Source organism: Cottoperca gobio, chromosome 14 (assembly GCF_900634415.1).
Source record: "Cottoperca gobio chromosome 14, fCotGob3.1, whole genome shotgun sequence".
Taxonomy (NCBI): domain Eukaryota; kingdom Metazoa; phylum Chordata; class Actinopteri; order Perciformes; family Bovichtidae; genus Cottoperca; species Cottoperca gobio.
In genome coordinates, this window is record NC_041368.1 from 16976804 (window position 1) to 17048892 (window position 72089).

At 40.6% G+C, this 72089-nt stretch overlaps 4 protein-coding genes across 5 annotated transcripts; 2 read left to right on the plus strand and 2 right to left on the minus strand.

Annotated features, from left to right (window-relative positions):
- Positions 1 to 5031: 5031 nt before the first annotated feature.
- On the minus strand, positions 5032 to 6455 carry pou4f3 (POU class 4 homeobox 3). The gene is made up of 2 exons (XM_029448495.1): positions 6336 to 6455; positions 5032 to 5970 (listed from the first exon to the last, which is right to left on the minus strand). The coding sequence occupies exons 1-2, from the start codon at positions 6453 to 6455 to the stop codon at positions 5032 to 5034; spliced, it is 1059 nt and encodes a 352-aa protein (XP_029304355.1).
- A 4928-nt stretch (positions 6456 to 11383) lies between these two features.
- rbm27 (RNA binding motif protein 27) lies at positions 11384 to 27776 on the minus strand. Its single transcript, XM_029448916.1, is given in 23 exon segments — positions 11384 to 12528; positions 13065 to 13184; positions 13369 to 13452; positions 13566 to 13793; positions 15994 to 16098; positions 16282 to 16458; positions 16614 to 16688; positions 16885 to 17010; positions 17608 to 17700; positions 17702 to 17740; positions 17867 to 18100; positions 18429 to 18582; positions 19198 to 19351; positions 19522 to 19668; positions 20558 to 20734; positions 21449 to 21553; positions 21619 to 21741; positions 23366 to 23674; positions 24040 to 24245; positions 24965 to 25044; positions 25379 to 25506; positions 26149 to 26267; positions 27576 to 27776. Coding segments are annotated over 23 exon segments (3138 nt in total). The 5' UTR covers positions 27635 to 27776; the 3' UTR covers positions 11384 to 12432.
- Positions 27777 to 27981: 205 nt separating this feature from the next.
- lars1b (leucyl-tRNA synthetase 1b) lies at positions 27982 to 50034 on the plus strand. The gene is made up of 32 exons (XM_029447893.1): positions 27982 to 28137; positions 28506 to 28627; positions 29048 to 29135; positions 29280 to 29360; positions 29629 to 29766; positions 29941 to 30102; positions 30405 to 30517; positions 30878 to 30941; positions 31316 to 31404; positions 31555 to 31780; positions 32019 to 32106; positions 32985 to 33061; positions 33326 to 33379; positions 33534 to 33674; positions 34199 to 34276; positions 34460 to 34545; positions 34766 to 34831; positions 35036 to 35118; positions 36503 to 36641; positions 37142 to 37354; positions 38520 to 38577; positions 38973 to 39036; positions 40388 to 40571; positions 41401 to 41491; positions 41731 to 41871; positions 42575 to 42715; positions 44631 to 44741; positions 45017 to 45127; positions 46156 to 46260; positions 47237 to 47332; positions 47641 to 47773; positions 48881 to 50034. Exons 1-32 carry the CDS (start codon positions 28132 to 28134, stop codon positions 49084 to 49086), a joined length of 3555 nt encoding a protein of 1184 aa, XP_029303753.1. The 5' UTR covers positions 27982 to 28131; the 3' UTR covers positions 49087 to 50034.
- Positions 50035 to 51287: 1253 nt separating this feature from the next.
- Positions 51288 to 54649, plus strand: plac8l1 (PLAC8 like 1). 2 transcript variants are annotated; one of them, XM_029447895.1, is made up of 5 exons: positions 51288 to 51478; positions 51829 to 52097; positions 52793 to 53025; positions 53152 to 53288; positions 54126 to 54649. In XM_029447895.1, the coding sequence occupies exons 2-5, from the start codon at positions 52072 to 52074 to the stop codon at positions 54255 to 54257; spliced, it is 528 nt and encodes a 175-aa protein (XP_029303755.1). In that variant the 5' UTR covers positions 51288 to 51478; positions 51829 to 52071; the 3' UTR covers positions 54258 to 54649. The 2 variants fall into 2 exon arrangements, with proteins under 2 accessions (XP_029303755.1, XP_029303754.1); XM_029447894.1 differs by having other exon boundaries at positions 51899 to 52097.
- Positions 54650 to 72089: the final 17440 nt, after the last annotated feature.

Genomic DNA, 72089 nt, shown 5'->3' on the forward strand with positions numbered 1-72089 from the left:
TTGTGTGCAGACCTGCACCCGACCAGCTAAGTGCTTTGTAGGAAAAAAATCACGCCACAGTGAGTTATTTCTGGCTGGGTTAATCTTATTTCTCTGGGCACTTTGATAATGGAGAGGACTTGAATAATGAATGGGGTGTATAATACTGTTCTTCAGGCCCGCTGAATGAATTAAGTAAGTGCATATAAGCATATATAGCGCCCTGCATCCATACTTTGTCCTTTGAATTCCATGCTCTTATTTTGTAGTTTTTGAAATTGGAACAACACAAATATATAATCTTCAGCTGTAAAGAAAATACGGGATTAAAATGATAGAATGCTATTAATGTACGTTGAAATATATATCGCACAGTTGTCTCTCTCAGACCTTATCTGTGCTCACATCTCTTCATGTGTGTGTGTGTGTGTGTGTGTGTGTGTGTGTGTGTGTGTGTGTGTGTGTGTGTGTGTGTGTGTGTGTGTGTGTGTGTACATCTCAATAGTCTAAGGCATGGTGTGTAAATTGACAGACGGTTTGACCTCACCGGAGACCGTGAGACTCTAAATGCTTCACCTTCGCAGAGGTTCACTGCTCTCTCTGCAGAGCTGATGCTGAGTGCAATTCCAGATTAATAACCACGTGTGAAGAGGGAGTGTTGATAATATATTTCATAGACTTTTAACTCCTTGATCATTCATTTGGTTTATTTAATAAAAATGTAAGTAGGGACATGGGCCAATGATTTGCTTCAAATTCACTTAGTAGTGAAGAAAAGTCACTTTTACATTTTAATTATGGCACTATTTTCAATATTCTATTTCCCTTTCATTACATTTTGATTATATCTTCAATTAATCGATTTAGGCTGTGAAATCACAGTAGATTTGTGAAAGGAATACTAGAAAAAAGACTAAAGTGCAGATGAAACAGAGAAAAGCAGGAAACCCTCAAATTGAAAAATAACTTATCAAATTTGTTATTGATTTATTTTCTGTTAATGGATGCATTTAAAAATAGATTATTCATTAATTGTTTCACCACAAGATACCATTCTGTCAAATGTTCCATTATAAGTAAAAGTCCCTGAATTCAAACTTACATACTTTAATATTTTATATTATCAGCAAAATTGACACTAACCTAAAGTACATACTTTACTTTATTCTGTTGCGTAGTTTCATTTGTATTTTATGTGCTTATTCTACTTTTTTAAAGATCTAAATCTGCACAGTCAAAATAAAAAGAAGTGCCCCCCTCCCCTTAAATATTCCTACAGTTGAAATATAAAGTAGCATTACATTTAAAATACCTCACTATACTTCAGTGAATGTAATTAGTTACTTCCCACCACTGACATTTATAACCACAATAAGCCTCCTACTTGCCATTATCTTATTAAAAACACACACTTAATGTGCGTTCACACACCACAGTGTAGAGAAGGGAGAAGGGAACAGGAGCTACAGATGGACAGCATCTCTTGCTATACCTTTTAAAAGACATCCATCACCCTGGCCTCAAGTTTCCATAGAGTAACACAATATCACTGTGTGTGTGTGTGTGTGTGTGTGTGTGTGTGTGTGTGTGTGTGTGTGTGTGTGTGTGTGTGTGTGTGTGTGTGTGTGTCTGTGTGTGTGTGTCTGTGTGTGTGTGTGTGTCTGTGTGTGTGTGTGTTTGTCTGTGTGTCTGTCCATGCTTGTGTGGTACACAGGTATGCTGTAGACTTCCGCCGTAGGATGGTCCCGAGCTGGTTGGGCTTCTGATGATAATAGAAGGTGACTAATAGAGAGCGCAGAGGTAGCTGTCTCCCTTTGCTCTGGTCACATTTGTTGCTACTGGCATTGGATGAATTATTGAGTTTGGGGTGTCTTGGCTCCCACCCCTCCCATCTTCACATTCCCTCGCTCTGCTTGTGTGTGTGTGTGTGTGTGTGTGTGTGTGTGTGTGTGTGTGTGTGTGTGTGTGTGTGTGTGTGTGTGTGTGTGTGTGTGTGTGTGTGTGTGTGTGTGTGCATGCATTCTTGAGCAATTAAACAAAACTTTCATCCTCATTCTGTCAAAAAAAGCCTTCCTTGCATGAAAACATCTCTCTCACCCCTCCTCTCTCTCTCTCTGTCTGTCTCTCTCTCCCCCCTCTCCCCCTCTCTCTCTCTGTCTCTTCTACCCTCACTCTCCCTCTTGTTTTGTAATCTATTTGTTTGTCTGTTTATCTCTTTTTAATTTCCACTCTGACTCATAAACTCTGCTCTTTAATTCTGCTCATTCATAGTCGCTTTGACCTTGAATCAACGTTTGATTTCAAACGAGTTTTCATATTAAGCACAATGCACACATTGGGACCAACACACCTCCATTATTGCATGAGAAAATGCAATATACCTTTCAGCTGCTGCTGAATAATTCAAGTGCCCTCAGTCGCCACATGCCGCTGACGCTCACGAGCCTTCAGCTCAACTTACCACATAGCGAGTAGCGCACGTTATGATATCAATACGGGTATTACAAAGATCAATTATTCACACGGCGAAGTACCTTTTATAACCTTTACATTTACGTCAGAAACACACAGGGATGTGTGGCTTTTGGGGGCCTGATTGTCTCATTGTTAGAGGGTTTGATGATATTTCTTTAATGAGGAAACATCGGCTGAAACATGCAAAACATTTTCAAATAAATAGGTTATGCCACACGGTTTAGAAAGAGGCATATTAATGACAACAATTAACATTTGCATTCCCCTTTAAAAAAAAGAAGAAGAAGAAAAAAAAAGCATATTTAACACCATAAATTACAGACTGCGATTAATCACTTCTCAGCATCAAAGAGAATATTAATACTAGCCACAAACGTTTCCGCGTAATTGCGAGGTATTGATCCTCTGGCTGAAACATCCCGCCGACAGTCTCCCTGGGAAAATCACACAACCGCAGGCCATGTTGGCTGTGGGAGGATTCCGGTGGACGCTTTTAATTATGATGATGAATATTATTATTATTATTATTTTAGAACATTTTTCAGGAGGAAGAGGTCATTGTTTTTGAGCAAATTTACTTCGCAGAGAATAAAGGAATTCTGAGTAAAATTTAATTGAAGCAATTTGAATAAAGTCGGCCGAGAGAGTAAAATACGTTAAATACAATGAAGAGTCGCACTAACTTTTAACCACAATAATAATAATAATAATAATAATAATAATAATAATAATAATAATAATAATAATAATAATAATAATAATAACAATAATAATATAGCAGTGTTTGTCTATGCTAATTGGATAATAAAACAGAAGTGTGCCCATTATCCTATCATCTGATGTTTTTAAATAAAAGAGAATAAAATAACACAATAAAGGGGAAAATACTTACTTAGTCAAACGAGCAAAGAAAATAAAAACTACTTTAACTTCCCTGTTTCGTCGGTCAACCTGTTGTGTATCCAGCTCGTCTCTCCCGAGAGTTCCCAGTCTGACTTCTACTTCCAAGTCCTCCACATTACTTCGTTTTATACCAATATATAATTAATATTGCATCGTCATTACTTAATAATTTCAAACCCCGTGCACGATATAACCCGGTGACATGAGGGCATCCATAATTAAAAGCGCACTAATCAGAGGAGGAAGGAGGCCATTAGCAGCATGTAGAGGACGCACATTCTGCGCTCCGCAGCGTGAACATTACTGTGAAAATGAAGGGCCTTTATTTTTCTGTGTTGCTTATATCATGTACAACAATACATATTTAATTCCAGCAGAGGTTTGGGGAGTTATAAATAAAACACTCGGGCGAGGTCCCATAAAACAAACAAAGATTGTATCGCCCGGATGTGTAGATAGGAAATCAAGTTTGTTATAGTTCATAACCTTTTTAAAAAATAGTCTATAAAACAATTGATATGCCGCATTTATAGGCCTTAAGATTAAAACAATACAAGTTAATAAAGCACAAAAATAAAGTCGCTGCCTCAGAGAATGTTTTTTGTTGTTGTTGTTTTTTTTTTTACAAAATAATCAATTATTTATTAAGTTTAAACTTCACACATTTTTTTTCAAGTGAAATCAAGAGTGAGGAAAAAATAAATACTTAAATTAGGTGATACTGTATATATATATATATATGGGCTACATAATAAATATATAGCTCACCTGTAATGCTCCAAAACATGTTCACATCAAAATACTCAAATATAGCAGCAGCCAAAGCCACACGGATGTGCCTTGTATATGACAGTGTCATTTCCATTTCTAAATAATTCAAGATAAACAGACTCAGTGTGTGTGTGTGTGTGTGTGTGTGTGTGTGTGTGTGTGTGTGTGTGTGTGTGAAATTACATTACTGTAATTATTCATATTTGTGCGTAAATGACCATCAAACAGTTCACGAAGAGAGTAGATTGGTTTGCAAAAATAAAATTCGTGGTGTTAAAAAGGTGATTTTTTTAAAAACCCTCATCATTGAACTCACATTAGTTTGAATTCATAGATTTAAAAAAATAAGTGAGAACACAGTTCAAGATATGATGGTGTGAGCCAGAGATGTGGAGGATAAACTCAACCAGCATTACAAAAAAAAAATCCATTATCTTTTCACAAAATAATTATTTCTGTTTTTGTTTTTTTAAATGTTCATACAGAATCACTTTAACACCGCTGGCAATTAAACAGCCCATAAATGTAAAATGCCTCTAAACTCCATTTCATGGAAAAAAGAAAGTGACTTAATTTCCCTGAATGTGACAAACTGTCAGGGTGGATTTGCTGAAAGTTCATATTTAGTGTGTGCAAGGTATACACGTTCAACAACATCAAAATCACCCTCCTCACAGATCTAAAACACAATCATTTATGAGTCCCATATTAATAACAAAATCGAAAAAAGTGCAACAACGAAGAGTGAGTGACACGAAATGAAAAATTGAAGTCTTTTTTGGAAATAATCCCAGATGAGACGTGAAGAGCTGTTGATAAATCCCTGTTAGTTAGGCTACTTAGGCTATTATTAATCACTCGATCAAAAATGTAGTAGGCTATTTTATTCATGATGTGTGAAACTCAGTGCACCGCAGAGTACTTCATTCGTTTCTGTTTTTGCCGCTGGTTGCAAAACCACACTCGAACCACATTCTTCTTCAGGTCCAGTTTTTCGGCGATGGCCGCAATTTTTTCCGAGGAGGGGCGAGGCTGGATGGCAAAGTAAGCCTCCAAAGAGCGCTTCTCCGGCGCGGCGATGGAAGTGCGCTTTCTTTTCCTCTCGTTCCCGTTGAAAAGGTCCGGCTTGTTGCTTTTCTCCCGGTACGCAGCCTCTGCTTCCTCCAGCCAGGCCTGGAGAACCGGCTTGAGCGCTATCATGTTGTTGTGGGACAAGGTGAGGGACTCGAACCTGCAGATGGTGCTCTGGCTCAAAGACCCCACTCCGGGGATCTTGAGGTTGGCCAGCGCCGACCCGACATCTGCCTGGGTCACTCCGAGTTTGATCCTTCTCTGCTTGAACCGCTCGGCGAAGGCTTCCAGCTCCCTGGGATCCGACTCCACGTCGTTGATGCACGCCATTCCGCCGTGCACTGACAGGGAGTGAGGGTGGGCCATGTTGGCCATCGCCTGGTGCAGCTGCCCCATGGTCTGCAGGTGGTGGTGAGGGTGCTGGTGGTGGTGTGCCGACGTGGTCATCCCGGGAGGCTCCGGAGCACCCATCCCGGTCACGGCCAGGCTGCTGGAGAGGTGGTCCAGGAGGTCCCCGGCCTCCAGGCTCTGTCCGAGGTGGTGGTGGTGATGGTGGTGGGAGGCGATGGTGGAGGGGATGTGGGAGATGGGCACCGTGGTGGAGGAAGAAGAAGAGGCTGAGGTGCAGGGGACACTGCTCATGGTATGGTAAGTCACGTCTGGTTTGAACGGGTGACTCTTGCCGTGAGAGACAATGCTGTCAGCAGCCGCCAGAGCCTCTGCCCGTGCCAGCAGGCTCTCATCAAAGCCTCCGAATATATTGCCCTGCAGCTGCAAGCAAGAGTGCGCATACTGGAGTCAGTGGGGAATTCTGTCAGGCTGCTCTCAGGATCTAAAAAACATTTTCCAAAGGCAAGCAACGCTGAGGAGAGGAGAGAACTCTCCTCAAAGCACAGGTCATAAAAATTAATATGAAAGCAAGAGCATTGCTTGAAAAGACATGTGGATGAGAGGGGGGAGAAGGGGGAGTTGGGCGGGAGAGAGAGGGGACACAGACAGGAGGGGGGGGGGGGGGGGGGGGGGGAGATAGCGGATAGAACAAAGTCCTGTCAAATCAACTTTACAGACATTTCCAATGTGATATTTTCCCCTCATCTCACCCAGTATACTCCCATTCTCCCCGGACCTGAACGTACCTGCGGGGCGGGCAGACAGACTCTGCGCATGCCCTCCGAGCCTGAGTGCAGGCCGGGATACTTGGGCTCGTGCAGAGCCGGGTGCATGGAGAAATGCTGCTTGCCGTTCATGGTCATCATCCTCCTCCCAGCAAGCACCTCGCAAGCAGTGTGGCCCCTGACATGAAAGCCGGGGAGCGGACAGCTACAGAGCTTCTCTGCTCTCTTTCACCAGACTGAGCTGTTAACGTCGACAGCGCCTCCCGGCATCCCTCGCTCCCTCTCCCAGCCCCCCTCCCCCCCCCCCCCCCCTCCTCTTCTTTCAGCCGCCCTCCTTCTCCTTCCCTCCCACCTGCTCAACTTACAAGTTGCAAAATGTTGGCCTCTGTGCGCAAGCGTAACAAAAAAGACAATAATATTCAAACAAAACGTTGTTTGTTGATGAAATCGTTATTATGACTTCATAATATGATATTTGTTCAAGTTTTGCTGATGATGATATCGAGTGTGACAGAATTAAAACCATGGATTCATCCGCTGCAATGGTTCAATTATTTCAGCACCATGGACAGCACCGTTAATGTTAGTGCATGCTGCTTCAGGGCTGACCGTGGTGCTGACTGTTCCCTGTATGGATTCAATACAATGTAAAACGCATAAAAGCCTATAATATTAGATCGTTAGTTTTAGTACATGCTTCAAACTGTTTCTCTGGCCTGCAGGTTGCTTAACAGCTGACCCGAGCTCCTTTGCCTACTCTGCTCTCATGTGAACGCCCATCCGCGGCGCTGCTTTACGGCCTTCTCATGTGGCTTCCTGGTTCAAACCCAGAATGCCGGGGTGGACGGGCAGAAAGAGGAGCCAGGCGGGCAGAGGCGGCCCGATGACACAGTGGGTCCATCCGATCCTGCTCGCCGCCTCTCTGGTTCCCCAGACTCTGAATAATTTAGCTGCACGGTGGCAGGCATCCATTACCACGCTGGCAAGTTCTTATTCATTACACAGATTAAAACAGCCGAGGTCTTTTTCTCACCATGCAAACCTGTTGCTGGCCGGGGAGCCAAACTTTAAGAGCTGCATGCAGGGGAGAGAAAAAAGAGATGTAGACCTTTAGGTTGTGTGCATTTTGTGGCTGGAGATACCTTTAAACATAAAAAGAAAGTCCGGTGGAGATCTTTAATCATCGTTTTATTAAAATTAATCATTTTAATTTGATGTAAAAGTGAGAGACAGAAAATGTAAGTAAGTGTCCTGGAGAGAAAAACCCAAAACAACGGGAGTACCTGTGAGTATGGATCACATTGAATGTATAAGATGTTTGTGTGAATAAAATCTGAAGTCCCTTTTCTCACCCACACATCACCCTTCCCCTTTTCTTTCCCACTAATAGCTGTTATATAGCCAGGAACCATTCATAATTTAGTGGCCAATGTTTACAACTCTGTCATCTCTGTGCTCTTTTCATATTCTGAAGACTGCATCTGTAATGTTTTATGAAGAGCGTCTTCATATTGTGGCCAAATGTGACAGGGGCTCTTTTCCTTTCACCCCCCCCATCTGGCCTGAATACACTCAAGATGCCCTAACTACTGTCCCAGCATGCATTCCTTTCCCTATTGTGGGGAGTATTTTCAGTACAAACTTCAGTTAGCTACAAATTAGCATCCCTTTGTGTTCAAATATGGGCCTGTTTTACAAGTTTTAACAGCATCAAAAAGCATGAATGTCTTGTATTTCTTATCCACATATGTCATTTTATTTCATAGTCATGCAAAGTTAGACTTTGAGGACCCTACTGCATAACATTCTGATGCATTTCTCATCAGTATCTCATAACTTGACTTACTTTGGCTTTATCGACTGTGATGCTGTCTCTTATTTTTGACTTGTCATTTTTTATTAATATTATCCTATACTATGCCAACATGTTAGAAAAAAGTTAATTCCAATTTTAGTAAAATTATTTTCTATGCATTAATTTTTTATATTTGTACCAATGTCGATGGCAGTAATTGGTTTCTTAAGAGCCAAATTATACCAGTGCTGGTTCCTTCACCTCCCAGTCACCAGGCCGCTGCGGGATCTGCCCAGGACAGTCCGCCGCTCAGGTCCCATTGAAATCTCTTCCCCGGGGGAGAGCCGAAAGCTACTGCAAACTAAACAGACTGAGTGTTTTTACTTGACTTCCTAAATTAAGAAACGCTCGTGCATTATTCATGGGTATTTTAATATGTATTCGCTGGCTGCTGTAATTAAACTGAGTGTCAGAGGTCACAGTCTGTACTGTGACTTGTGGGATTTGTTTGGGGGCATGGGTGTCAAAGTGAACGTCTGCAGGGCAAGGATTGGCTTATTCTCCTTAGGTTGGACACAATGGAAGCTATTAAACTATATTGACTATCCAGCTAGATTTACCCTTATGAAATGTCCTTTATATGTTTTGTCCCAAAAGTATAAAAAGATGCTAAAACCTACCGCAAAAATTATGTTTTGAGGAACATTTAGAGCCCTGGATTGATCGTTTGGGTGTATGTTAGCTAGCAAAAGTCCATTAAAATCACAAACAAACACCAAAGTAGTACTGTTCAATTTACCATTAACTTCCATTCTGAACCAGTGCTCAACTGGTCTGGTACTTGTTAGCAGTTAGTTAAGTCTCATTAGTAGTAAAACAAAAAAAAAAGAAACAAAAACAACCTAGCATGGTTTTAACTAACTTTATAGGCCTCAGCCACACAGGTGTTTTAAATTAATCTGATTGATCAGACCTCAGCCACACAGGTGTTTTAAATTAATCTGATTGATTAGACCTCAGCCAGTGTGGGCCTGTATAGACTAATTGATTGACATATTTCAGAGTCTTCTGCTAGCTTTGTTGCACCTGTTAGGGCGGGACAAATTAAACCTTTATCGTTCTTATTGGTAGATGAGGATTTGTGAGCAATGCATTCCCATCAAAACGCCGGCTCACTTTCAACCTGAGCACGTCTAGTCAACCAGAATAATTGAAGAAACACCGGGGTGTGTGTGTGTGTGTGTGTGTGTTCAGAGGCATTAAAACTAAATGATAATCTGAGCAGTTTCTTTTTGTCTGTGGCAAGTGGCCACTTTGTGTCTGCAAATTGTTGTATTAACATATTTCTAGAAGATAAAATGCAAAATGAAAGAGTCCACACAAGAGTTTAAGGTAATATTTTCTGGAATGCTTTTGCTTGCATTTTTTCCCCCTTGCCAATGTTAACTTCTTTTTTTGTCAATTTGTTTTTTTTCTCCTTGATCCAAATCAAAATTGTTTTTCTTTCTTTGTTTTTTTTTTTTTTTTTTTTTTGATAATCTTCCAAGCACCCCATTCCTCCATCTTTATTGGCAAAAGCAAACATGCTAGTAAATTAGAAATCCATTTTTTTTACAAACAAAATACATGAAGAAAATACATCCACATCCTGCAAATATAAACAGTAACAAATCCAAAACTATTATCCAATAAACATTTTACATTTTTTACACCGTTGTGATAGTAGCATACAGAAGATAGTACAAAAAAAAAAGTGGACGAGAGACCTTCTCTGAATCCTCACTTACACAAGCAAGAACCCTGCCAGTGTAGGTTTGTCTCATACAACTGCCAGTGACTTCATAAAAAAAGAAATATCACATGAGCAAATTATATTAAAGTACTAAGTGCCAAAAAGAGAAGCTTCAGCTTTCAAATCGCACACTTGAACCTAAATTTGAACGGCACAAAAGTCAAAAGGTTTTAATGAGACAATGAGGTCACTGGCAGGAGGTTTCTGAATCATTAGTCAACAGTGAGATATGCAATCCAAACAAGAGCGCTACCGACGTTGTAGGTGGGAGGAAATCACGTCATGTGTTCCCAACAGTTCTGCACCCCGTTACATGTGGTGCAAAGTTAACTTTAAGGAACAAAAGAGACCATTTCGGTTATAAATTCCCTGTTACTGACTGCATTCCCATGCAGGCAGAAATCTACATGTATATTTACATTAACATTTCTATATACATGCAGATCTCTCCCTGCATGTTTGTGTAAAGTAGACTGCTACAGTTAACTATTAAGTATCTATCTCTCCTTTGTTTTGGTACTTCCATCCGACTAGTTGAGTTATTGGATATGATCATTTTAGTTGAGTTATGATAAGCATTTACGTCAGACAACACTTCATTACGTTGCATGTAAACCTAGTTATTTGTTTCAGGGAAGCACCAAAATTAAAAACTTTCTAAACTAAAGTTTTACTATAAAAAAAATGAAATTGCATTGACCATATTTCCACATTAACTTTAATGAATTTCATTCCTCCCACCCTGAGGATTCTAAAATACAGTATTTGCAAAGAAGGCAAAATAAAATGTTGTTGCTCTTGCACTAATGCACAAATAATATTGTGAGGTGCATGACTCCCACTGCCTTTAAAATTAATGTTTTAAAAAATATTAAAGGTGCCATTTATGTGAGAATTTAGTGGAATAAGATGGACTGGTTGAACTCAAATGAAAAATTCCTGTGAATAAGCAGAGGAGCTAAGCACTCTTGCTTCACTTTTCTACCTGACTGAACCTTGCCATTTGTTTAACATGACAGAATAAAGAAACTAAAAAAAAAAAAAAAGAACAGTAATTTCTCTTTCAAACATTTACAAAATTTACAAAAGTAAATCACACATCTTGTAAAAATTCAGCCATCCGCTGATTGTGTAAGGCAAATAAATTATATATATATATATATATATATATATATATATATACATATAATATATATATATTAATATATATATACATATACATATACATATACATATACATATATATATATACATATACATATATATATATATATATATATACACATATATACATATACATATACATATATATATATATATATATATATATATATATATATATATATATATATATATATGTATATACATATATACATATACATATACATATATATATATATATATATATATATATATATATATATATATATATATATATATATATATATATATATATATATATATATATATTAAAATCAACTGTTCAGTATTACATTCAGACACCCATCTATAGATCTCACATTTAAAAAAATGGGTGATCTGATCCTTGTCCTGCCAGGCCCTTTGGATGACCAGGAGACAGAACAAAACAAGTGAAAAATGTTACACACTCTTTAGAAAATGTAAAACACCCGCGTGGATGTTTATATTTACAAAGAGTGGCACCGGACATTTAATAAGCAACTAAACACAAGCGGGGAAAAATTGAATATTTACTATCAGGCTGCATCTGACGTGCATGGCACGGCAATTTGTAAACATAGTTTAAATTTTTTCTATTGCACTGGTATCCTTCTGTACCTGCACTGGCTCAAATATGGTTATGGTACAGTATCAGTAGGGGTGGCTCTGAAGATTTAGAATACAACATGCGCAAACTAGCATGTATACATGCGAGCATGGTGAGTCACTGTCAAAAATATTTGGATCCTTTAACATTTTGGGCTTGCCCATTCCAAAACAAACTGAGCAAAGTGAAATGGAAAACCATACCATACTGTGCCAATATAGGTACGGCACAGTGCATTTATGCAGTGGAAAAATAAATAAATATCTCTCTGGTAGCAACAGAGAACGTTCTATTGGTGAAGGAATGGCTGTCCCTGAATAGAGGACAAGATTTTAAAAGAAACTGGTGAGAAAAGAGCTTAAATACAGTATGTATAAAAATACCTATTCACAGTAGACACAAATGTTGTGCATTACTGATATTAATCATCTGGTATGCACACTGAAACTTACATAGGTTTTTCTATCTATAAGAACAACTTAACATTTATCTTTCTCAGCAAAAGTGAGATGTTTTAAATAATTGTTCAGTCGAGGGATACAAAAAGTGTCGGCCCTCTAAACTTCTTTTGATGTAAAGTAAAGACGTTTTTACTTTGATTAGAGTCTAAAATGTACTTATTTTGAAAATACTGGAAAGGAAGGAAAAAAGAAAGTGAGCTCCATTCTACTGATTTTATCTGCACGAGGGGAAAAGTAACGACTGATGCTGGAGTACGGGTCATGACGATTCACAAATGCCTTCATCGTCTCCAAGATCGGCTCTCGTACTCGTCATCTTCGTCGTCGTCCTCCTCCTCTTCTTCCTCCTCGCCGGGCAAATAAGAGCTAGCTTTCTTCTGTTTGAGTGGAAAAAAAAGAACAAATCTATAGTTTAGCTTTGAACACAAAAAAATCTGAATTTTTTCCCACTGGTTTTGTTTAACCGTCTTTAAAGTAAAGCTTGTATCAATAACACCATTTATCAATAAGTTCTCTGTAGAATCATTTTTGGTGCCTGGAACACAAAAGGTCAACCCTTTAGGTCATAAAACTTACTTGACACGACACAACGGAGACTGCAACCTCAAAAACTCAGGCAAAAACATGAAAATACAGTGTGAGGATTTCACCTGACAGTAATGCAGCTTTACTCAAAGGGCTAAGATGCTCTTAGTACTGAGAGGCTTGCCCCGACTTTCCATTGGGAGCGACAGTGAAACATTTAGAAGCACTGGAAAGAAATGGACAAGTGAAATCGGTGTATATATCTAAAACTTCCAGAAGTTTCCTCACTTAGAATTCCAAGTTGTGTTGCATTTACCTCCCTGGTTTCTGGGTGTTACTAATGAGAACACATGTTCCACGTGAAGTGTCTGGGTTTGTGAGATCGTACCGTATTTTCCTCATCTTTAGCCTCTTCCTCCTCTGGCTCTGTTGTAACAGAAGGCGTCTTGGGCTTGTACCAGGAAATCTGCAGCACCCGACCTTTGAACTTAGCGCCCTGGTTAGCTGCCTAGAAAACAAAAACAGGAGGACAGTTGCAAGTTATACTTACACCTTTCACTGCTTTCGGACCAGTTGAACCAAAACAACTTTAATGTTATTTAATATTTCAATAATTTGAGGTGATAAGGAAAGTAAGAAAGAGACAGAGAGGCAAAGACATGCCGGTCTGATTAACGAGTAATGAGACTTACATTCTCTGCTTCGCTTCGTGACATAAAGGTCATGACAACACTGTTGGCGTCTTGGTCACGGACATCTTCAATCTCACCAAATTTCTAAGATGAAAAATCAGTATTAATTTCAGTGTCATGCTTCAATCATCTGTGTAACATTTATAAGTGTTAGTCCTGAAGCTGTAACTAAACAATAGTGAAGTAACAGTCCTCACCACAAAGTGTGGCATTAGCTCTTCCTTCTCCTCCTGAGTGACCCCCAAAATAGCCAGGGCTCTAGGCCTGTGGTCGACCACCATGCGGTTCACAGTCCCGCTTCGACCCATCATCTCCCGGCTTCGGCCCCTGCCACGGCCCATGTGCACCGAGCCGGGCTCCAGCGCCATCTTCCCTCGGCCCCGACCTCGACCCGTTGGAGGCCGTATCAGACCCAACCGAGTCGCCTAAAGGAGGACAGCTCAGGTTTAGTGTTGAAACAAGTGCTTTGTTTGTTTGTTTGTTTTACACACACACACACACACACACACACACACACACACCTTCTCAATGTGAAAATGACAGGAAACTACAGTCTTTATTTGTCGTGTTTCTACACTAACTATATACATCTAGCAAAACATTTTTGTTTTTAATGTTTCTTATCCTTAGAGCTTATATATTCTCTACACTCCTCTCTGGTCTCCTCTGTCACTCTCTGCCCTTTACCATTAGTTGTCACTCCTCCATTTTTAAAGCGGCATCTACTCACTTCCCAACCACTCCACAACCTCGCAACCACTCTCTCATCCATTTGTCCCTCGCTCAATTCTCCCCTCTAATTGTCATCCCGCAATTTTCTTACAAGGACCAGCGGCTCAAACTTTAATGAGATGGTGCTCCATCAGTGTAGGACCGGTGTCTGATTTGGCTTCGTTAGCGGCTGTTCCTCTGGGCTTGCTTAAGTGGTTGCAGTTTAATGTGCAGGGGGGTTGGGTTTGGATGGATATGCATTTTTAATAACCAGCTAATTCAGGACCCGCAGGGGTAGAGGGGAAGAAAAAAAAACATGCTACGCAGGGTGTTGCTATCAAAAGCTATGTTCTTGTTAGGGTGATCTCGTGACAGCCGACCTCGTCTGCGTTCGTGTTCGCTGCTGGTTTAAAGGAAAGAGCAAAACTGGGCCAAGTCTGAGCTGACTGACGGCCTCAATTGGATTTTGGACTGAGATTCATTTACTTTTTGGTTTTGAGAAATAATTATCAACTCAATTATTACAGAATAAATAAGAAGATGTGCTGGTTAAGATTCATACGCTTCAAAAGTGCTCAAACGTATTTCTAAATACCGACTCCTTCACGTTGATGATGAGTGAGACATTAGAGGGACACTCAAACAACGAAAATCTGTGTGATTGCATATTGTCTAGCATACTTTTAATAATCATTCTGGGCCCTTTCTTTCCTGCTCATTTGTAACTTGCATAACAATCATATATTGCACCTGTCTACGCTTTTATAAAATCTGCATATTTAATGAGATATCTTTTGATTTGCATCTCCTCTTACAGTTTTAATGCTACCAAAATGATTCATGCGTACATTGTGGGACCTATGACGTTCCTAATTATAATTTGGAGGGAGTGGCTTTGGAGGGAGACCTGAAGGGGCGGGCTGGCAGTGTTGCCATCTTGGCGACTTTCTCGCAAGACTTAGAGACTTCAAGGAGCTTGTGCTGCTAAGATACTTTCATTGGAAAAGAGTTGGCAACATTAGGCTGGGTTTATCGGTTGGATAATAAGAAAAAAACAAAAAACAAAATCTAGTTTACTCTTGCTGGCTTCCACAATATTACTACACACGCTTTAAGCTCATTATAATAACAGATACAGGTAATGAGTAATATAATGCGTTAAAGTCTATGGAGGCCCCTTCAGTCCCATTGCATTTACGACACAGCACCTGTACACAGTCCCAACTCTAATCTCACAATTTTCAGTTCTGCACACTGGTCCCCTGTGAATACAGTCTTTATAATGACCTGTAAAGTTTATATAATGTAATGCATTAAAGTCTAAAAAGGGATTTAAAGTTCCCATTCACTGAATCTATAACTCAACGTTTTGATTAGTGCCAATGAGTTTTCACATTATTCTAAAGTCACCCAGCATCAGTGCTTACAGAAGGGACACATTTTCTTCAGGTGAAGCTTCAGCTTTCATTTATTCCTCTCTGGGGCTAAAAATGTTGATTTGTTAAATGTTCCTTTTAATAGATAACCATTCACACAGTGTGCAAACACTACTTGTGTATCCTCCCTGTGCAAGAGTGCTTTTCCCCCAGCACCTGTGAAAAACCTATTCGGTTGTGCAAGCTACTTCTTTGTCCCCTCCTTCGTCTTATATTTGACTTAATCAGGCAGTGTTGAGTGACATGCGTCTCGTATCTTGTTTGCTGACTTCCTCTAAAGCATTTCTTGGTATCGCATCCTGAATTTCAGTGCTCACGAAAAAAGCTGCTGATGAAGATGAAGACTGTCTTCTTTGTGTGTGGCGTGTCCTTATAGACCCGCTTGCTATCTTTTCAGAATGTTGCCCTGAGGTTATGTACTGTGTGTGTGTGTGTGTGTGTGTGTGTGTGTGTGTGTGTGTGTGTGTGTGTGTATTACCTCCACCTGTAACAGGCCCAGTTTTCTCTTGAGGTCTGTTGTATCCTCTCCAGAGCTCATCTTCTTGTGAAAGTCCAGCTCAGCATCCAGCAACTCCTTCTGGGCCTGGTCACGAGTCATGTAAAATGAGAAAACCTCGTTCACTAAACACATAAAAAGCAATGAAAGACAGACTAGTTTCTAAATAGCTCTACAGTGACCGGACATAATTCCTCTAGGCAGTCTTAGGTTTAAAAAAAGGAGATGATGCACTCCGCCATGCTCCCGACCTAAAAGACTTAAACTCACATCAGTCTTGGTCTTGGACTGGCCGTGGTTTGGTTTGGCGCTGGATACCTGGGAGGCGGGGTTCATTTCATTCTGCAGCTGCGCGATCTTCTCAGTCAGCTCCTTCAGGGTCTTCATGATGTTGGCTCGCTCCTCAGGTTTCATCCCTCGGTTCTTCTCCAGGCGGTTTATCAGGGCCTGGAGGAAGGAGGACAAGCAGTGAGAGAGAGAAGAAGGTGTAAAAGGACTGATGGGGGAGAAAAAAAGTGGAGGGAGAGAAAAGAGGAGGAAAGGACGTGCAGCACGAGTTGCAGGGAGAAATGGATAGGAAGGGACGTTTAGGCCGGTCTTACCTTCTGACACTCAATCTGTGTCTTTAACATCTCTTGCTTCTTCTTTCTCATGTCCTGCTGGAGTTTTAATGCCTCCTAAATAGAAAAGAAAAAAAGGCAATAAATAAAATATAGTCACTGGGCTTGAAAATACACCATTTCATGTTGCTGGACATTTCATTTCATAAAGGTAGCCTGCTTCTCACGGGTGGCCCCTGAGGGGAAACAAATGGCTAATCCCATCTCTGCTGCCCTCAAGTCAAAATATGTATTCAAAAGTTAAGCCGCATGCCTGTTTCTTCTTGTGGACTTCCTGAGCTTCAATTGCTTTTCCCGTTCTCCCAAAGCTCTTTGAGGACGACTTAAGAGGCGTAGAAGTGTAAGGGCCCTTCTGGGTGTTTGTCAGTCCAAGCATCATCTAAGAGCAACAGAGAGAGAGGGAGATGGATGTCTTCAGAATGACCTTGTGTACAGCTGCAATGGACACGAGCAAGAATGCATTGTTAACCTCGTAAGCTGTGTGAGACTGGCAGGTCAGTGTCACTGGACTGAAACCTTCATGTCTCTGAGGCCTCTAGTTTCATCAATTTATTTTTATTTCATTAATATTCCACCTACACCGTTCAGCTGTGAGAAGTGCATTAGCACCTGTGACAGAAAACTGGCAGACAAATCTCTCCTTGTTATTTAGAGAGCCTCCAGGATGGACGCTCTGACTGACAGTAATTATATTATTACACCGTCAATACACTAAACTAAGACAGTTACAATTATACCTGCCTAAACGTCGGATTGTTAGCATCGCCATTGTGAGCATGTTAGCATGTAGACATTAGCATTAAGCTCAAAGTACAGCCGCACAGAGCTGTGTGACGTATCAACTTTTCGACACGACGCGTCTGACATCGTCGGTGTTCTGCTGAAGACATTAGCAAGTGTGCTATTCCAAGCTTGTTAAAACAAATCACTTATTTGTAAATGAGTATTTGATCACCAGATAAGATTACAAACGTACAGTGGCAGCGTCTGGGTTTGGGTTCAGGCCGTCTGGTTTGGTTGCAGCTGGGATCCCGGGCAATGCTGGCACGCGATGCTTGGGTACAGTCTTAGTTCAACACGTAGGCGGCTGGATTGTGCTGCTTGATTGCCTGCAGGAGAGAAAAGAAAAGAAAAAGTAAATGTGATGAAGGGTTGCAGCAGGGTTGTTGGTAAGTCTAAGAGATCAGCACGAAAAAGATGGAGGGCTTCTATATTTTTCAGTTCCTAATACTAACCTTATGCATGTTGCCGTGCTGCAGCCCCTGGCTGGGGGCTGAGCCGACCACCTGGCTCCCTGAGCTCTGCTCCTGCTGCTGAAGCCCTGTGGTGTTGGTGCCGGGCTCGCGGTGCCAGTACACACGGATGAAGCGGTTGTTGAGGACCGCCTCGATGCTGGATATGGCCCGCCTGGCCTCTTCATTCTTTGTGTACTGGATCAACGCCGCCTCTGGGTCTCCGCCAAACACCACCTGGATTGAGAGTAGAGTGTGCACATTAGGTACGTGTATATGATAATTAATTCTTGCATGAACATTGAGCCATTTCATTTTTTTTATTCTATAAAGTACTTTAAATAGAGATTTTCCAAGTTGAGTTGAGTCTAAAAAGGCGCATTTGTGATAATGAGACATCCTGTTACATTTAATCCTGCAACGCATGTCTGTCATGCATCTGGACTTTTTTGGTAAACTAAAGTCTACCACTTATTCTACTAATTTTGCCTAACCTTGTAAAAACAATTATCCCTTAAACTGTGGCTCTTTTGCAGGTTTGTTTGGTGCAAATGATGCATTTTACCTGGATATTGACGATGGTTCCGAACTTGCTGAAGTGCTCGTTGAGCTTGGTGATGTTGTTGAGCTCGCGTGGGATCTTGCGCACCTCCAGCTTAGTGTTCACGTAGTAATACCTCTTGGGAAAAGTGTTCTTTTGTTGGTTGTTAAAGCTCGGCCTAAAACAAGAAGAAGACGGTGATGTTGACACCTACAAGTTGGCCACAGTATTTGTTATGGAAAACAAAAGATAAGCCAAACAACATTGTGGGCAAGATCACTAACAAAGACCCAGATGGATGACCTGAGGTTCCAGTTCCTGCCGTCATATAGAAGTTCCTTCAAGTCATACTTGAAAAAGAGGAACACCTCAACCTGGTTGACGCTCAAAATCAATGACAAGTAGAGCCTTTGCAATGGAAGCATCCTAATCATGAGGATGTTAGACTGCTTCCAGAAACCGACGCAAAAGATAGCCTCCTGACTTATGAGTCACTTTGCCTTCAAACAAGGTTCAGGAAATTGGGGGAGGCAGGAATTTGTTTTATAACATTTCAACTGGTCAGCTAGTTTCTTCACAAACCAAGAACCTGTTGAACCTGTTGAACCTGTGAATGTGTCCACGATCACACCTCCAATTTCCTTTCTTCGCAGTGCTGTACTGCCATGGCGTGTGAGGACAGAACAACCTATTTTGTTGAGTTTTATCTGTGTGGGTTTGTGCGATTAAAATCCTAACATGCTATTTTAGAGTGAATTTATTTGATAAATGTCCACATCTTTAACATTCGTACTTCTCCATCCAGGGTTTCTTAGCTGCGGTTCCCTCCGCTGTGCTGGGCCCCATGGTTCTCTTCCTGATGTCCTGCTCTGTGTTGAACCGGGACACGTTGCTTCCAGGTGTGCTGGCTGCAGTGGCAGGCTCTGTCTGGATCACTATGTTGGCAGCTGGAGGACGCGCACACAGACAAAAACACAGAGAAACAATAATAAAAACACTTGGGGCTGTCCATCAGCATACAGACGTTATATGTTTGGACAGGCGTTCATACTCTGCCCAACTAAATCATATCAGTCAGGGAAAGAGTGTGAGTATTAAGAAGGCCAATAGCTGTTACCTCTGGAGCCTTGTCCTTCGTTGGAGGTGAGGCCGATGAGGTTGGAGCGCTGGGTCTGCACCCGGGGAATGAACTGACGGTATGGGTTACGACCTGCTGCAGTCAGGCCTGGCGATTCTGGGTTATAACCTTCTGGATCATAGTTATCTAATGTGGACAAATGAACACAGATATGAAAAACACATAAGTATAAGATGGAACACGAAACCTTTTTTAACAGCCATAAACATGTGAAAAAAGCCAACTTGACTAGAAACTGAAATGACATTATGAAACCAAGCAGCTGTGCATAAATAAATAAGTACTGTCCGACTTTCAGTGACTCATCTAGCACACAGCAACCTAGTGCAGAATGTGACGAGTTTAAATGTGTCAGTGACAGCAACCCGTGACAGTCTGGGATAAATTAATACATCTCCGAGTACTAATTAAAATAAATATGTAATATTGAGAAAAATATATACAAATGCACGATTTAAGAAATTTAATTAACGTACAATTATACTAATAGAAAACTAAATATAATAATAAAACAAGATGAAGCAGCATAAGTTGATCATTCTTAAACCGAGCCACTTTGTCAGTTACAAGAAATGCTACATTTAACAAAATGGGACCTTTCATGACAGTGAGGATTTTGGAAATCTGAGGTTAATAGAAATTTAAAAACCTGCGTTTATAATGAACTAAAAATAGACCCTCTCCACTTAGAAGTAAGCCTTTCTGTTTAACTGGAATTATTCATGAGCGGAATTATTGGAAAAGCACTCAACACAATAAGATGTGGCAGAGTTCATGTTAATTGTTCTACTTTGTTTTAGGTTAATAAACAGTGCTACCCTCTGGTCAACAGCGGTTACTGCAGCCTGAAGACATACATGAGCCTATGGGTGTTGGACTAGAATCAAATACAAACGAAAACAGGAAAGCAGGAAATAGAGCAGGGGAGAGAAATAGAGCAGGGGAGAGAAATAGAGCAGGGGAGAGAAAAAGAACATAATTTCCAAATCTGAATAGAAAAAGCATCGCTGCTTACATTCAGACTGGACATATTGGGGACGAAGAGACACAGATGAGGACGAGGAGGGAGGAGGTGGAGGAGGAGGAAGAGTAGGCGGCAGCCCCACACCGGGCGGTCCGATAGGAGGAGAAGAAGTGATTGCTGTTTGGTGGTTGGGGGTATCAATCCCACTGGTTGCTATCAGTGGGGGTCCTAAGGGAGACACAAGCCCATGCTAATGTCTGAGGCATATCACAGGTATGACCGAGTCTTTGCTACGTGCAAACTAAAACGTCTTTCATGCCACACCGGTTGCTTTAATAAGACAGTGAAGGTGGCAGGAAGTGAGTACAACTGTTCAATGCAATGCTTCAACTTCACTACAATAAAAAATATATTTTACATCTGATTTACAGCAAATAAAACTTCAAGGCAAAGAGCAGCCCGAGAGAAAAGTTTTTTCCCCCCACCAGGTATAAAAAGAAAAAACATTCTCTACGGCTGGGTGTGAAGTCTCCATTGTAGTCTCTACAAATAAGTATTAAGCATTGCATACAGCAAAGCTGGATTTCCAGTAGGAAGACCTCTACGTGCAATAAATAAAGGCTACACTCGTAGAAGAGTCTAAAGTCTAAATGCTATCTGTGCAACACTCACAGCAGTTATGACTCACAACACAAAACAGAAATCAAAACATTTACTTAATTGGGGGGTGGAAGCCAGTAAAAGGGTAGTCGCTTAAATCCCCTTTGAGAAGTTGATACATTACCAGAGATGGAGGATGTCGTGATGCAAACAAGTGCTTTGGAGAATAACTAACTGCAGTGGTTTGTAGAAATCAAAAGTCACCCGTTGCTGTCACAATTCTACCGTGTGTGTGATTTTGAAAAGTTGCCATTTATGAAACAGTGTGGCGATGCTACTTACCAGTCATGGGGAAGACGCCCGGTGGAGGTGGCTGGCCATAAGGTGGCATCGCAGGCATCCTGAGGGGAGGGGGTGGCTCTGTGATCGGGGGCATAGGCAGGCCAGTGGGGGGCATAGGCAGACCAGCGGGGGGCATAGGCAGACCAGCGGGGGGCATAGGCAGGAGCCAGCGGGGGGCATAACAGGCGGGGGAGGGAACGGAATCATGTTCGGTAGATTGACATCATCAACGATGAGGGGGTCGTTGCCGTGGTCGAATGGACAAAGGTCACCACGGACACAAAATCCCTTTTCTGTGGGGGGGGGGGGGGAGACAAATGTCAAAAATGTGCCTTTTCATATACATGTGGGTATTTTAGAAGTTTAGGCTCCTCTAGGCCAGGGGGGGGGGGACCTTTTTCATGTCAAGGGCCATTTTATTTATTTTTACAACATCCTTCGAGGGCCGTACTAATTATTGAACTCATAACCTCTGCAAACATGTTTAAAGACACAGCCCATTCATTTCACCTTTCTGTTATGCTAAATGTAAAAAAGTAACTTTTGTATCCATGTATCTGTTTCATCATTAAACCTGTATTAGTCTCACAACGGGGGCATTTATCTTGTCACAGCAAAAGAACATATGAAGTAAAAAGGCAGTACACAATAATTAAATAGAATAAAAAACAATATAAGTACCAAGTGGTTGATAGAAAATAAAGTGAGTATTGTAAATGGCAGTGATAATTGCACAGCAGTGGTGGAACAGTCTGTTCTTGGTGTGGTGGTCTACCTCTCTATCTCTCCATGTTTGTATGTTACGCTCTGCAGAGAACTGCTTGTTGGGCCAAACTCCGCCGAAGAGCGTTAACTTTATCCAAACGCACTCGTCCTTTCAGCTCATGCAGTTTGACATGTTTCACCGCAAGCCCGTCCGCACAAACTAGACACACTGGTCTTTTACTTCCTCAAATAAATAATCTTTCGTCCATTTCTCCTGGAAAGTGCGACATTCCACATCCAGCTTTCTCTGTTTCACACTCGCCACGCTGCGTTCACTGATGTCAATGACAGTCTCGTTTAATATTCAAGTTTGTTGACATGACGTGACCACGTGATGACACGTTCCGCTTATGTTGTGTTCAAGGACCCTGACCGTGGCCAGGAAAAACAGTCAATCGCCCGTCTATTGCTGTCTAGATTCTTTTTTTTTTTTTTTTTAACTAGTTGATTTTTTTGCGTGTGTTTATGAATTACCTCGATTCATAAACAAATGGTCTCGGGGGCCGTTTACAGCCCGGAGGTTCTCCACCCCTGCACTAGGCAACACCTACAAATCTTCCAACTTTTTCCTCAGAAGGATTACAGTAGGTTACAGATGCATACCCAATAGTATCTAACGGGGTTGGGCCCCTGGAAGTCAAAAATAATTTCTCAAAGATATGACTGAAAGGAAAATGAGAACAAATGAAAAAGCAATGAGAATAAAAAAGCAAGATGAAAGCTCGTCCAAATGTATAGCAGCCAAGACATGCAGTGTATTTACCCCACAGCCTTGTTAAGAAACTGGCTCCCTAATGGCTGTTTGAGCACTGTGACAGAGAGCAGTGTGCTTCAGGGACAGTGGGTAAATTTAAACCCTCTTGTGTCTCTGTGGAGAGGTAGGTTTGAGCCTGCTTGCCTTTCACTGGGGAGAAGAGAGGGAGTGCTAAACAGTGGTCATTAGTGATGAGACTAAACAAGGCAATCAATAACCCTCAGGGGGAGATAATGGTGGAGTTTACACAGCAAACTTTACAATGACCACGTCGTTTTCTAGAGAAATAGTTCTAAAACATCAATGGGCTCTGAGATGGAGGAAGGGATGTTGGAAAGAAATGAGCAAAAGAAAAACAAACAAAAACAGCAGAATTAATAGAAAGCATTGGTTCCTACCATCGTAGTCCCTGCAGCGCTGTTTGAGCAAAACGCTTTTGTTGCCGAATGGCTTGCCGACACCATCTTGCCTCTGGGTGCCAAAGTAGCCGGACCAGCTGTCTGTAGTGCTATCGGGCAGGTGAGCCGGTGTCACTATGGGAACACCTACAGCTCCTGAGACTCCTGCTGACGACGAGGAAGAAAAGGGGTGCGGAGGCGTGGGAAGGGGCAGGAGAGGCGACGGGTGCTGCTGCTGGGAGCCGGATGTGTTGGAAGAGTTGTAGCAGTCTGTATCCTTCCTTTCCAACTCAAACTTCGACTTGAAGTCTGTTAAAGAGAAGCAGAAATAGGAGGTATTATAGCACAAATGTAAACCCTGTAAAAATTAAAAACGGCTGCTTCTCTCATCATGCCAAACATAGACGTAGATTACCCTAACCTTGTGGGTGATAAGGCCAATTCCAGGCCATGCTGTTGAATCCCCACTGATGTGATTGCAAAGCTGTCCACATTGCTGTCTATCGATAAAAACTCCCAGCAACACTAACTATCAATCCAACAGAGAACAATACAAATAGCTACATCCAGTCTCCAGCAGCAGTCTGAATGTACTGACAGGAGCTTCAGGAACTTCTACACTCCTGGGTCTGATCGCTGTGCTGTTGTCATTGGTCGTGGGGGAAGTTTCTCACCTCTGCCTCCTCTGTGCTCTCTGTCCCTGCTCTTTCCTCGGCTGCCACTCCTGCTCCGGCTGCGGCTCCGGCTGTAGCTCCTCCCGCGGGGGCTGCCCCTGCGGCGCTCGTGACGCTCCCGCTCGCGGTGGGAGTCGCTGACACTTTTCCCGTGTCGCTCTAAGTCGCGCCGCTTGCGCTCGTCTCGCCTCCTGTCATCGCGGTTCCTGTGTGGTTGACAAGTTAGGGGGGGGGAGAATATAAATATATATGAAATTCAAACCAGCAATGGCAAATGTAGGTCTTAATAACTATCAAAATCAGAGAGAGATGAAGAGAGAACCAGGCCTCGAGTTGAGACGAAAGGTTATTATAGAGCGGGTTTTATTGTTCCTGTTTAATAATTATATTATATATAGTAAATATAGTAAATATTCTCTTCTTTCTGATCTGCTCCAAAGCACAGTGCTAATTTGCACAATTATTTATGCACTATTGCACTAAACATACATAAAAACTATTGCAGCATAATATAAAGGCTGTTGGTGTTCAAAGTCTAATATGTGATGAATAACATTATTTCTGTCATTAAGACAGCGGTAGTGAGTAGTGGCATGATTATGTTTAATTGGTTTAAATCACGCATTAAACACTTTAACTGTTGTTTTGAATGTTAGTGTGTTAATATTTGTGTTGCCCTCTCTGTTATTGACGAGGTGTGTTACAGACGAGGGACAAGCGACTGGACACCAGGGTCTTCATCAAGCTTGAAGCAGGACTCGTGGGATTTCAAAGTAACTGTAACCATACAAACATAAGCTCTCTACACAACTAGATGCTGTTGGAAATGTCAGCATGAGACTGGGACTGGGTCAGAATAGTATGTGCATATGCGTTATGCCTCATTAAGAGGAGGAGAAACGTATCCCTGAAGCCACAGCCATACCTGGACTCGTTGAAGTCAGAGCGGTTTCTGACAGGACTTCTCCTCCGCCGGTTTTCTCTGTCCTCCTCTGGAGTTTCAGCCTTGAGGGGGGGGGGGGGGGGGGGGGGGAACACAGTTACTTGTCTTACACTCTTCGTTTTTTAAAACAGAGATTTAGATTTAGACATACAAATATTCTTCTAAAGCTGGTGAGAATGGTTTTGAGTCAAGACACCTGAAAAAGTGTGGTGTCCTTTTAATACATAATGAGACATTTATCTAACCGTTTAATCCAAAGCCCCATATAGAAACAGAATCACCATTTTTATTGTGTATGCTCTGCCTACTTATCTACAAAAACATTTGAAAGATGCTTTTAATATGTGACACGACTTTGCCACATTCATTTTCAGAGTCACTCGCAAGTCTTCTTACCTCCACAACATCAGATTTGACTGCAGGTGGTTTGACCTCTTCTTTAGGAACTTCCTTGGCCGCAGTGTTTCCCAGGTAATTCTTTGTCGTCAGACATTCAAAAAGTTTATCGACAAATCCCGTCGTCTCTGCAAAGTCAACGTGAATCATATGAATAGATTTAGACTTTTACTAAATGATGTGTCTGGCCTATTCCCCCCTGAAAGAGAAAATTGGCCCTCTGGCATGAAATGTCCTGGCATTCCTCCTGAATCACACTACACTAAATGATTATCTGCTCCTGGCTGCACTAAATATATCCAAAGTCTAATAAACACCAAATGAATAACCAGTACAGAAACAGCACAGAGATTAAACGGGGAAAAGCGGCTTACTAAAAACATAACATAATAAAACAGGACATAAAGGAGAAAATGCACATGACAATAACATTGAAAGTACATTAAAAGGGAGGTAATTATATAAGCATGTTATTCCAATGACAACGAGCTGCAATAATAAAGTTCTGAAAAGGCTTTAGACTACGTAACTTAATTTGTGACTTTGCACTGTGCTTTTGTGCAGAAATGGGTAATGTGTCAGGGAAATTTAACTTCAATGAGCAGCTGTTTAAAAAAAAAAAAAAAAAAGATGATGCAAGGGCACAGCATTAAACTGCAGGAAGAAAACCTTCTGCACAACTTCCTTGACCAGCAAGAGCTAGGGGCAATATACAAACTGCATGTTGCATTCACTCACACTTGCAGAGAAGCTTTGTATGACATTCATACCTTTTTGTAGAAAGACATCAAGCTGATCAGCACAAAGTGCTTTCAGCTCTTTCTCCGGTTTGTCCTTCTTCACAAGAGCTACCACATAGTTGGCTAATGCAGAGGGGTCAGCATCACATCTGTAGGTTAAAATATATACTTTTTTGATATTTCAGCTACTCAGTATCAATACAAAAGACAACACAAAATGAAAAAGCCATGAAGCTTTTGAATAACTACATTATTAGTGAAATAAGAGACAAAAGCAGGAAACAAAACTGAGAGAAAAAATAATTCAAACGTATAATTAAACAAACTGCAATATCATGTGTCAGTTAACTGTGTGTCCCAACTATCCATGCATGCAGACATTTGCAAAACAAACCTAAAAGATAATCTGTACCATGTGAGACCCTAATGATAACTGCAGGGCAACATATTCGTACAAAAAAAAACTTAAGAAACTAGCATCCAAACTTTTAAACCCAATGACCCATCATATATTCTATTTTACAACATCTGTACATGCTAACAGATCATGTAAAAAGTCCTGGTGGGTATATAACAATAATTTCACAAGCACACAAAACCCAATGAAAGCACTCATAACGCCAAGCTAATATATAACTAACGACATAACTAGATGGCTGATACAAACTATAAACTCTAAAACTACCTTAACTTCCTTAAGACCTTAAAGAACCAAGAAGAGTTAGAGTATTGTGCCTAAAACAAAGCTAATGTCAGTGAGAATTATTATTTTTATATTGTTATAAAGTGCTTTGAGAGCATGTATTTATATGTGAGATAGCAGGCGACTGTTAACTGAACAGTGTTTGTGTTGACACCATCAAATCCTCCTTTTTAATCACTTTGTTAAAACATGTGAATCCATAAATGTATTTAAGTGCATTCTTTGACAACATCTGTGTCCTCTCGCAATTACAATGTAATTGAATTATTTTACATTTGAAAAGAGGGGCAGAAATATTAAGAGTATGTGTAACTATGGTAACTCAAAGAGCAAACCATTTTTATTTATTTATAAAAAATAATCTACAACTAAAGCTGGATGTATTCCAACACTTACTTTAAAAACAAGTAACGTTAGCAGCATACAAGATAGTATCTGTTGCAGCTTGATAGCTTGCTACAGAGTTGTGATAAAGTCACATTATCGTGGGCCAACTACGTGCCTAACTACCCTAAAATAAAAGTGCAACAAACGCTAAATATCGTGCACAATTTTGATTTATTTAGCGTTGAAAAGTCCTACTGTCTCTCTTTGCAATGAAAAGCCAGCTAGCGGCAATGGTGGTTTGCTAACTCGTGCAGGAATATGCCATCAGATTCTAGCAAAGCCTCCCATTGATGCCAGGCTAACCCAGTGGCTAGCTAACGCAGCTATGTAGCATGCAAGCTAAATGTCATTTCAATTCAACACTCACATTGGCTCCAGGAGTTTTGCCAGCCATGACTTCAAGGCTTCAACATTCTCTATGATCATCGTGAGAAAGACTATAATACTGTCTATAAAATGAAAGTGCGTTTCGATAACCCTGCTTGCATCGTCTATAAATTTATAAGCTTTAAGGCCTTCTTCTGTCTCTCTTCACTGGCAGGTCGGACAAAAGTGTTTTACGGCATGGCAACAGAAGTTGAGTTGTCGTAACGCAGGCCAGATGACGGACGTTATAATCATATCGTGTCGATAGTCAACCCCAATTCATTAAATTCATATCAGCAGTCCTACCATTGTGTTTTAAAATATGTAAGATTAACTGAATAATTTCTACATTAATCGTAGTTCCTTAGATATCTAACAATACGTCTCATTAAAACTTCTTCAAACTGCATTTCCCAGAAAACCATGCGAGAATCTGATTGAGGGTGTCATCAGCCAGGCACCGGTATCGTGGGTTTCCCTTGTGAAACTGGAAACTATTTCTACTGTCTCTTCTGTCTAAACAATATAGTAGTTAATTGCTCGCAATTTGTGACAAAATGGCGGTATGTCCAATGCTACATTTATCTACAATTTGGAATGGTTAATGCGGGTTTATAGGCAGTGGTTACGCTTTTATCTCAGTAACTTACTGTAGCTATTAGCTAAATTAGCTAACATAAGCTAGTTGACGAGCCAACTGCAGAAATAGACTTGAGAGAAATCTGACTCAGCCGTAACAGAGATTACAGCTGTTTTCTTGTTAAACACGTCTTGAGCAGTGTTTCTATTATTTTGTATTCTGATCTATTATATTATCGGTTACTTAATAGTTTCCTTAAAGTGTATTTTTGGTAATCTGTTTTCATTCATCTTACTGTTTGTACTGGTTTTTCTCTAATGAACTATCATCCTGCTCGTTATTGGATTTCAGGAGCGGAAGGGAAGAGCAAAATTGGACTTTTTGAGAAAGATTGAGACAGAGATCCAGGAGAAATGGGAGAAGGAGAAGGCATTTGAGCATGATGCACCGACAACAGTTGGGGAAAGCACAAAGTGAGTATCTGCAATATCTACTCTGCAAAGAGTGTTACTCTCTTCCACATACTTATATGCAGCTGATAACCATATGTGAAGAAAGAAATCCACATGGATTGCCATACTCAGGAATGTCAGAGCAGTTATAGCAGGTAACTTCCGTCAACTGATCTCTTCCTGATGCAACTATGAGCACTCAGTGTTCTTAATATGTATTGTAGTAGGTATGTAATGTCTGTTGTTGCTGTTGGAAAAAAAACAAGCCATGCAAGTTTGGGTGAAGCTCTTGTGTGCTGCAGTTAACACACCAAGGATGAGCCTTTGAAACTAATAGTTTCCCAGTGTTATTTCCCAGTTCACAGATACCAGATACCAGATATGAAATCCTTTTGGTCTCAAATACATATTAAGATTTTTTTTTTTTTTTTTTTATTCCAGCAAAACCAAGTTCTTTGTCACCTTCCCCTACCCTTACATGAATGGCCGATTGCACCTTGGTCACACGTTCAGCTTGTCAAAGTGTGAGGTAAGTTTGCATACAAAAGATGAACACTGAGAAATTAACTTCCTCAGTATGCAACCATGAACGATACTTGAGATGCAAATAGATTTAACTTATGATCACTGGCCTCTTGTCTCACTGCTGTTCTTCTTCTTTTTTTTCTTGTAGTTTGCTGTCGGTTACCAGTCTCTCAAAGGGAAGAAATGCCTCTTCCCATTCGGGCTGCACTGCACAGGAATGCCAATAAAAGTGAGTGTTGTTTCTTTTTTTTCAGTCCATCACATACGTCCTGTGTGTAGTTGCAATGACATACAGATGTAGAGTTCATTTTAACTTATAAACATCACACCTTTCATTACAGATTCTTAACTTCCCTGCACAATTAACCAGAACTGCATTTTGATTTCTATTCTACTTTATCAATGTTTAGTAATCCATGCCTTCCTTGAATCCCCTCACACACACACTGCCTTTTTTATTCTTTCTGGTATTTATACATTCATATTGTATCCACCAGGCCTGTGCAGACAAGCTGAAGAGGGAAATGGAGCTGTATGGAAACCCTCCACAGTTTCCAGATGAGGAAGAAGGGGAGAAGGAGAAGCCAGAGGCATCTGATGAAATCATCATCAAGGACAAAGCAAAGGGCAAGAAGGTCAGGATCCCAGGGACCACATTGAACCACATTTTCCACATTGGGATAAAATAAATAAATACAGAATTTAGTAAATGTTTTTATTCTGTCTGTTATTCTACGTTTCCCTTTGGTTCAGCATTCACAAAGAGTGTTTACATTTGCATTATTATTATTTTTTTCTGCCTCTGTTAGAGTAAAGCAGTGGCCAAATCTGGATCCGCCACTTTCCAGTGGGACATTATGAGGTCTCTGGGCCTGAATGACCAGGAGATTACCCAGTTTGCCCATGCTGAACACTGGCTGGAGTACTTCCCTCCTCTGGCTATCAAAGATCTCAAACTGATGGGAGTCAAGGTGACTAATTGTAACAATTGAACTCTAGCACTAACTGTCTTTGTTTTATTTCTGTACCTATGATACTTTAAATATGCTTTTAATTTGCATGATATGTTTAAGAGTGAAATACATTTTACTGTTGAGCCTTCTTGCAATGTCATGGGGCTAATTGATCTGAACATGTGTTAAGAGGTACAAACTAGATTCACATGCCCACAGGCATCTTTTGGAGACAGAGAATTCACTGTAATTCATTGACCCTGAGCAAAATTAAATGATTTATTTTAGTCGATTGTGCTTAAATCCTCGTTGCTTCACAGGTGGACTGGAGGCGTTCGTTCATCACCACCGATGTGAACCCCTTTTATGACTCCTTCGTCAGGTGGCAGTTCATCACACTGAAGGAGAGAAAAAAGATCATGTTTGGCAAAAGGTGAGATTGTTTAGATCTATGCTACTCTCTACTAGGCAATTTGAGATTTGACCAAATCTACCACAGAAAGTCTGGATTAGAGATGTTCTATGTAGCTGATTGTTCTATAGCACTGTCCTAATATAGTAATATAGACAAAAGTAAGGAAAATGCAAAGTGCCCCACATTTTGTAATATGATAATGTCTTACACTATCAAGATCAGCTGAACTGTCTTGCCTGAAATGTATGAATGTACATACAAAGAGAATAATTAAAGACATTATTAGATAATTGATAATAAAGTTTGCATTTTATTCTCAGGCAGTTCATTTGCTTGTGTGTTTTTTTTAGTAATATATTGTGACTGTGTCCTCTGCAGGTATACCATCTACTCTCCCAAGGATGGACAGCCGTGCATGGACCATGACAGGCAGACAGGAGAGGTAAACTTACCTGGCTTATTAAATGAAAAACAAAAACAAATTGTGATATGATCGATTGTGAGTCCTACAGCAAACTTTAAAATGCCTATTTTGAAATGATTGTTCTTTAATGTACTACCACACAAGCTCACATCCTTAACACAGTGGGATCTCTAGGGATTTTATATGATTTACCAGTTTTGCCTATTCCTGCAGTTTAATGGGGACGTAGAAAATTCCACATATTGAATTTATCAAATGTTTGTTTTACTTATGTTAGCGCAAAAAGCAAATCCTTTTTTAAATGGTCTCTTAATTTGAACTGAGATGATTTGAGAGCTGTAATTTGTTATTCCCCCCCCCCCCCCCCAACTAACATGTTTCTTTACCTGCAGGGAGTTGGACCTCAGGAGTACACTCTCGTCAAGATGAAAATAGTTGAACCGTACACGGCAAAATTCAAGTCCAAAGTCTTTTATAGCAGGTAACAAACACTGAACTGGCGACCTTATGTAAATAATGATACTACACCACAGACAGTTTCACATGCACTTAATTCCCATCTTGATAAACACAGTACCGCTAACTCTTGATTTGAGACGGAAGTAAAGTGCGAACGATCTCGTCCCCACAGCGCCATGAAAGGCAGAAACATCTTCCTGGTGGCTGCCACCCTGAGACCAGAGACCATGTTCGGTCAGACCAACTGCTGGGTGAGGCCCGACATGAAGTATGTTGCCTTCGAGACAAGCAGCGGAGACATCTTCATCAGCACCATGAGATCTGCCAGGAACATGTCTTACCAGGGCTTCACCAAAGAGAACGGAGTAGTACCAGTGGTCATGGAAATACTGGGACAGGTACTAACTTTGTGTGTTTCTTGCTTTCAGATGCAAATTTTAATTCCTATAAGAGGAAAATTAGCGGCGTAAAGACGGAGGGACAAAACAACCTTTTTAAATGTATTACTTCTGCTACACCTTCTCCTTTGTACCCAGGGATAAGTAAATCACATTTCCTAAACAAGATCAAGTAGGGTGCTTATGCATTTACAGTGTAAATCAAATCAGGCTCTGCAACATTTTTGTCTCTCTCCAGGATGTCCTTGGCAGTGCCCTGAGCGCTCCTCTGACCTCCTATAAGATCATCTACGCTCTGCCCATGCTCACCATCAAGGAGGACAAAGGTACGAGTCAAAAAGTTAGGAAAAGTACCAGAGATAAATGTATTCAGAGTGGTTGCGTTGATTGATTTTTAGTTTTTTTTAAATAGTCTTTCTAGGCAGAAATTTGTCACATTGGTTAAAGCGTTGTAGTTTTTGAAAGGTATTTTTTGCCACCGTCGCTCACAGCAGTGTACCCTTGAGTCGGGTCGATTTACTCTCTTCTTTTCAACTGCCAACTTGAGTAAAAATGTATCTGACAGTTGGTGAATAGTTCAACAGAAGCTGCTTGAAATGTGTCGATGTGTTTATATCCGTTTCAAATAAAGATAATTTATTCAGGCTGCACTTAGCTTTATCCCTTATTCCTCCTTGCCTTGAGATATTCTTGGAGAAGTTCATGTAAAGTCTCAAAATAGCGGGCCAAGGTCACCATAGAAGTTTTAAAGCGCTGTACTGTGATGTCAAAGGATGGAAGTAATGGCTGCTTTTTTTGACCTGAGGGAGAAACATTTGTAAACGTATAAAATGGATCTAATTGCACCCAGAGTGCCTTTTGTTCTTTTAGAACTATCTATGACTATCTATTTTCTGGTCTGTGGTGCTCGAGGGGGGTAGTTTGTCTGTGTTTTTCCATGTGTCCTGTTGATGAATTTGTAAATAGCCTTAATTGGAATTTCTGAAAATCAAACGAATCTCTCGTGTTTTGTGTGTCATCCTGGTTTTACGGCCTGTGGAGAACAACGAACGAGGCCCAATCTGAGATGACCTGTGACATTCACAGTTTCCAGATCAGGCTTATTTGTTCTTCACCTCTTCACAGTTAGTCAGTTACTCCGGCAGAGCTGCTCATAAAATACATTTCATGTGTTGGCCTTTTGCCTTCTCCACGTGTTCCTCAGGTACGGGGATAGTTACCAGCGTGCCTTCTGATGCTCCTGATGACATCGCTGCTCTGAGAGACCTCAAGAAAAAACAGGTAACTGTTACAAATCTTTAAAAAAAAAACTGATGCCGCCATTCAGAGAGCATTTACACCTCAAAGGAAGTCCGCTGCAGAGAAATAAAGAAAACACCTGAACTAGTGCAAATTGCAAGTTTTCACATATTGTGCTTTTAAATGAGTCTGCTGTTAAATTACTTGCTTAATTTAAGCGAACATTTAAAGACTCAGCCAATGTTTTCGCACGCACTGTCTTTTGCATTTGAATAATGTGGCTCTCAATGCTTCTCTTTCCACCAGGCTCTGCGGGAGAAGTATGGAATTGAGGACAAAATGGTGTTGCCTTTTGAGCCGGTAAGCTGATCCACTAAAGTCCGTTTTGATTTCAGTCAATTTGCCTTGACGCCTCCAATTAAAGTAAAAAAAAAAAAGACAGATGAGAACAAATTCGGACCAAGTCGCTTAATGGAGACTTTGTGCTTTGTGTATGTGTGCGTGCACATGTCAGATCCCCATCATAGAGATACCAGGCTACGGGAACCTATCTGCTCCTCTGGTGTGTGATGAGCTGAAGATCCAGAGCCAGAATGACAGGGAGAAGCTTGCTGAGGCCAAGGAGAAAGTCTACCTGAAGGGATTCTATGAAGGGGTGAGTCGGCTTAGTGGTTAATAAGTGCATAGGTCAGCAAAATGCAACCCCTTTTGCGGATTAAACTTTAGGTTTGAAGCTTGTGTGATTCATCTCCAAGATGGATTCACACCTTAAGGCTAGATTAAATTATTAATTCACCGGCTATTGGCGTCAACTATTGAAAAACTGTGCAAGCTGAATTTGTACAACATGACACACAGAAGTGCTGAGCCCCCCCCCCCCCTGTATTATGACATTAGTCATGAAGAGATTTTCAAAATTCAGCTGCCTTCACTGTCGACAGTGAATTTGAAAGAATAAAAATAATTTAAATTCAAGCACTGCAAGGGGCCGCTCAGCAGCACATCAAGCAGAACACATTGCAGATGTGTACACTGAGTGTGTGTCATCCCACTGAGCAGTTTATGATCATTTGTGACTGCAGGAGACGTGACCCACTTCTTGTTGACTGAACAGTCAGAACTGTGAAAGAGTTGCATCAGAATGAATTAAATGTTTCTGTGGATGACTTCCTGTCTCAGATCATGCTGGTCGATGGCTACAAGGGGCAGAAGGTCCAGGATGTCAAAAAACCCATCCAGAAGATGTTGGTTGAGAGGGTAACACATTCTTTCTAAAGTATATTCAAATGACATTAAATTCTGCCTATATCCTAGAGTGGCGTTCCTTTATGGATGTGCACGGTTAATGAGTGTCTTAGAGTTCACTATATGCCAAGTGTGATAGATGTTTGCTCTATATTTGAACTGTAATGATGTTGGCGCTGTACCAATTAATCACAGGGTGAGGCCATGATCTACATGGAGCCAGAAAAACAGGTCATGTCACGTTCAGCTGATGTGTGTGTGGTGGCTCACTGTGACCAGTGGTGAGTGTCTTTAAAGCCTGACGTGTGTTTAGTTGTAAAAGTAGAACGTATTTGTTCCTAAGTAGACCTGCAGCTGCATGGCAGAGTTCTAGAAACTAGGGAATGTAAATGTATACAACGATTTCTTGTGAGGTTGCTTTTTTAGTTAAATGGGTTCATGCTGGGAACAAAACTTTAAATAATTTATGCTGCATGCTAATGCTGTTTGTGTCTCTCTCAGGTATTTGGACTATGGGAATGCAGAGTGGAAGCAGCAGGCCAATCAAGCCCTCAAGTCTTTGGAGACGTAAGACTCTGACATACCAAATCCCCCCCCCCCTTTCATATTTAGCTTTCTGCAGTGTTTTTCCGTGCTTGTGAGGAGTGTAGAAAATGGATTATATTAATTTATTGCCTGTGACTATGGTACTGAAAACTCATCTTATGATGCCAACGTTTGCGTCGTCATCATCTTCCTGTGCTTTAATGATCTCTGTTTTGCACTGCGCAGATTTTGTGATGAGACCAGGAGAAACTTTGAGGCGACTTTGGCCTGGCTGCAGGAGCATGCCTGCTCTCGTACCTACGGACTTGGTGAGCGTTTGCCTTTTATGGTTTGTGTGTGTGTGTCAGGACTGCAGTGACTGTTCGTGTAGGTGACATTCAGAACGTTGTTTCTACTATAATTGCTTGCGTATTACTATATAAGTATTATTGTTTCTTGTTTTGAGAGTAACCACCTTGCCAAACATGAACAGGACTTAAATATGTTTTAAGTGGTGTATGACTGAGGTTTTTGGTCTATAGATGGAGACAGAGGACTGATGATAAAGCACCTAGCAACAGTCTGCCTCTCTGTTCAGACTGGAATATATGCAGATTGAGGGCCAGCTGGCATACGGTTCATGCCAGTGCAGTACACTCTAGGCCTGTTGTATACTCCTACTGCAGAAATCTCCCTCCCTACTTTATGTTACTTACAAGGTGCAGGTTATGTCGATTCATTTAACTTCTTTCTCACTCGTGGAGGCAAAAAATAAGTTTGTATTTTCACTGTTTTCCTTCTACAAGCAAAGTTCATACTCTGAAAGCTCGAAAGTGAAGATGCAAATGAAGTTTGTATTGAAGCAAGTGATGCCAGAGAAACTATATGCAGATTCTGTTTTCCGTGCAGATAAACCCATGCGCCACAGACGGTCACGGAGTACACACACACTGTGAAAACAGTTTCTGTGCTATATTATGTTTTATCTCTCTGAAGTTAAATTCAAATGAATGAAAGAAATATGTGGGCAAGTCAAAAATAGATGCATTTTTTTTCTATTAACATTTTATATTGCATGTTGCTCAGCTCTCATATTTATGTAGCTACTGCTTGTGAAGTTACTCAAGCTTGCAGTAACCTTGTGTTCTTAACCGTCATAAAAGATCTCAATAGGAACTCACTGGAAAAACAACCATGAGTTTAGTGCATTTGAGATTAAGTAGTGTGCCCTCCCCACCCCACACACACACACACACACACACACACGCACACGCACACACACACATACATACACACACACACACACACACACTCCTAAAAAAATGACCACTATTTCAGGAGAAGCGCCAAATCACCGAGTGAAAACAATAAGTTGCCGGTGTCTGTCAAAGCATCAGGTTAGCCCCATGTGGTCTGGTTGAGTTTATTTGACAATAAAATATGTACATCTCCGCTCGTTTGCCAAGGATTACACAACGAAGCCCAGGACTTATTCCATTGTGTTGGTGTTTTTTTTCTTGGCACCAGAATGTAACCAGCTTGACAAGATGGCTACTGCAACAAAAGATTGTGTCAATACAATAATTTTGTGTCTCTTGCTTTCTCTCCCATGTTTGTTTGCATGTCTTTCTTTGTTCGTGTGTGTGTGTGTGTGTGTGTGTGTGTGTGTGTGTGTGTGTGTGTGTGTGTGTGTGTGCCACCTGGTTACCATAGGAACGCGGCTGCCTTGGGACAAGCAGTGGCTGATTGAGTCACTATCGGACTCCACCATCTACATGGCTTACTACACTGTAGCCCACCTCCTCCAGGGAGGTGTGCTCAACGGACAGGGAGCCTCACCGCTGGGCATTAAGTACGCACACACACACACACACACACACACACACTAGAATAAACCAGGATTAAGCCCTAACTGATTTACTATGTCTCCTCTCCTTCTCTCGTCCTTCTCTTTCTGCCTCCAAACACTCCTAGATGTTGTTCACCTGAGGGAGAAAAGACGACAATTTAATAACTAAATGTAATCATTTCAAATGACAGGTGATGCTTTCCAGACAAAGTCAATTTCTTGCCCCAGAATTAATCCATGAAATTAAATAAATAAATAAAACGTCCACTCGATGACAAATGCTGCATTTCAGAAACTGTTTAGAAAAATCAATTCATAGCTCAATGTTCATTTAAGTGTCTTCAAATCTCTTTCCCCGGACTAAGATGAAATGGCAAAGAGAAGTGCAACTGCTGCATTAAATTACTTCTTCTTCACCTTGCTTCAACCCCAATCATCCCTTGTTCTACCGTGCCTTGACCATTCTTGTCTCCTTTTTTTGTTTGTTTTTTCCTCTCCCACAGGCCGGAGCAGATGACTAGAGATGTGTGGGACTTTATCTTCTTTAAGACGTCTCCTTTCCCCAAGACAGACATCCCTAAAGAGCGTCTACAGAGGCTGAGGAGGGAGTTTGAGTACTGGTACCCTGTGGACGTCCGTGTGTCTGGCAAAGACCTGGTGCCCAACCATCTGTCTTACTACCTGTACAACCACGTGGCCATGTGGCCCAAAGACAAGTGAGTTTCACTTCATTGACCCGTACAGACAGACGGGAGAACATTCATAGCATGTATTATAATTCATAGCATTCAGGTGATTTAAGATCTAAGGAGAGAGTGAAAGGGCAAATGTACTTATTTATTATTCTAATAAATTATTATTATTATGAGAGGTATTATTTGTTGCATTAACCATTTATTTGGGAATTAGCTTATGTTGGTTATATGGAGATGCATATCAAAAATGCAAAAAGATATCCTTATTAATATCTTGATAATGATTTTTAACATTAATAATTACCGTAATTTTCGGACTATAAGCCGCACCTGACTATAAGCCGCAGACGCTAAATTGACTAATTTGTACATATATAAGCCGCACTGGACTATAAGCCGCACCTGACTATAAGCCGCAGACGCTAAATTGACTGATGTGTATGTAGCCGGTCTGTAGCTGACACCACGATGCGTTGTGTTGTGTAGAACCAGGAAATAACGATGGAGAACTTCTGCCTGTTCAATCAGCATTTATTGTCTCTGACCGTTGGTGTTTTCCTTAATTTGTCCATAAATTACCGTTGAAACAGAAGAAACACAAGAAAGTCATCATCATACGGTAACTCCACAGTCGGGGTTTTTGGACATGCACCCCTCTCTTCAGCGTTTCCTTCTTTCCGTCTCCCGAAAAAGTGGCGCGAACCCCCAGAAAGTGCCGGTTTCAGGAGTATCAACATAAAAGCATATTTAACAAAATAAGACTCCTCGAAATAAATATATATGCATTTCTACGTTTTTTTTTTCCACAATGAGGGTGTCTCACAAACTGTCTCGCTCTCGTAATGTCCGTCTGTCTCTCGTACCACTCGCTACTTTTGCGCGCTCTTTCCCGGCATCCGGTGGACTGTAACCTGTAAAATCCATAGATTTAGGAATTCCCCTAGTGGCCGTTAGCTGTAAGAATCCATAGATAAGCCGCACCGTTATATAAGCCGCAGGGTCGAAAAATGGGGAAAAAGTCGCGGCTTATAGTCCGGAAATTACGGTAGTTCTGCTATGGAAATGGTGTTAGATTTAAAAGGCTTACAAAGTATTACACTCGTTCTTAAAAAGTGAGCATTGGATTAGTGTTAATAAGTGTAATAATGATGATGATGAAGATGAGAACATTTTCTGTCGTCCGCAGCGGGAAGTGGCCACAGGCGGTGCGAGCCAACGGACATCTGCTCCTCAACTCTGAAAAGGTGATATAAAATGAAATGTATGGATCGATATGAATCTCTTGATTTGATACAACGTGATAATCTCAGGAGACGAGTCCTGCTTCCATATGATGTGGGGTTGAGTTGTTGAAACATGGAACTACGATGTTACACACGTTGTTATATTTTGCAGCAAACCTTTTGTACTTAAACACTTCTCCTCTTATATGCCAGTAATGAACTGTTGTTTGATGCTGTTAAAGTATTTTAATTACGGTCTGTGTAATTGATTTGCATTTGTTTTTCTTCTTTTGTTGACTTAAATGCAGACCGTTTGTGACTCGATGGCTTTGTTCCACTCAGCTTTGTAATGAACTTGTGTGGGTGGATGTGCTTGAAAGATTCTGTCTGCTAACATCTGTTTTTCTATTCACCAGATGTCCAAATCAACTGGAAACTTCCTCACACTCTGCCAAGCCATTGACAAGTTCTCAGCAGACGGTACACTCGCTTTCTTTTTGATTTATCTCCCTCCCCGTCTTCCGTTTCTGATTGTTTACTCTCTTATCTCTGTCATGTTTCATTGAAACGTGGCAGACAAAACACATCAGGTGTACGTTTAAAAAAAAAAAAAAAAAAAAAAAAAAAAGAAAAAGATTACAAAGTGTTGTTCATAGTGCACGGGCCATTACACTTGTTTAGTCGAAGCATCTTTCATCCCATGCCGGAGATAATTAGAAAACGCCCCATCTTCATAAGATAGCTGAAGTGCTGTTATTGGGGGCTTTGAGCTATTGTATAAATCAGATCCCTTTTGCACTGTAAGTAATGAGGTTTTGTATAATAATTTATAATATATGCTTCAATCAAAGTGAAGCAGTGTATATACAACATGATGATCTCCACACCAGACACAACTGATTGCGGTCCAGCAGCTTTATGGTATTGTTACAATAGAAATGTTGCAATCGATCATGAATTATGTATTTGCATGATCGTCATTCCACAAAGGCAGTAGCTCCTGTCGGTCTCTCCACAGGACAACAAGCTACAAAGGAAAGAAGAAAAGTACAGACTCTAAATCAAGTATTTATAGGAACATGAGAGGAAGACAAGAGTTCCACTGAGGAGTTTGTGAGACCAAGAATGAGACGTGATGTACAGTGGCAGGATTTGTTTGTGAAAATGTAATTTTATCACAAAAGCCTTATGTTTGAGGGGGTCCTGTGAGGCATAATTAATGATGATCCATTGTGAAGAACTTATTGTTCATCTCCAAATGTTTATTTGATTGTTTTGTCTTGGATTTCTAGTTTTAGTGATCTGATCTTTTTCATTTATATCTGGTAGGGTCACATATTAACCCTGGCATCTCTCAGTACACCTCAGGGTCAGTCGAGCCATCCTTTTTGGGGGCACGGGTGTAGTTGTTATTTCTACCCTCTGTGGTTTTTATGTTCTGAGCAAGCTGAATAATTCATAGATGTGTCTGTTGTGTCTCTAGAAGCTGCCCTGCTGTGGGAGTAAAACAAAAAAAAGTTATGTTCTGACAGCAGATAGATGTATTAAGTTCAGTGAGTCTGCTGGGTATTTGAGGTTTTCTCAAACTTTGGAGTTTTCCACACAGCCTCTGAACTTCACCTGGTTGTCAAAGTATTTTTGAGGAAGTGCTGTGTTCAGTGTTTGCATCTGTACCGTACGATTAATCACAAAGGCAATGATGAGAAAGGAGGCATTGGCCATTCATTGTTTTAGCTCTGGAACATTAACTACACATTAACTTCGCACACGTTATTTTGCACCTGTTCTGTCTTCCTGCTGTTTTAACACACCTATGCATTTCCCCTCGCAGGTATGCGTCTGGCTCTAGCCGATGCCGGGGACACGGTGGAGGACGCAAACTTTGTAGAGACCATGGCTGACGCTGGCATCCTGCGCCTCTACACCTGGGTGGAGTGGGTGAAGGAGATGATCGCCAACCAGAACAACCTGAGGACAGGACCTGCAGACACTTTCAACGATCGGGTCTTTGACAGGTATTGGATGGATGGATGGATGGATGGATGGATGGATGGATGGATGGATGGATATGCTGGATTTCATCTTTTGATAACTCATCTCAACATCCTTGAGTTTTTGCCACGTCAACAGAAGAAGGAATAGATATGAGAAGCTTGGATTGGTAGTTAAATTAAAGAGAATTATTTTATTAATTGATCAATTGTAGAGCACTTACATTGGTTTGGCTCTTTTGAAGCTATTGCACTGAAAATGACGAGGAGAACATTTGACCAAATACCTCATTGGATATCGATATTGTAATGATATCGTAGGATTGACGATTGGTGCTTAAACAAACTATTTACACTGAGGTTTTTGATAAATAATCCTCAGTTTCTGTGGATATAATGACTCGGTGGGTAAAGGTGAATAATAGAACAGCGATACAGAATTTTAAGTTTGGACAATTGCATCACATTAATGTAATGCAGCCTTTAAACCAACAATTATGCCATATTACCATTTCTAAAATCTAACTATATCTAGTCTCGTATCACAATATCAATATCATATACTGTAGCTGTATTGCCACGCCCTAATTGAGATTAAAGTTGCGTTGCAGTAGGATTTTGTCCCCTTTAGGTGAAATAATTTCTTTTGAAAAGTAAAAATGAGATATGTGGCCAGTAGGCACTCAAAGGCAAGAAATGAGAGTAGAAAGTAGACGTAAGCCAGTCCCTTAGAGTTTGTATGGTTCCCTCCTAAATCCTGACCTTTTTCATTCCGTACTTTTCAGCGCTGAAAGTTGAATGGTAAACTGGCTTCGCAGACTGATTGTAAGGATTTTGTGTCCCGTCTGTCTAGCGAGATGAATGCAGGCATCTTGAAGACGGAGCAGCACTATGACAGGATGATGTACAAGGAGGCTCTGAAGTGCGGCTTCTTTGAGTTCCAGGTAAATTAATAAATAATAAACGCTGCCTAATGCGCACTTAATCATCTTTATGTCTTAAAGACGAGCATGCTGTTCATCCTCCGTAAGCATTTTACGATGATATTATGAATACTGCAGGAGATGGAGCATAACACGACTGAGGATTCAAATTTCATCCTGAGAACGTGGTGTCTGGGATAGTTTAGAAATCCCATAATAACATGATGAACTTTAAACTGTTTCTTTATGTATGTATGCAGGCAGCCAAAGATAAGTATCGTGAGCTGGCCATCGAGGGCATGCACAGAGACCTTGTCTTCCAGTTCATAGAGAAACAAACTCTGCTGCTGGCCCCCATCTGCCCACATCTTTGTGAATACACTTGGGGTCTGCTTGGCAAGGTAAGAAAACTGGATTTGACATCATAATGTGGGTTTCATGTTGCGAGCTGCCTGTGTGCTCTGACTGCGGCTTCAAATGTGACTTCTGGTCCCTTCTGTCTTTCGTGTTTATCTCCCCTTTTTATATTTGCAAGGAAAACAGAAATACTGTATGAAAGAAACATTTAATCTTCCTGTGTTCATTTACATTCATGAATACACCTGGGATCAACAAGCTAAGATTACATTCATGTAGGTCTGCAGTAGCACTTTTCCCACTGCTCATTTACTTGTGTGAAATGGCTACTCTCACACACCCACACACACACACACACACACACACGCACACACATTCCCTCTGTTGGTGGCACACTCTACCAACAGCACAGAGAGTTGAGAATATTTTTAACATTCAAATTTGTGAATACGAAAGGGTGCTGCTGCTCTGGAGATGTTTTTTTTTCCGGTTGTCGCTTAGCAACAACAAAAGCCTCACGAGCAGTGTTTTTCTCCAATCATGTGTTCAGCACCGCTTTTCTAAAGAGCTAAGAGGCACTCAGTGGACACGGTGTTACACGCATCAGTCTGGCATACGTACACGTAGTTAATATGGCGTGTGCCTGGTTTTATGTTTTTGTCCTCCACACAAAAGCCTTATGGACATGCATTAACAAGTCTTTCCCATTCTCTCATCCCACCATCCCTTCTTCTTTGCCTTTCATAGACGGGTTCTCTGATGAAGGCATCGTGGCCTGTGGCGGGTCAAGTAGACGAGGTTCTGATCCGCTCCTCTCAGTACCTGATGGAGACCGCACACGACCTCCGACTGAGACTCAAAGCATACATGCAGCCCCCCAAAAACAAAGTAAGAAATGTGTTGACTCGCATGCTAGTAATTCTGAAAAGTAATATTGATTTCAGAATTGATTGCTTTATTCTTTAATCGTTTTTATGAAATCTAACATTTGTCTCGGAAGTGTATTAAGTTTGATATTTAAATAGGGGGCAGCGTTGTGTCACGGGTCCCCCCCCGAGGGGTTGTTTCACAGCTTCACGGTTGTTTGATGAGGAGCACAATGAGAAAATAATAAAAACAACACGATAAGAAGGTTGACAATATGAGGCGGCATGCCCAAAGTAGAGTTGAGGTTCAATAGCATTTTATCATATCTGAATGTTTGCAATCTGCTTATCAATGTGTCTTTTAAGGTTTAGAAATAATAAGACTAACTAAAGCTCAAGCTTTGTTTACTCACATATTTGCTGTTTGGATAAACAATTAGCTTAATTGTTTTGTTCTTTGCTAATTAAAAAGAGCGGGGAGATATTTATTTTACTTTCATCTTTTAAAAAAATCTATGCATTTGATCTTTTTGGTAACAAACAGCTATTTCTAGTGCAAAAGAGTTACCTTGTTACTGGCTGTCATACATTTCCTTTTGAAAACTGCATAAAGTTAAAAAATGAGGTCTACTTAAATCCTGCTGGGTTGTTTTTCATTCCCCGGCCAATTGTACTGCCGCTTTGTTGACCATGCATCCTCGATGTGCAAGAATCACCTTTTCAATGGTCTGCACTCCCACGTAGCGTTTGTAGATTATCGATGTCGCCCTTTTTTCCCCCGCCACGGCATCCTATATATCACGGGTCTAAGTCAGGGGTCGGGAACCTATGGCTCTTTCGATGACGAGATATGGCTCGCTGACATTTTTTAACATGATTAACAAGTAATATATAATTATACTGTGTCATTTATTTACTCCATGCCAAAAAGGTTCCCGACCCCTGGAGTATACAAGAATGATAAAATTGACTTGACTGTCCCTTTTTTTTTTAATACACTTGAATACTTAAGTCTGTGTTGTGTTCACAGCAGGAAGGTTAGTCTACAGTTTTTCACTTCGATAAATGGCTGTAGGCAGCTTGGAGAAAAGCAAAACAAGTATTGACAAGCTTTGAAACGGCCGATATCTCAGGCTTCCAGACCGTTGTTATCGACTAGCTATAAACATATTGTTGCCATGGAGGCAAGATGGAAGGATGATGAGGGGGGAGGGTAAATGATGATTTTTGTGAATGTGCAAAATAATATATTTTAGGAATTTATTGATTCGACAAATAGAAGTTAGAGTGATGGTTGATTTTCAGAAGTTGTATAATGTGACTTTCACTAAAATAATGCAATGTACAGCTTCAGTTCAAGCAGCATGACATTTTTCTGCAGCAGCATTGATGAAGCAGTCAACCATTGTAACGGTCAAATGTTTTTGTGTTTCCGTTAAGCAGCTTTATTTATTTTATTTATTTTAGATTTTTAGCATCTAATATTGTGAATGAATGTTTAATTTATAGCACATTTATAGCATATATATATATATATATATATATATATATATATATATATATATATATATATATATATATATATATATATATATATATATATATATATATATATATATACTGTCACGTCATTTGTGGGAACACGCATACAAGCATGCATACAGTGCAGGACTAGAGTAGACTTGACAGCTGTCACCTTGAATTAAACTCGCAGATCGTCTTCATTGTAGGAGATCACACACACACACACGCACGCGCATGAAAAGAAACTTGCGTCTTAAATAATCAAAATGCACTGTTTGCTTCCCATTGAGGCCATCCACTTCCTGCATGCTGTCACAGTGTTGGATAAAACCAGACCCATCCAAGTCTTTTGTACGTGACTATATTGCTACAAGAGTCTAATCTGAAATCCTTCTTTGTTTACCTCCCAACAGAAAGGTGACTCAAAGCCCCCAGCCAAGCCCTCCCACTGCACCATCTACGTTGCCAAGAGCTACCCTCCATGGCAGCACAGTGCCTTATCCCTGCTTGGCAATCACTACAAGGTGACACACCAACACACAACATTCATACACAGCGCTAATCTTTTACAAATGTCATATGCAAAAGCACAGGGGTCCATGGCGTAGTGATGCACTGAAATACTTGCACCTGTCTCTTTAAAGGATTACGTAAGTTTTGTGCAGTTACCCAGTACACTTGTCTCTCTCTCTCTCTCTCTCTCTCTCTCTCTCTCTCTCTCTCTCTCTCTCTCTCTCTCTCTCTCTCTCTCTCTCTTTTCCTCTGTTGTCTTTGTTTGTTTTCCTTGGCATCTGTCCAGAACAACAACGGGGCCCTTCCAGACAACAAAGTGATAGTGAGCGAGTTGGGAGCCCTGCCTGAACTGAAGAAATACATGAAGAGAGTCATGCCTTTTGTAGCCATGATCAAGGTAAATCTGGAGGAATGTAGTAGTGTGTCTGTGTAAAGGCACATCCTGTCTCTTCTCCATCCTTCTATACCTCCAACATGGCCAATGAATCACTGCATATTTATTTTTTGTTCTATTTCTTTTTCTCTGCATTGTTCAAGTTGAGTTTGTTTACCGCCTGAGAAGCTGTTTACTCGACTTGTCCATAAGGTGTCTTATCTTTTGTGTTGTGCACAGCGCTCCTTCTGATTGGTCTAAAGTCTGTCCTGGTATTTCTGTTGAAAGATTAGAGTCCGCATCTTCCAAAGCTGTTTTTTCTTGTTTTGTTATTCCTCTTTGTGTTAAACAATAACAACTGTAGCTAATACTGTTTGAACAACAGTGTTGTATTGGCATTCCAAACAAATGTCTAGAATACTTGGTCTTCAGAGTTTAATGTTTTTATTGATTGAAAGAGTACAAAACACACTTTTCATTCTTGTTCTTCAAATTAACTTTCTAACAGCTACGCTGCTACATCTATGTCTTTGTCCATCGTTCTTATTTCCATATTTCACATTTTGTCTGCTTTGGTGTAGGATTATATTTTATTCCTATTTTATATATATATATATATATATAATATATATATATATATAGATATATATATATATATATATATATATATATATATTATAGATATAGTATATATATATATATATAGTATATATATATATATCTAATATATATATATTACTCTCTATCTCTCTCTTCATATCTCATACTCTCTATCTCTCTATATCTCTTATCTCTCTATACTCTCTCTCTCTATCTCTCTTCTTCTCTCTCTATCTATCCTATCTTATAATATATATATATTAATATATATATATATATATATATATATATACATTTTTATATATATATATATATTTTTTTTTTTATATTAGCAACTTAAAACTGAATATGTTAACTTCCTCTTCATTTCTCAGGAGAGTTCATGTCCATCAGTTATGCTTTTATTGTGTTATTTGATTCTGACTTTTTGGGTTCTGCTTTGTGTTCTGTAGGAGAACCTGGAGAAGAACGGGCCCAGGGTGTTGGATCTGGAGCTGGAGTTTGAAGAGCGGGCAGTTGTGATGGAAAATCTGGTCTACTTAACCAATTCTCTAGAGGTATGTAAAATCAGACATGACATTTAAGGATGACCCGAAAAAGTGTCTGTCGCAGACAAAAACACACCTGATGTGTCTACATTTGTGCGAGTGAAAAACTGCCGACTATAACAGTAAAGGTTGAAGTTAACTCTAGCTGTATATTACTTTAATTCAGTATCCTCTCAAATGTGAGCAATAAACGGAACAGAAGTTCAGTTGAGCAGATTCTGTTTGTCTTAACAATGTCAAGCTGGAACATGCAGTTGTAGCATTTTGGTTTCCTTCAAAAAAAAAAAACTCCGCTTTAAAGCCGAGTTACGCTACTTCTGCAAAAAAGTCAGTTGAGACCATCCTGAGCTCAGTTGACAGTCGGGAAAGCCCTTAAGACTTTTGTCTGAACAGAAGCTTAGCCTAGTCGATAAGTAAAACCTAAGTCCCTTAGATACTTTTGTGAAGCCAGCACACATTTTACCACAGAAAGAAAACTTTACTTAATCCACATCAAACTAATACCCTGAATGCAATTCCCATGTTTCTGATAGATCATGGCATCAGATAAGCTGCCACATAAGACAAAATGATAGAGAAATCATGTGGGATTGGAAAAAGGACTGATAAAATCCAAACTACCACTGTGAATGAGGTTGAACTGGTTTAAAAGATACTCCACCTTGAATCTGTTTTATGAGAAACAAACACTGAGGGCTTGAAAGGTGGCCGCTGTGATGGTCAGCATAAAAGTAGTTTTTGCTGCAGATGTGGTTTTATGAGTTGTTGTTTTGTCTTGTTTTTAACTAGCTTACAGTCCTGTTACTCTGAGCTTTCCTGATTTGGTTGTGTGACAGATTAGCGTGAAGCCAGATGTTACGTCTCTGTTCTCTGCAGGAGCCTGGTTAACACCCCCAGTGTTTGTCAGTGTGCATACCAAACACACCTGTATACACACTATCAGGTGGTGGACTCTGCTGATAATCGCTCTTTTTCACATGTACAGTTGGAACAGATCGACGTCTTGTTTGCATCTGAGGCTGATGACAAAGTGAAGGAGGATTGTTGCCCAGGGAAACCTTTCTCTGTTTTCAGATCAGAGGTAAAGTGTGTGTGTGTGTGTGTGTGTGTGTGTGTGTGTGTGTGTGTGTGTGTGTGTGTGTGTGTGTGTGTGTGTGTGTGTGTGTGTGTGTGTGTGTGTGTGTGTGTGTCAACCTTTTTATAGCTGCATTTATTTTTCTGTGTTTGCATATTCACAATATGTTAATGTGTTTTGTGTGTTTGTCTCTGTAGGTGCTTGTTTAACTGTGTGTGTGTCCGTGTCCCCGACTTAACTAAATGTTAGTTTTTTCCCTCAAGTGAACAAAAACATTGTGTGTTTGTGCATTTGTCTGGCCTCCGCTTCCCCAGCCTGGAGTGTGTGTGTCCCTAGTCAACCCTCAGCCGTGCAACGGGCAGTTTTCAACAAAGGTTGACATCCGACAGGGGGACAGCGGAGACAGCATCATCCGTAGGCTAGCCAAGGTCAACAGACTCATTAAAGGTTAGTAAGATGAATGCAGCAGAAATTCATAAACTATGGTTAGTAACCTACAATAGGCCTGTTAATTAACATAAATTAATGTTCTAAGAAAGAGGATGGAAAATGCCTCTGAAGCATTGGGTCAAAGTTTATAAGCGTATGCACAGATTATTCATCTTTTTATGACATCACACATCCTAGTGGCATATATTATGTAATTGATGTCGAACACCTGAATCTGGCCTGGGGCTCTCGTCCCATATTGTCACTCGAATCCTTTTCCATTCTTTCCCATCTGCCATCATTGTGCACAACAACTACCAGCTTTTTCTATCACGTTGATTTTGGATGGTTTGTTTTTCTTTCTGTCCTGTTGATGTAAACCGTCTGATGCAGTGAAACGGACATCTTTCCTTTTTATTCCTCTGTGCCGTCGACGGCCGAGGCCTATGTTTTTGGTTTATCCGTCCTTCCGTCTGTACATCCAAACAGATTTTCAAAAGTCCCCGTGACTTCACATCTGCGATATTTCAGGAACGACTGCCACAAACATCCACTTGGGCTCGAGGGTGAACTGATTAGAATTTCATGGTCACTGTGACCTCATAAAAACCCATTTTGTGGCCATAACACAAGAATGAATACGGTAATCATGACTATTCCACAAAAATGTCTAATAGGATAAAATGATGAAGTGATGACATTTTGGACAGACATGGATGTGAACTGCAACTTGACTTGTAGGCGAGGCGGTAATTCTAGTTTACTGATTAGTCAGCTCAAAAAGTGGTTAACGTCATATCTAGAGCTGGGCAGCATGTCCTGAACGGTTGTTTTAATTTTTATTTATTTAAATAGCATGTGATTTGAATATAAGATGAGGGATTATTGCAGTTCAAGTTATGATCAATTAACTGTTCTCTACTTACATACGGTGAATCCAATGTTTCAACCATTGTCTTTAAGCCATCTCTCATCATATTTCGACAGTCCCCAGGTCTTAACATAATGCAGTTATGGTGTGCAATATCCATCCCCATCTTCCCCTGCTTACCTTTAACATTCTCTGGACTCTTTCCTCACCATCATTTCATCCCTCCCCATGTGTCTCACCTCCACCACTTGCAGATCTGTCCAGAGTCAAGTTGATGAGGTACGAGGACCCTGTGCTGGGGCCTCGCCGAGTGCCCGTCCTGGGACACGAGGAACAGGGCAAACTTCCCATCTCCAACAAATCTGTGTTCAACATCAATCTGGAGGAGAAGAGGGTCACTCTGGCCGACAACGGCCTCACTGTGGACATCGGGGACTCTCTGGTGTATCTGGTTAATTAGTCACATTGATTCTCCCACACACACACACACACACACAGGCACAGGTGGGTACATTCAGCAGTGAATTATTTGTAAAAGGTTCAATTGCATCATGAAATGTTGCAACAAAATGGGTAAGCCATGTAACACTGGCTCAAACATGCAGCTTATGTATGTTTTATAATGGATGTTTCTGTACTATACCATTTGCTACATGCACATGGAGTTATATTTCACAGATGCAAAGGTTCTCAATATTTTACATCCTTTTCACTGCTGAATGCGAGCTAAGGAAATATCTTAAGCTAATGGGACCTTTTAAAGTTTTCTTCTTTCCTCATTTGAACAAAAACACATACGGTTGCATTACGTTCAGATCTGGGTTTTGTCTGCACAAAAAGAAAATGGTTTTCATAACCCTATCCTGCTTATGAAATCCTCAGACTATTCGGTCTGTGCTACTTAAATTAGGTTATTTAATGTTGTGAAGAAAAGTAATACAATTTTGAAAATATCCTAGACTTTCCCTTAAGGATTCGGTATGGGAGGATAACACCAGAATTGTTCTTTTCTGTCTTTTCATCGTCAGTTTAGGTTGAATCTTGTCATTTCTTTCTCTATGGGCCACTCAATGCTCAGTTATCTTTATAATGAAGCTTTTGAGATAAAGTTTATTTCTGAAGATGGTGAACAGACATCTGACGCCATGTCCTATTTTCTCGCTTGCCAACCACTTATTTTAGTTTATTACATTGTGAGACTGCATCCGCACCCTCCTGAATGCCTGTTATTTTCATATAGATGGTAATGTGTCTGCTGTGTTGTTTTATACATTGACGGTGAGGCATATCATTCCCTCATGTTTTGTCAACCTGTCAGACAGCTTTCCAATTTTCTAACGGTGGATGGTGCTTATCTCACTTGTGCTTTCCAGCGAAATAATAAAACGTATGAAATAATCAGCCTCCATGTTTATCGCTATTCTTGTTTTTTTTCAAAGTCAACTGTTTCCCACAAGAAAATAAAACCTGTGTGTCATGCTTTTGGTTAAGCCATTTGATCTTTGCCCTTTGTGTAGATAGTGAGGAGAATCTTGCAGTGTGAGCAGTCTTCTGATGAGGGAGGTGTGTAGCTGTGAGGGGTTAGAGCCTATGTTGTATTATTTCAGCATTTAAGACACCTACAGGCTAAATGTATTGGTGAATTGGAGTGGGGGTATGCAAAGGAGATGGAATGAGAAAAACTCCTTCAGTTGACTGAATAAATACAATATTATACAAACTATTCGGGTCAAAATACTCGAGAAAAAGTTCAACATTTATGGGAGATTATTCTCTTTCTTGCTGAAACTACTCACGTGCTTAATGTTTTGCTGTTACCTCCAGCCGCTAACTTAGCTTAGCATAGTGACTGGAAACGGACAAACGGCTAACAAGACACGGTCCAGAGGTAACAAAAATCTGCCTACCAGCATTTCTGAAGCATGATAATTAACACACTGTATGTAGTTTGTTTAATAAGGCAAAAACCGAATCGTTAAAAACAAAAAACCCGCCCTTTTTCGAGAGGCATCTTGGTCGGACTCGAGATTTTCCCGGTGCTTCTGCTGGTTGCCTGGCAACTGGTCCCGGCCATGAAACAATCTAGTAGCGTCCGGTAGGAAAACAAATAAGCGTTGATGGTTTATTGAAAAAAAGGGATTGTTGTGTTGGAGCTTAACTTGCAAGTAAGTGAATCCATCCACACCTCATGTTTCAGTACGGTTTAACAGGCTGACACAAATGATTCATAGTGACATTTTCAGTAACAATGTAGCTACCATTTTTATTTGTATTGTAGCACAAACAATACTGTAATCATATCTGTGCCAGTTCTCTGCTTCAAATGCTTTTGGGAATAAAATCAATAAACAAAAATCAAATGCAAATTGGCTACATTTTCAGAAAAGCATTCCTTTTTAGATCCCATACAACTGTAATGTTTTATTGTGCTACTTTCTGTGATGCATACTAAGAATGAATGTTCCTCGTACATTTTCATCATCCTTAGAAGAAGTGAAAAAGCTTCCACGTGTTTTCTACATGTACTAAATGTTTCTGTCAAAGAGCCAGAGGAAACTGTCTTAGCCTCCAAATCTACAAGTTTCACTACATGTCCTTCCATCACGTACAACTCCCCCACTTCTCTCTTTCTGTCACACACACACACACACACACACACACACACACACACACACACACACACTATACCACTATACATCAGTTTAAATTTAAAGGTCAAACGTCAGAGAACAGGAAATGCATGAATTCAGTCACGTCCCTCTGAATATGTACCAGTAGTACTTGTTTGGATCTAAAAGGCATCTTTCACTTCACTGCTGTTCACTGCATGAGTCTGTGTTTCTGCTTTAAAGGTAGGTGAACCGTACGTCTTTTTTAAATACATCAGTTTAATGGAAACAATAAACGTCTTTGAATGTCAAACTGAATGAGATATAGCTTATTATTGACATCCATAATGTTGCCATAAATGTGTTTGTCTTTACTTATGTTTTCCTATTTGTGCACATTTTAGATATTCAATGTATCTCTGGTATGCTCTAAGTAATCATGTTAGTAAATAATAAAATGTTTCAAGATTTCATCCTGTTCTGACCTGCTGGTTTGTTTGTGTTAAGTGTCTGAATGCTTTTCACATCTGATTATTTTATGCCAGATATTCATGTTCTTGCACCCTGATGTGTATCTGCCCTCTCGGCATTAGCTGTATTAGCGGGGGGGAGCAGTAAAGTCCCAGAGAGAAGACAACTACAAGACTTATCTCTGTCACACAGCTTCTGGCCGAGCCATAGGACTGCTCGTTTATCTGCTCCGACACACACCCTCTCGCTGGGGAAGTGTCACTCCGCACCCCCCTCCGCCTCCTCATTCCTGCTGACTCCCTGCTCACCCTCTCCTCTCTCGCCTCCTCGCCTCACCCCTCTCTGAATGCCAGCAGCTTCTAGTCATGGAGCAGACGACAGTCACACATCAGTAAGTGTATTTGGTTTGCTTTTTTGTCTCTACCAGCACACAGTGTTGTCACCACTGAACACAATGGATACACAGCAAACAGCTCACTTAACTTAATCTTTTTTTTTTCTTCCTCTGTGTTTCCTCTTAATCCTTTTCTTCTTCTATGTCTCTATGTTGGTAATACAAATAAAACAGGAAGATTTCTTAAGTCTATTCTTTCTACACACTTTAACTTTGAGCCTTCACTAAAATGTGCAATGATTAAAGTGTTGCTTTAAGGCCTTAATCACTTGAATGCAAGAATAAATGATGTATCACTTACTGTGGAAGGATAATATTAGTGGGATATTAGTGTAATTGTAGTGGCGTGCTCCTAAACGTTTGTAGAAGTACAGCCGAGTACAAACAATGCTGCTCTAGGAAAATGAAATTAGCTGAATTAATAATAATAATAATAATAATAATAAATTGTATTTATAAAGCGCCTTTCAAAGCTAAAAGCAATCTCAAGGCGCTAATGCCAGCTTATTAAGGAGTCTTGTGATTAATTCATTACATTTCTGCTTACAGGAAAGCATAAAAGTGTAATTTTCTAATTTGAGACTGGTTTAATATTACGCCCGTAGTTTAGTATCAGTTAAAGGCTTGACACGCCACGGTGAATTTATCAACCATCTATCTAAACACGGATGCATGAACAAATCTAATTTCAGACCAAGACTGTCAGTCGACAAAGCCTCAGCATCAGCGCTTCAAGAGGAGGAAGTGGGGGGCTTCACCACAGGAACTGAAGATGACTTGGGGTCAAACACCGCCATTGCATCGACAGACCCAGTACTCACACAGCCCGGCCTCGGCATCACCACGACAACCATAACCACCGTCACACAGACGGGAGGAGGCTGGAGCACAGGCCTGTTGGACGTCTGCGGAGACAAGACTACATGTAATATTAAAACACGCAAACTGTACTCTCATATTCGCAGGGCTCTCACACACCAGAACTTTACAACTCTCTTATTCATCATCACATCACTCACGAACACACATTTGTGCCACCCTGTGCTTGCAGGTGTTCTGGGCGCTCTGGTGCCGTGCTGTTTAGACCTGAGTTTAGCGCACCAGTATGGCGAGTGTATTTGCATGCCTCTGCTACCAGGATCCACTTTTGCCATGCGAGTTGGAATTAGGGAGCGGTACAAGATACGGGTAAGTGTGTGTGTGTGTGTGTGTGTGTACTCAAATGAATGTTATCAACCCATTTAATAGCCAAAATCAGTTGTAATCACTACAATTCTGATAGTTCAGACAAGACAAACTGCTCCTGCCCACATGTTGAGAAAGTAAAAGTGAAACTTTATGGTCCTAGTTTTAAATTAATACAAAAGTTGTCCATACACCCAACTCACTTTCCTTTAGAACTTTGTGGATCTTTACACTATGGTTCCTGACTTCCTCCTTTACTCTTGTCATAATTACTACTGCCACTATAGGTCTGCGTGGTCTTGTATTCGCTCGGTGATCAACCATGTGAATAGATGATGACAGCCTTCTGTATCTTCTAGTAGGTGGAGCAGGCCGCTTCCAACCTTTATCTAGAAGGCTGATAACGCCCATTCAATCGGATGATAACATCCAAAGTGGGTGGCAAAAGCATATTTGTCATTGGCAAGTAGTGTTGTTAGAGCGTCCTTGAACACATCAACAGGTAGACTTACAAAATGGTGTTATTACGCCACAGTTAATGGAAAACCAATAGCTAAGAGGAAAGTGATTCAACAAGATTGCTGAAGGCACTCAAATGTTCACATCACGTCGTGAGAGCGAATTCCTGTGTTTATGTTTTTCTTTTCATGTCTATGTACCTCATGGTTCTGGACGTGTTCCTGCTGCGTCGTCGTGTCTGCACGTGTGCTTCTTCTGTTTGTCTTTGCATGTGTGTGTGTGTGTGTGTGTGTGTGTGTGTGTGTGTGTGTGTGTGTGTGTGTGTGTGTGTGTGTGTGTGTGTGTGTGTGTGCGCGCGCCTGTCCGCATGTTTATCCACAGGGCAGCGTGTGTGAGGACTGGACCACAGTGTGTTGCTGTTACTCTCTGGCTGTATGTCAGATGATAAGAGAGATGAAGAGGAGGATGAAGACACAGACCTATCACGTGTCCACTGCCCTCGAAAGCTCCTGAAGAAACTCTAGAAAGTAAATGAGGCCTGTCCTCTTACACTGCAAGAGAGACTGGAGATTACTGGTACTGTATGAATAGTGCAAAGAAGCAATAAGCTTTTAACTGCCTCCGGGGATGCCTTGGACAATAAATCAAGCCGAACATTCAAAGAAGACCGAGAAGGATGAACTTTATTTAATGGCATACACAGCAAAAATAATAAGAGCTGTAAAGTCCCAATTAAGTGTGTAGGGCTTTAAAAGGCCTTTGAGGTTTTCAGATTGTAACTGAGACCTACCTATTAAACTGATGTTGGGCCTCTCCTTAGAGAGGATATTATGAATAAACTCGGTAATATTATTCAGTTTTTCTTGCAAAAGCAAGAACTCCTCGGCTACATTTTGAGTTGGGTGGCAAGACACGTTTATTTTTGTTTCTGTCGCTGTCACGCTCATCTGGCACAACTCTCAGCCAGACACCAGAACATTTAAAGAAACCTCCCAACTTTCTTTATTCTGAATATGTTTATATGCATGCAATTAATTATATCTTAACCCCCCAAAAAAGGCATCACTCAAGCTACTGAAACTGAAGTATTGAACTGAAGCATACAGCGATGATCAAAGTCATTAAACCCAGTTCAATACATATTGTTGGACATTTTGATTCTTTGAGGCGTGATAACATCATTGACACATTTCTATACATGTTCCCAGTCACTACTTAAATCCAGGCATAAATCAGAAGGAATCAGCCTCAGAAACCTGTGTCCACCCTAACGTAATGGTGTAAATGTTTGTTTATGCTGCTCAAAACAATGAAAATGTTTATAAAAGAAAACTCTGGAGCAACGTATATTTCCCAAAACCATGTCCCATGTGCTCTGGATATTCAACAGGGATCATTTCTTTGACAGAAAGTGGTACAAATGAAGCGAGAAAAGTGAATTGGGTGAACCGGCCCTTTAAATTTTGTCTCGTATTCCGAAGGTCACCAGACACCTCTCAGTCCCTCTCAGACATGAAGGGGAGATGAAGAGGTTTGAAACGTAGAAGCTTCTAGACCTCGAGCCACAAATTGTGACTTTTTTTTGGGATAATATCTTCAAATCAGACTAATAAAACTCATTTTCAGCGTCACATTTAAATCTAAATCCAAGTAAAGCCGGAGAAGCACAGAGAAGCCTACTCAGCTCGCTTTGATATTAGCAGTCGTTTGGTTTCTTAAGTAAAACTCGATGGTTTTGAGAGTTGTTTTATTGATCTCAGAGCGTGCCAGTCCATTCAGTATGCAGAACCACTTGTCTGATTACCCGGAAAAAACAGTCCACAGCGTATCTCTGATTACAGTCAACAGTTCAAATATAAAGGCCATTTCCATATTTCTGACATTCTTTCTGTTCCTTAGTTCACCTCAGGCATTCAATAATATTATTAATCCAGTCCTGATTGCTCTGTTTCCCTGAACCCAAAATGCCAACCAGTGAGAACAGATGTGGAAAATGTTATTTCTACACAATGCAAACGGATCCTCAAAGGGCAAATATGTAATTTGTTAACTCTTACGGATGTGGTCCCCTACCTGGCAGCTGCTTCAAATGAAAAGGAGGGGAAATGGAGAAAATGGGTTTGCTGAGGAGAGATGTGAATAATGCAATTATTTCAGTTTATAGTCCGTGCACCGTACAATTGAACACAGCGGTGCTCATGCTATTTCTTCCCTTTTAAATGCTTTAGTGAGAATATAGTCATTTGCTTTGAATTATGGGGGATTCCACCTACTGGTTTATGTCACACTGTGGACATTTTTGAATTCACACAAATAACAGCCCCCGCTGTGTTACCCTGCACATCAAAGAAACTTCAAGCAAACAAATTAACATTCCCAGCTGAAAAAAACATGTTTAAAATAATATTTTCATAGACTAAAATATAACGTACCGGCCCAAATCAGTAACACTACCCAGTATATGCTAAAACAGAAGTTGTTGTTTGCAAGATTGTAAAGTTCTGTTGCCCTTTTTTCAGGTCCTCGCTTGCGTGTTAAAGCAGAAATACGTTTATGGAAGTTTCATGACAGCTGTGACGTACAGCGGTAATAAAGTCTGCGATATCTTACCGATGTCTGCATTAGGCTCCAGTGTTTCCTGAGTCGCACTGAATGGATAAATCTTCCTGCAGCTCCACTGCTGTTTGCCTACTGGGGGTTGTTAGTGGGCTGATCTGCCTCGAGCAGAGCTGCCTTCAGGCAACTTGGTAGCATCTTTCCCTCCCTGACCAAATGTTATTGCTTCAGCATCAATAGCTTTAAGGGTGTATTTGATTTGCAAAGCAAATATATTTCCAATTTACCAACCCAATTTAAAATGCCCTACACGCTCTTTCAAACTTTATATCTATATTTACATAATTTTTTTTTTATTAAACTGCTCCTTCCAAATTAGTGGCTGCCATTACAAGGGGCGTTTAACTATTCTCCCAAGCTCCCATAAAAGTCTGTTTTTCCCTTCCTAAGCAATACAGAATGCATGATGTATGCCCAGTAAGCACCTGTGTTTTACTTTTAAAAGGTCAGTTCATACAATTATTTTTTTTAATTTGGGGTGAACTGACCCTTTAATTATGTCACTTGTGTGATTTACTGCTATTTCATGGAAGAAAACTCAACATAACAAATGAATGAACGTTCACATCATGTGCTTCCAGTTCACACCTTGTACATTTAGTGTATCACCACACACACTTACTGCAGCCTGGCCTTACGTCATCTCTACCAGATACACCTCCACGCCTGAACCATTAGGGGGCAGTGTTGCCCCGGATCTGGACCCCTGTTGTCTTTTTTTCTATTCCCACAGCTGCTCAGTCTTAAGTGCTGATCTGAGGTCAGAGTTGGGATTTCCACAGCAGTAGTAGAGGTCACGATTTGGAACAGTGAAGCTCATACTTAGTCAGCAGCCGGACAGGGACCATAAAGCATCTCTGCTCATGTTCTTTCCTGCTGTTTCAGCATGAAGACGACTATCCCCACAGATGCATCAGGTGGAGAGTACAGGATGTTATCGACAGCGGCCCCCTCGGGGAGCCATGTTTGTGTGGGTGTGGAAATGTGTGTGATCTATGCGGATGTATCCAGGAAGGCTCTTCCCATGATTGTGCCCGTTGCGGACTGTTACTGGCACAGAGAAAGCGCCAGTAAACAAATAAAATACAAAACACAGCACAAGGGGAAACTAGATCGTACCCTCCCGAGCTGCACACGTGACTGAATAACAACCAGCTGAAGGTGGAGTGTTTGTGCTTCCCCGAACTACACACTGACATTTCTGAAATGGATTTTTAATGCATTTCACTTCTCTCTTCCTTCCTTTCCCCGCCGTCTCTCTCCCTCCCGCATGCATTTCCTCTCGATCGTCTTTTCATTCTTGCCTTCCCTCCACCCCCTCCCCTCAGTAATCTCATGTCGTCTCCCCCCTTCACCTTGTCCTCCTTTATTTATTTATCTTCTTTCTGACTCCTCCTTGTGTGTGTGTGTGTGTGTGTGTGTGTGTGTGTGTTGTGAGAGCGAGGTGTGTAGAGACCTGCTAAGCTGGAGCAGTCGTCCCCCTGCTAATACTTCTATCCAGGACAACAAGCATCACCTGGGGTTTACATAACACACACTTCCTCACACTCTCTCTTCGTATTACTTTACTTTCTGATACTCTTTTGTTTCATCCTTGCCCTTCCTATGTCTCTCTCTGTTTTTCATTCTGTCTTTCTCTCACACACATCATCCTCATGCAGGGAGGGGGACATTGAGCTGCTGGTTAGCCTGCGGCTAGAAGCCTTGGCAGTTTGTACAGGACCCTGTGTGCTCTGCGACTGAGAGTTGTTTTGGGTTGTGTGTTTGTGTGTGATGATGGAAGCTTGGAATTTGTTGGCACCGCTCCACTCCTCAGGCTAAGCAGGCGGTTTTATAGATTTTTCTTCCCAAAGACAGACAGACAGACTCATTGTAGGAATGATTTTAAAACCGCTGTCATACACAGGGATTATAATACTAGAGATGTTCCTGCTTTTGTGGCTTTTGTTCCTCAGCAGGATTATATTACACCCTGCTAAAGAATTTATCCTTAAATTCCTTGGATGACAAGAAAAGGGGAGGATAATTATTTTCACGGTGTAAACTGTGTGTCCTTTGAGGTCATTAAAACGTGGCAGTCGCCAGAACTAGAACACATGGCAGATGGCTTTCTTTTCCTCTAGCATTCATTTAAATAAACAAATATGGGCAATGTTTACTATTTTGTCATGGTTCATACTGAATTATGTGGTTGTATTTTAGAAAAATGTATGTTCTGAAAACATCAATACCTGACATATAACGGTAGTTGCAAATGAGTTTTGGTCACATTTTACAATTTGTACATTGCACTTATATTTAACGAAGCAGTAACACCAAATTTGACTTCAAAGGAGGTTTTTATGTGACCACATTTATAAGTGAGCTGAAGCAATAGGAGGCAAGAAAAAAAAAGGTCAAAAGGTTTAAAAGGTTTCTTGCAGAATAAAATCATAATTAATGTGCAGAGAGTGCAGCCTCAAAAGCCATTTAACACAGTAAAATAAACACATTTGCAAGGAGGATCAGGACAAATAATAATAAATAAAAGATAATCATCAGGATTATTTCTTAACGCCACAAAAGCACAACCTCACAACTAGCCACGGAAACATTTCTCCGTTTCTATAACTGGTGTTCAAGGACATTTTAAAGTGGAGAGTGGCAAGACAATTAAGGGCCAAACTGTGAGTGTTAAAAACCTCTATTAAAAACACTTGATTTTTAAGGGTGTTCAAATAGAAACGTACAGAATGAAGGAAGAAGGCGGTTAATTCAGCTATTTTCTTGATTTATTCTCGCCCTCCTGCATAGATTCTATCAACACGCTCATACGTACCAGGATAATGCTTTACACAAGTCTCGCTATTTATGTAGAGGTGTAACTTTCACCATTTCTTTGAGCCCCTGTGGAGTTCAAATACAGAAGCCCAAGCACTTTCACTACCACTGGCTTTTTGATTCTTCCTCTTGCAAAAACATGCATCATGATGATTCTAAAAGGACGGGTCCTTGATTCCTCCCTGCGGGCTTGGAGGACCAATATTGCTTGATGTCTGTGAGGTGGAACTGGTCCTAAACGTCCAACAGAAAACCTGAAGGGATACACACTCCCTTTGAAGGTGTCACGGTGGCTTTTTCTTCTGATAACTTCAAAGAGAATGTTTAAGCCAGAAGGACTTTTTGGCATTTCACTGTGCAATGAGAAATCTTAATGGCAGAATCTTACGTATGTGGCCCCTTTGACCCCGGGGCCTCTGCTCCGTGCCTGGTAGGCCTGTTCAGAAATCCATCTGTGGACGTGAGGGACGCAAACCTGAACCCATGAGCAATGAAAAACAATTATGTGAATATGTGACAGCGTCTGTCAGCTGTGATGTTTCTGATTGTTCTACACATAATGGCCAAACAACTTCAAACATTTTCGGGAGCCAGGTAGATGTTTGCGTATTCCTAGCTGATACACACGCTGCTAAACAATTCAAAAAATGTTTTTTTTATATCCCTTCAAGCCTCCACAGACACCAAATGTTTGTATATTTAAAGTGTTTAAATCCTCATTAACTTTTGCAACACAACATGTGTTCTTCCTGGGGTCAACACAGTTTACATGGTGACAATACAGAAAAATACATTCACACTGCTCATCACAATACACTGATGACACTTATGACATCATAATGCACGTCTACTATGAAAAGAAAACAATAGCAATGGACGCAATTTCAATAATACAAAAGAAATAGACTGTTTCAAACTGAATCTGTTATGATCTAACGGATAAATACATCCACTTAACATAGAATGCGCATGAAACGCGTGCACACTAAGGAATACTTATTAACTACTCAAGTTTCTTCTGAAGTAATGCTCTTATAGCGTTTAAAAAAACAAACATATTTATCATTTTGTTGCGTCATATGATTTGCGAGTGAATTCCATCCTTGCATCGCTCTGTATATCAGTGTACGTTGAACTGATGTGGTAAATAAAACAACCTGCAGCAGCGTGCCTTGTTGAATAATTGTGTGAATATTTATTTTTTCACTTCAAACCAAGTGAGAAATTCATGCGTTTTCAGTAACACTTCCCATAAAGAGCTACACTTGGCGCTTTATTCTGTAATCACAATTTCTTTTTAAAATCTGTGAACTACATTTCTTCCTCCATTCCTCAAGGACCAATAGTTTTTTTGCTCTATGAAGATAGTGGAAAATCCCACACACAGATGAGGTTATGACTGAAATTGTCCTCGAGGCAAATGCAGGCCCAACTCCTTTTATACATCATATATTTTTAGGGTTTTTCAATAGGTCATTTTGTCTCATGCACGTAATCTTTTACAACCAAACACTATTTTTCAAATAACCTTTTTGCGAATTTAATGTAAAAATTATTCTGCAGTGTACGGCAGCTTCTTTGGGGATTTTTTTTTAATCATAATTATTTTCAAATGTTTCAAATATTTTTGACATTTGCATAACAAACAGAACCCAGAACACCCCCCCCCCCCCAACCTCATCTAATGAAAAAAAAAAAAAAAAGATTCATTATGACTCGAAAAATATTTTGTTGCTCCATATAACACAGCCCAGAATGGAAGAAACTGTCATTGCAGACGCGCCCTAGCATTGTCCCAGGAGATTTACTTCTCATTATCCACTTTATTTACTGCTGGCTGACGTGACATAGGAGGGTCGATGGTATGCAGCTCTGACAGAATGCTGCTTCTCTTTAAGCTCTGATGCTTCTATCCTGTAATATCTCTGCACACTCAGTTGGCAACAGTGGAGGAACGCTCGCTGGAAAAAGGTCAAATGTGCTGCACTGACTTGGATAAAAAAAACGATCTGTCAGTCAACATGTAGTCCAGGACATACGCGATGGAAAGTGACATCTTACATCAGAAAACATGTCATCTTAACATAATGTTATGCATGTGATTGAGTTCCCTGATAAAAACAGTAAACAATCTTTATTATGAATTATTTTATATTTCCTTGCCTGCCTACTTGTCAATCTCACACTCTTCTTATTTATGTTACGCCTTTGGTTTTTCATGCAAATATATATTCCACATTATCCGTAAGTTACATCATGGACGTAGTCTTAGTCAATAATTCAGTTTCTGCACATCATCTTCAGAAAACTCCTACAGGCCATTTTCAATCTCTCATGTCATCTCGTGTCACATTAGTTTTCCTGTACTGCATGTCTTCTATATGTCTCTCCATGCCTCTAATGTCATGTGTGTGTGTGTGTGTGTGTGTGTGTGTGTGTGTGCGTGTGTGTGTGTGTGTGTGTGTGTGTGTGTGTGTGTGTGTGTGTGTGTGTATAGGGTGCCTCCTAGATGACATGACATGAAGGGTTACAGGCTGGCATGTGTTGCATAATGCTTTTATCTCTGCGACGCATGCGCTTCTACAGTCCTGCCATTGATGTAGGTGTTCTTTCATCTGGCAACTCAAAAGTGTGTGTGTTTGTGTGTGTGTGTGTGTGTGTGTGTGTGTGTGTGTGTGTGTGTGTGTGTGTGTGTGTAATTACTACATGTCAAAATTCTGCAGTGCCTTAGTAAGTGTGGAAAATGTGTAGGTGTGTGCTGTGAAGGCAGTTGAAATGGTGCGGAGAGGAAAAGAGTGTGAGAACGAATGATGCAAAGTCTTTGGGATTCATCTCCTTCTCCATCCTCTATCCTTCTCCACACTCCCTCCCTCGCTCCACACGTCCTCCCCTCCCTCGTTCCTCCCATGCTAGATTTGTGAGGCAGCTTCAGATGTCGTCCAGAGACATTTCTCATCTTAACTACAAACATATCAGCTGGAGAACACTGATGATTAAACTGTAAAAGACTCCGACTCTTCCACGTCTGCAACTGCTGGCATGATAATTATAGCAGAGTGATAAAGAATCTACACTATAATAGCCTCCAACACATTTGTTAATTCAATTGGTTACACACATGAGTGCTTTGAAAATATGAGTGTGTTGATTTGGTGATGTATGGTTTTCCTTCTGCAAATAACTGTCCCATATGACAAAAACTAATCATTGTCTGTCATTCCCATTGTATGTCACTCAGGATTAAACACCAGCAAGCGTAGGTGTAAATGTATCTATCAAGGAAAGCCTATTCTTAGTCATATTAATAGGTGGTGTTCTTTTTAATATTTTTAATATCAGGCTACTTGTGTCAAATTTAACATTTGGCTCTTTAGTCTTTTCAAATGGGCCCATTTGTGTTCATATTTTTGAGTTACCAAACAGTAAGGAATAGTTCAGCATTGTGCTTAGAGTTAGGTGAGAACATAAGGTAAGGTAACAAAATCAACAAACAAAAAGTTTAAGATTGTTAAAATGTGTACAAACAACAATTTCACTTAATAATCCATTAATAAATCCTGAATAACTTTGTATAATATCGAGCCCCAGAATCTATCTTATTCCCAATACAAAATTTGAGGAACTGTTACGTTGCCTTTTCACAGCACATTTTCCTTATTTTAATTTAACTCCCCCTCCCTCCCCCAAAAAAGAAAAGAAAACGGCCTCTAGTGGCCATCAGAGGTACTTCTTAAAGCACTTCTACATCAACCGCAACATTCAGCTGTGGTGGTTTCTGCTTGTGGTTCACGCTTGTCTGTGTATTTGGGCCGTTATTGTCAGCTCACACATGACTTGATTTCAAGCCAGTTTTACAGATCTAATTACGTGCATTGCAAAATAAATGAGGGGAAGTGGAACTACACAATGGATATGTTTACATGCGCATCATAATCAGATTATGGCCAATAATCAGAGCAAGGCATCACTCCAATTAGGATGTTTACATGGTTTAGACTGTTCCATTAATATTCCTGTTTCCATGCTAGGGGACTGAGGTTAATGACTGAAGACGTTTCCTCCACACAATGTATAAACGTCACAGTCTCTCGACGCTACTCAACTGCAAATCTAATGTTTCTCCCATGATGCCACAGTGGTATAACCTTGTGGCTACAATCATGAATAATGAGCTGTTCTTTTTTAGCAATGGCTTCAACATAGTGGGACATGTACAAAGATGTCTTTTCAGAGAAAATAGCACATAGCCCCACTGGAAGCACAGAGTGTCAGTTTGCAGCCTTGAGAGTGTTAATAAACAAACAATGTAAGTGACATAAATGTCCTAGAAAACAGATCATCTATTGAGTTACATTTATTTTCATCTTGTGCATTTCACAAAATGTCTTTAAATGTTGGTCATATTTGATTACAGTACCCTTTAACTCAGGGGTGGGGAACCTCCGGCCTTCGAGGTAATTCGTAAAACGCACGCAAATAAAATCCACTAGAAAAAAAAACTAGACTGCAATATTTTAAACGGGCGACTGACTGTTTTTCCTGGTCAAGGTCAGGGTCCTTGAAACGCAGCGGAACGTGTCATCACGTGGTCACGTCATGTCAAAAAACTTCAATATTAAACAAGACTGTTGACATCAGTGAACGCAGCATGGCGAGTGTAAACAAGAGAAAGGTGGATGCGGAATGTCGGACTTTTCATGAGAAATGGACGAACGATTACTTCTTTGAGGAAGTAAAAGGCCAGTGTGTCTAGTTTGTGTGGACGTACTTGCGGTGATGAAAAATAATCTTGAGCGTCATTACAGCACGAAACATGGCGAACTGCATGAGCTGAAAGGATAATGGCGTTTGGATAAAGTTAACGCTCTTCGGTGGAGTTTGGCCCAACAAGCAGTTCTCTGCAGAGCGTAACATACAAACATGGAGAGATAGAGAGGTAGACCACCACACCAAGAACCGACTGTTCCACCACTGCTGTGCAATTATCACTGCCATGTGCAATACTCACTTTATGTTCTATCAACCACTTGATACTTATATTGTTTTTTATTCTATTTAATTATTGTGTACTGCCTTTTTACTTCATATGTTCTTTTGCTGTGACAAGATAAATGCCCCCGTTGTGGGACTAATACAGGTTTAATGATGAAACAGATACATGGATACAAAAGTTACTTTTTTGCATTTAGCATAACAGAAAGGTGAAATGAATGGGCTGTGTCTTTAAACATGTTTGCAGAGGTTATGAGTTCAATAATTAGTACGGCCCTCGAAGGATGTTGTAAAAAATAAAATGGCCTTTGATAGTACATTCTGACATCCGAGAATGCTTCTCAAGGTTCAAGTGGCCCATTCAACCATTGCTTTATATTTGCTGATGTGGATTTTCCTGATCAAATTTTTCACACAAAGTGATGAAACTAAATTCACTGCATCTTCAGGGATTTTCCTAGAATTACCATGAGAGTAAACTGAAGGCTGCCTATTTTGTGTTTTTCAGAATAATGTCCTTAATAATTTCCTCTGGGATTACAACTGGAACATTAGTCAATTGGCTTCCATGTCCAAAACATAAAAAAAAAATTAATTAGCAACAAATAAAGTGCCTATGCATGTCTATATGCACACACACGCACACGCACACGCACACAGCACACAGCACAAAAAGAAGACATGCATGGTGCCAAATGCACTAGATTTCAATCTAATAAACAATAGAATAAAACATCAAAACAGGAAGTAGCTCTGTGGAGCTCATTAAGACATACATACACACACACACACACACACACACACACACACACACACACACACACACACACACACACACACATCTACAGATGACAGATGGACGATGGCTTAATTCAAAGACTTCCAACAATAAAGTAAATGTCACAGTGTGTGTGTGTGTGTGTGTATGTGTGTGTGTGTGTGTGTGTGTGTGTGTGTGTGTGTGTGTGTGTGTGTGTGTGTATATGTGTGTGTGTGTGTGTGTGTGTGTGTGTGTGTGTGTGTGTGTGTGTGTGTACACTCTTTTGTCTTTCCAAATTTGAATATTTATATATAACAGGATCTCTCCACCAAGGAACTGTTTGAGAATCAGTCATTACATTAAACCTGCCTACTGACGGAAGCTAAAGCGTTCCACCACTTATCTTTGTGGGGTTGAGTTTTCTTCTCACCACCTGCATAATACACATGAACTGATTAATCCTTGAAAATTATAGAAATGTGTGCTTGTGTGAGAGAGAGTTAAAAGACCTCTAGTGTGTGTGTGTGTGTGTGTGTGTGTGTGTGTGTGTGTGTGTGTGTGTGTGTGTGTGTGTATATGCATGCTTATCACAGTTGTCACTTGGGGATTTGACCAGAGAATTCCCCTCACAGGTTGGTGGGTTACTGCTGTTGTTCACCTGTACACATCCCTCTCTCAGCCCATGTGCCTCAAAACGATCTGAAATGATATAGCGTGTTCTTCCAGAGGTAATTACAGTGACATTATTTTAAAAGGTTGGTTCACTGGTTCAGTTGGCTGAAAGTGGTTCCAATGGCAAAGACTATTAGCTTCATATTAAGATATTAACATAATATTCCCATTGCAGAACATTGCAACAGCCAAGACAGAGGTTTCAGACGTCGGCCTGGGTCCTGACATGTCTGAAGTCTTCCAGGTTTTCTTTGCTCCCCTGCTGCATAATGCCTCCTCCAGCTTTTAAAGTTGGAATTATTGAGCCTTACAACTGATACTTCAAGCAACGTGTAAACTAATGTTGTGAAATAAATAAATACATGCTTATATTAAAGAGACAGTGTGAAGGATTTGGTGGCATCTAGTGTTACGGTTGCAGATTGCAACCAACTGAATCCCCCGTCGCTCACCCTTCCCTTTACAAGGGTAACAAAACCGTGGTAACGGCGTAGTATCTTTCAGGACCTTCACCTCGCTCAGAGGCCATCCTTACCATAACACTAGCAGAGAACCACGGTAGCCTTCAGGTAATGTAAAAACAATCTCTCTGCCACTGTTTGCTTTGACCGTTGTGAGCTGCTGTAGAAACATGGCGGTGCAAGATAGTGGACTCCGCAGAAGAGGACCCTCCGTAGATATGAAGGGCTCATTCTAGGGTAACCAAAACAAGATTCTTAGTTTCAGGTGACTATCCACAAATGAAAACATAATTATGAATATTATATTCCATTTCAGCTAATAGATCTCCCTAAATACTACATTAATCACTTTGTCAGTACTAAAGTTACAAGTATAAACTCTTCTTGTTTGGCAGATTGGATGGTCAAATCAAATTTAATGTATTTATATAGCACAATATCACAAATTATACATTTGTCTCAGTGTGCTTTACAGACTGTACATACGACACCCTCTGTCCTTAGACCCTCGCATCGCACACGGAAAAACTTCCTAAAAGAAACCCCATAATTAAAGGGGGAACAATGGAAGAAACCTCAGGGAGAGCAACTGAGGAGGGATCCCTCTCCCAGGACGAACAGACGTGCAATAGATGTCGTGTGTACAGGATAAACAACATAGTTTAAGAGGTCAGCACTGACTCCTTAGTTGCCTCTGATGCAGAACGCCTGGGAGATGTCAGGAGAGGAACAATGGAGACGTTGTGCCACGCGAAGATGATTCTGCATGAGTGAATTCTTTGATTTGTTGTTTTGGACTGTGTAAACTATTTATAACTTTGCCACCCACCTTTCAGCTTGGCCTATAAAATAAAAACTAAACTGCCTACATCGAGAGAAGAGACGGCTGTTGTGTTAGCAAGCTACCGTTTGTAGCACAGCTTTAGTTCTGCAGGTATTTAGTCCTAAATGAAAGTGTCCAGACACATTGAAATTGAAACCTAGGGAAAAGTTAAGAGATGACCAACGGGACAATTCATCCCGAGGACAACATGGATGTTTGTACCAGATTTCACTGCAATCCATCCAACTGTTGTTGAGAGCTTTCACTCAAACCACTAGTGTGGAACTCATGTGGGGAATAAAGTAGAAGCCAGGGGATCGTCATTGTCATTAGAAGTGATCTGTTATCATGAACGTCTGAACATCATTTTATGGCAATCATTCAAATACTTTCTCCAAAACCTCTGGAGATCTCCGTCTGCAGAAGAATGCTTATAAAGTGGCTAAAAACTTAATACAAATACTAACATGGAATTCATCCCCTGGGGATTTCTATTTGAGTCAACCCTCAATACCTTATTTAAAGCTCATGAATGCCTTTCAGCATCCTGAGTCTATGACCTGGATTATTTTACGTTTTAAAGTGAAGTGAGCGATGCTGATGAACAGGATGTCCTTCCCGGCCTGTCCATTAGTTTAAAGTGACCTACTTGCAAATCATGAGCTATATATATATTACTATTTGATTTTATTGTGCATGTTGTAGCTTATGCAATGTGCTGTGCTGTTGCTGTGTTCAATAACAAACATTAAGCTCATCCTCATCATGGAAAACTTTCCAGAAAAGGATCTGACTTGTCCTGATTTGACTCAGTTGACTAATGTGAGAAAAACAAAACAAAAACTACAGATAGTGTTTAACTACTGAGGCCCTGATCTCTCTGTGTGAGACGTCTAATCAAAACATAGTCTCCAGAGTGTGAACAAGTGTGGGAGACTATAAATAAACCAGAACCAAACTGCCTGTCTTTCTTCAAACACAGCCGAGGCTGGGATCGTGCAAGCGTGTCCAATCTAGAGTGCCTGGGCGATGCAAACATCTTTTGAGGATGACATGTCAGTCAAACGAACAGGAAAACAATGAAGAGCGATGAGGCATGGAGGAGACCGTTTGGTTGAGGTATCATTCAGCGCAGAGAGGACACACACACACACACACACACTCACACACGCAAAGCACTAATGCACACGCATGATAATATCTATAGTTGCATCCACAAAAGGTACTTGCATAAGTAGTGTGCATGACCATACACAGGGAAATGGACACATATTTTACCCAGTAGAGATAAACATATACATACATGTATGCCATACCATTCACACATGCAAATAGTGAAAGGATTGCTGACAAAAGTAACATCTGGAAGGGACACACAATCTGAAGGAAGTGGAGAAGAGAAGGTGAGAAAAGGCGCCGGGCCAGGTAGAAACATATAGAAGGAAGACAGACAGACAAGCAACGCAGCAAAGAAGCAAACACCTTTCAGGAGAGAGTGACTTTGAGAGATTGTTGCTACAATGAGAGCGAGGAAGTGAGGTACACAGCGGCAACAGGGATTCAATTACAGCGCATTGTTTTGACTCCCACTCCCTGGGACACCAGCAAACACCAGTCTGTCAGTGGCAAAGGGAGGGCGGGAGCAGCACGCCACAAGGTAGTGTAGTGCGTTCGTTGCACCGTACGTGTGTGTGCTATTTCAGCATGGACTAAAAGCTCTCATGGTAACGTCTGTGGTCGAGGTGAGTCCGGCCCCCCCGGCAAGAAAAGAACACCGGAAAACAGATGACAAGCTTCATCTCCCAGCCAACACCTACCACATCAGTCATCCTTTCTTCAGTACAACTGAGAGCTGTCTGAGGATAGCGAGAGACAAAGTACAGGACAGAAAAGCGACAGGGGAAACCAAGAGAATAAACGGGAAGAAAGACAGTGATAAAAATAGCAATGCAGAAACATATATAGACGAAGGCAGACAGACAAATAATTATGTAAAAGAGAGATGAGAGGGGGAAAGGAAGATGACGCCCTCAATGTGCTCTACATCCTCTTCTCAGGGTTTCATTGATAATCTGAAAGGGGGCGGAAAAGTTGACATTTCAAAGTAAACAACCGGTGGAACAATGTGTTAAAGGGAATGAGCAGGCGAAGATCAGAAGGAGAGAAGACAAGGAGAGGCCCAGAGGAACTCAGTGTGAAATCAAATGCAGGGGAAGTGAATGACAGCCTCAGTGTGTGGCGCTCCTATAGAATGTTTATGAACCTCTGTGATCTGCAACATGTGACTGCATGAGATTCTTCTTCTACTCGTTTCAAAAAAAGGTTTATGGTGACAACACTGTTTGTTTTAAAACACACAATCTTTTCTGTCTGTCTCACAATATGTACTTGCAAAATATCATTTCATGACATGACATGAACGACTGGAATAAAAGAATATGTTTGGAGACGGCTATGAAAGGATAGCTTCACTCCTTAAAGAAACAGTGTCTCAGAAACATTTCTTCTTTGTTGTTTTGCTTGCTGTAATCATTCCTCCTGTTCATGTCATTACATTAGGAGAGATTATGTCCTAATGTGCCTCCAATGTAAGCGATGGGGGACCAAATCCACACTCCTCATTCTGTGTAAAAATGTATTCAAAAGTTTATAGGAAGTGAGTTAGTTAATTATGAAGAAGTTATGAAGTAGGTCTGCAGTCCTTTTAGTACAAAATGTCCTCTTTGTGTTTCCACAATATTAATTTGCTGAGATGTGGACTATCACAATATCATCCATTTTCCCAGACTGTTCATTTACCTGCATACTAACGCTCATGTCATTTCAGACCCTGCCACTCCCTCTTGACCTGCAATAACCCCTGTTCCCCATCACCTGACCTGCTCACCTGTTCCCACTTCCTTCATTACCCTTTGCAGTATATAAACCAGCCCATTCTCACCTGTTCTTGTCTTATTTGTTCCCACTAAGTGTTCCAAGTTAACACTTATCGTCTCACTCAGAAAGTTGAAGCCTCCAATGATGTGTGCATTAGAAAGGGGTTTCTTTGGGGTTTCTTTCTTTCTTTGGTTTCTTTGGAAAGCTGTGAATCGATCCTTTAAATCTGTGTTTGTGGATTTTGCTCCGTTCTTGTTTTGAGCACCACTTTCACCAGGTGTTGTACTGATGTATACATTTCAAATTTGACTTTTTTTTTATTGTTCCCAGCTGAAACCCACCACAGTTGACGTGTAGATGTGCATACAAACGCGCACATTTATAAGTCTGTCCTTGCAGGACCACATTACCTGCTGCGTTGTGCATGACAAATGCAGCTGAATGTAGAGAATGTGGCACCAAAGGATTTGCAGTCCATTTTTCACTGGAGAGAACCATGCCAGAAATATAGATTTTTGCCCCGCTACTGAAAGGCATTTTACCCTAATGCTTCCATGAAATGCCATATCCTGTAATTTATTACGAAGGCACCAACCACCCATCTCCTCACTATGCCATAGTAATGGCAGGCTGAGAGAGATATCAACAGACTGGTGTGTGAAGAATAAGAAAGAGGTGAAGAAAGGTCAAGGAATTAAATATAGTCAGAAGGAAGGGAGGAACATTTATAGATTTTTAAAAGCAATATTTTGTTGCCACTATTCAACATCTAATGTTTACACTAACCCTTGTGTTGTCTTAAGGGTAACAAATGACCCTTCACTATTTTTACAGAAGAAAAGAAATCCCCTAAATTATTATTTTTTTCAATTTGAGATTTGATGACGTTTCCTAAAGTGACCCAAGTTATAGAAAGTGAAACGGTTACTTTGTTTATATATCCATTAAAGCGGTACACCACCAGGGTACACACACACACACACACACACACACACACACACACACACACACACACACACACACACACACACACACACACACACACACACACACACACACACACACACACCAGTTAGAATACATGGGAGTCTGCAAGCTGATGATGGGTACTCCCTGCTTGGACACCACAGCAAGGTCATTCAAATGAGCACTAACACATTCAAAGGGGGGGGGGGGGGGGGAATCAATAACTTCAAACTGTGCCTTTCGAAACAACTGTCCTTGAGCATCCTTATCCGCTCTCGTTCTGCCTGAACATGATCATATCCCTGCAGAATTTTAACCCTGATTAGCCCTTTGAAAGGGAATCTAAGTAGTTATAGCTGCGCTGGCTAAAATTAGGCTGCTGTGTAATAGGACTTAGTTGTTTTTCTGGAGAGTGTGATGACTTTAACACATTATAACAAAAGCAATACAATGGTGCATTTTTTCCCCCCTCTTAATTACAGCTACTTGTGCTTTCATTTTCTATTATTTCAAACGAGATGTCAATCTGAATATGTGACGTTAATGCGAGTATAAACAACATTTCTTCTGCATGCCAATTTTGTCCATGTCAATTTATATTTATCCCATTGGTCTTCAGTGCAATATGCTGGCTGTACTCCAGTACTACATACTGAGTTATTCAGATGAAATTCAAATCTTTGACTACAGGGAATATGATTCCAGTGGAGGTATTTTTCTGCTTGTAACAGAACAGTAGGAAAATAGAGCAAAAGATATGTGAAAAAAAAAAGTTGAGTGTACTATTCATTTCAGCAGCCAAGGTCAGGAATATGACAAATTCTGGTGCAGAAAGCTGTTTGTGGATAATGGCATAATCCATCACCTTTGGTCTCTCTCTGATATACGGGACCACATTTTGGGATGAAACAAGCATCCAGAAGTGATAAGAATGCAAAGGTTTTCACAATCAACTGAGACAGGGTTCTCACGGTGCTTGAGACAAATGTAGAAAATATATTTAGGATGTTTTCAAAATGACCAATTACATTTTTTTTTGTTGTTTTATATAGTGGATGGTTCCTCGGCTACGTCGTATAGTTCTTCTTTGATGGTGGGGGTTGCATAAATGATGGTATGACCCACCTCTTTAGCCTGGCTATTAGAATGTAGAGGACCATAAGTTCTTTTATTTGTTTTTGTTGAAGTCTTTTATTGACTATTTTATTACTTTTTCCTCAATTTTATTTCTGATACACATTAGTCTCCAGTTGTTTTACTGCTTGTATTTGTGCCGTCTCCTAAAAGGTCCTACACGAAGCAAGTTCGCTCAATCAGCCTTTACCTTAAATCATCAAATTGCCTACGTGCAGCCTTAC

Bases quoted from the DNA above. Each gene is read 5' to 3' on its own strand.
- lars1b (XM_029447893.1), top strand. The intron at 29,361-29,628 runs GTGAGTGTTGTT...TGTATCCACCAG, and splicing joins GCACAGGAATGCCAATAAAA to GCCTGTGCAGACAAGCTGAA. The intron at 33,380-33,533 runs GTAAGCTGATCC...TGCACATGTCAG, and splicing joins TGGTGTTGCCTTTTGAGCCG to ATCCCCATCATAGAGATACC.
- pou4f3 (XM_029448495.1), bottom strand. From the start codon at position 6,455: ATGATGACCATGAACGGCAAGCAGCATTTCTCCATGCACCCGGCTCTG. The intron at 5,971-6,335 runs GTACGTTCAGGT...TCTTGCTTGCAG, and splicing joins TCTGTCTGCCCGCCCCGCAG to CTGCAGGGCAATATATTCGG.
- plac8l1 (XM_029447895.1), top strand. From the start codon at position 52,072: ATGGAGCAGACGACAGTCACACATCA. The intron at 52,098-52,792 runs GTAAGTGTATTT...ATCTAATTTCAG, and splicing joins CAGACGACAGTCACACATCA to ACCAAGACTGTCAGTCGACA. The intron at 53,026-53,151 runs GTAATATTAAAA...CTGTGCTTGCAG, and splicing joins CTGCGGAGACAAGACTACAT to GTGTTCTGGGCGCTCTGGTG.